We start from the raw sequence: 72089 nt of genomic DNA on the forward strand, positions 1-72089 counted from the left end.
TGGTATCATAAAAAGAAATTGCTCCTAATTCCTCCAGCTTCACTTCTGATCAGTTCCTCTCTCTGTTACTTATGTTGCTATATAAAAGAGCCCTTTTAATACCAAGAATCATCTCCAAGGCTTTAGCCTGCTCTGATCAAGTCAGTATTTCCATTAGATAAACAGGCATGTCTGCTTGACTCTTGCTGCCAGGCTGTTTTCTTGCCTTTGGTTCTTTTCTGCCCATACTCGACTTTTCCTCCTTCATTTTAAGCCCACGAATGGTGACCCTGCCCAGGGGTGGTCCCACCAGCAGCATACACAGGCACCACGCCTTCCCCCTGCTTCCACACACTGCTTCCCTGCTCAGTCACCCACATTTGCCAGCCCGTTTTGCCATTTATTTTGCATCATGATTAGCAAGAAAAAAAAATGACACCAGCAAAAAAATAAGCACTGAATGATTCCTGTTCATCTCAGCACACTTCTCTGCTTTCTAGCAATTCATCTCTGTATTAAAAACAAAGTACTAATGACCATCATCCCATCAGTAATTACCTTAATCTGATCAAAATTCCCTGCAGTTATCAATCACTACAAGTTCTCATTACCCTTTTCTCTTTCTGCTCTGTTATCCCAGAGGCATCTCCACCACCACCATGGATAATTTTCTTTTATTCAGAGAGCCTGTTAAGGATCTGTAAATCAGAGCTACCAATTTACCAAGCATGCAGCAAAATCACATTTTTTCCTGGTCCCAGAATCAATCACCTCAGAGTGCTTCCAGTGATAAATTAAACTTCATATCTTATGTGCAAGATAGTGAAAATGATTGTTTTCCACTTGAGTAGATGCACAAAAGGGTGTGAAAGCCAGAACATGCCATTCACACAGCAAGAGGTATCTCTAAGGACTCCCGCTTTCAATTAATGGCTTGAACAGCATCTCCTGGCCAGGCAGAAACAGTGTTACACAAATAACTGCTGTAGTCAAATTGCTGGAAAATTGGAGAAGTCTAGGAACGTTTATTTTGGTGAACTGTAACCCTGAAAAGCCAGTGTAAGACGCCAAGCCGTAAATAGCCTTCCTTCAAGCAATAAATGGAGTCTTTGAAGAACTTTGAGCCATGGCACAGGTGAGATCTGCAGCATCTGCTGCTCACAGGGCAAGTGGGAAGGGATGCAGCACCCTCAGGAGTCTGTGGTTCAGCGCCCTATTAGGGATTCCGTGGGTCTGTCTTTGCAGAGAAACACTTGCCAACAATAGAAACAGAGCCCACAGATTTTCCTGCAGCCTGTCCTGAGCAGCAGCCACTTATGCACGACTTTCGATGGTTTTACCTTGGCTGCAGCACCAAGCCCGAGGGCACGGATGAAGGTGTGACAGTGCAGACCTCGGGGAGATGAATAAGAACAAAGGAGCTGTGTACAGCGCAAAATCTAAATAGGGGAGAGGCAGTGGAAATTACCCATTCCCAGACAGCCCAGAAACTGAATTCCTGCCATCAAAAGGCATCCCTAAGATCTTAATGCATTAAGGGATTCAGCAGTCCTTTAAAGGTTAATTGCAACCAGGATCTTTCAATGAAGTTATGCCAGAGAATAAAGGTTTCAGGAAATTCAACCGCTGTAATTAAGAGATTGATATCACAGATTCACATCTTCCGGAGCTTTGGGCAGTGCCTAACAATGACTCCTCAGTTTTCCTCTGGGATTCAGAGCAACACAAACAAGTACAGGTCTCTGCGAGGCTGAAGGCTTCAAAATCCAGCCGATCATTTCTTCTGGGTCTAATTGCTGAACCCCGGGGTGTATTTGGAAGACTCCACCCTTTTCCTTAAAACTCCTGGATGAACAACAGCACCCCAGATGCAAACATTTTAATCTTTCTTGTGGCTTTTTTGTCAAGAGTTTCACTTCTCCTGCAGAAGTTCAAATTCCCATAGTGACCCACAGAGGGCTATGCCATGAGAAGCTCTAGGGAAGGGGTGTTGCTTCTCTCTGCAGCAGACAGGAACTTGGTTTGTTCACTTGTGGCAGCAAAACGTTTCATCACACCTGTATCTTTGTGTTTCTTGGGTGACTGCTAAGAGGCCCTTGCCTGGGATTAAGGAAAGTGGGGTAGATGTAAGAAAGCTTCTAGATGTGACACTAGAAATTGCTGGACATGATAGATAAGAGTGTGAGAAGCTGATGAGCCTTGCAGACAGCACAGAAAGGAAGGTCTGTGTTGGGGGGTGGTGGCAGAAGAGTTACATGAGGAATGGCCAAATTTCACATAATTGAGGTACTGAGCTCCTGGTGGGGTGCAGAGCCAGCATTGCCCAGGAGATCAATCACATCTGTAACATCAGCTGCAAACCTGACAGCCACGACATCCTCAAGCAGAGCTGGATAAGTTTCCTGTCCTAGCTCTGCCAGAATCAGCTCATTCATTTAGTGTTTAGCCCATTTCATACACGGGGTGCTTTGAGAAGAGTGTTTAGGAGCAAACAGACAAAAACCACATAATCTGCAGATCATCTGCCTGCTTGAAAAACCAGAAAATACTCTCTTAATCATCTGGTGTCTCATGGCTCAAAGGCTCCTACATTGGGACAGTGATTTTCCTCACGGAACAAGGTAAGAGCAGGCTGACATGTGGGGCTGGCACCCAGAATCAGAATTTATTCTTTCTGGATCAGTCTCTTTCTAAAGCCCAAGTCCATTTTAAGAACAAAAAAGATGCCCCAAAACAGGCACAAGGAAAGCTCTTAGCCAAGCATAAAGGATCATTTGGACTAAGCTTGAGCACTTAAAGCCCACTTTTCCCCCTGCTGCCTTCACATGAGTGCCCAGCAGGAGACCAGAGAGGTGGTGGATGCCCTATCCCTGAAACATTCAAGGCTGGATTGGATGAGGCACAACTTTAGCAGTCCACATCATTATTGGGATTTCATTAGCAAGGTTACTAATGAGAAATGGGATTGAGATGCAAGTGAGCATTTTACTCCCATGGACAACAAGTTGACCAAGACTCACTAAAAGGAGCAGTAAAAAGCAGGACGTGGGTTCTGTGCCACCTGGGCAGTTTCCACACAGAACCTGTCTGGAGTCTTACCAGACCTGGAGGAATCCACCTGGCCTCCAGTAAGAGAATGTGTTGCAAGATGCATTTGTACCTTCAGGTTTCAGTTTTAAGGTACTCCCTAAGCTCAGGATTTGGGGTTGATGGGTGAGAAGGGAGCACAGTCCAGGCCTCTCCAAACCTGGGAGCAGCCACTGCTGTCAGACTGAGCATCCTGCAAAGCCACACTTGCCAGGAATGTCAGAACTCCACAGGCTGGCAGAGGTGAGCCTAAAACTTCATCTCCACGAGATGAAAATCAAGAAGAGCTCATACAGTCTTGCCCTGGCAGAAAGAACAGCAAAACAACCAGCCCTTGACAGGCAAGAGAGACGCTCTGTAACACACTTCTGGAAAGTGCCCTGCTGCTCTCCTGACATTACCTGCTCAGCTCAATAACACCCACAGAACAGAGAGCAGGCAGCGGGAATGTCAGGTGGAAATTAGATTCCAAAAGAGACACTGTGCATTTAAAATTCTCCAGCCTCAGGAGGACAGAATTGAGTTGCTTATTCAGGAGGAAGCATGTCTGGCTAACATTGAATTCGTATTTAATTGGCACTGATGAACAATAAAGTTGCAAACTCCTTTCACCAGTGCATGAATGTGCAGAAAACAACCTGCCACAGAACATTATATAGGAAATATTGTCCTTCAGCATCCTGCAGCCTTCTGCCATGTGAATCACAGCCCATTTAACAATGACATGGATGCTGGGCTGCTCGGAGGAGGGAACGGCAGCTCTGACAATTACACACCAGCCAACATCATTAGAGTCAATTACCCTATTAGCACTGGAACAGACCTGATACGTGAACAGGGAGCCTCAATGCTCTTCAAGTGCTGCTTTCAACTGGAGATCAAAAATGGGCACAGGAAAATATCCAACTGCCTACAACCAGCACTCAGCACCCGACAGCATTGGGTCCCTAATTAGGATTTAATAAGCTGGTAATTGTAATGGCAGTGGTCTCATTAGCCTGATGCCTCATTACTGTGAGCACAGATCAAGTTGAGAAAGGCAGTCAACCTTGCAAAACTTGGTAGTCAACCTTGCAACCTTTCCAAACAAGCAGACAAGAGCTGATTAAAGCAAGCGCTGCTTTTGAGGCAGTTCCTAATGAAAAGTGAATTCATGGCCAATGGGAAACCAACAGTAATTTGTGTCACTCTTTTAAAGAACATCTTTAGTGAGAGGCATGGGACCAGGAAGTTTGTTAATACTAAATAAATGCCCAAAATAAAAAGGAAGAATTTGTAGTCAGCACTACAAAGTAAGGAACACCGAACTGAAAAAATGCTTGCCCCAAAGAGAGTGTGTGGAAATTACTAATGACTGCTCAGGGTAAAATCTCTAAAGCAGACCAACACGTTTCTGAAATCTCAAAGAACTTCGTGGCCCTTGGTTACTCGCTGTTTATTTAAGCTGTCACTTCAGGTACACACTTGGGCACTGCTCAATAGCAGGTGAAATCATGTTGGGTTTTCACTGCAGTGCTCAGAGTGTCTTTGATCAAACAAATCTCTGACTGCTGACTCTCATCTGCCTCTGTTTGTGCAAGATCATAGCTACAGGTCTAAAATAAAGTTGTGCATTTATCAATAATGCAATGTGTTTTATAAATACTTTTGATTTCAGGAATTTAGATAAAAAAACAGACTATTCCATGAGCAACACTGGAGCGTAGATGCCATCTCATGCTGGGTAATCCCCTAGAAGCCAATCAATCAAGAACTTCTGAATGCAAATCAAAAAGCCTTTAGGCTCTGTTGCTCACCTTTTTTCCAATCAAAAAAAGTAAGTTTACCAAGGCCAGGGTTTTGCAGCAAGTCATTTTACACCACCTTTTCATCTCAAGGGAGCAATGTGAGCAGGGAGTTGGTAAATGAATTCAAAAGAATCAATTCATTAAAAATAAGTATCAAAGTGGCTTCATCAAAATCAAATCTCTAACAAAAAAAAAGAACATTTCTGAGCTTGATTTGTAAGCATCCAACTAGACATTTTAAAGTGCCTGTGAGTGGTTACCAAGGCAGAGACATGTAAAAAAATCTTATACAGGAGGGAATTGGGAAAACCCCCAATGACTTTTGATAAGTAACTTTATGGCATAATCATAAGGAGACCTTTTGTACCAGTCACAAGGTCTCCCTTCCCTCCCTTAAAATGAGATTTCTCTTGGTGTAACTCAATGACCTCCACAAAGCACAGTTACTCACTAACATCAAAATTAATGTTAATGCTGGAGTAATGCAATTTATGAACAATTCAAAAAAGCATTCAGCACTTAGAATTAGGACATAATTACGAGTTTGAAAACAGCACAAATACCTATACCTGCTTTTCCTCACACAGATTACTGGTCTGACAGTCCCTTGCACAACAATTCCACAAATCCTTCTGGAGCAAGTTAAGTAGGGAAGTCCTGGTCTTCCTAATGACATTTTGTATAACGTTATGTTGCTACTAGAACCCACAGCTTTCCCTGTGTTTACCCAGAGGCCAGGCAGCTCTGTTATCTGATGGAGAAATCTATCTATCCATATACTTGTAGGCTTGACAAGATTGGATGAATTTTGCCTCCTCTGCCCAAAGCTACTGGGCATTTACCTCATGTACCCCTCAGCAGCACCATGGTGGCTGTGGAGGGGCAGGGAATGGCCCAAAGAGCGCTGGGCAATCCGTGTTTGGCAGATATTGCAGGCTGACCACTTGTATGGCCACAGATGTGTTTTCTTTAGCTGGTTCAGTTCTGCCATCCCTTAGGAGCTCTGAGCAGAGCCATTTCCTTGGGGAAAGCCTTTCCACCCCTCCACCACCAAGGCTCAGAAAACACTGCAGGCAAACTGAGCCCACATCATCTCTTTTACCGTTTCTTGGTGAAGGAAATGATCTGCAATGAACTCTGAGGTCAAAGACCTCAGCAGACTCTAATAAACTGTGTCATTTATTGTCTAACCAGACTCTGTATGGATCCTTCACATGTCCCAGTTTAACACAACATCCCTATTTGGTTTGTACATAATTTAAGGAACAGCTGAGTGCTGTTTCCTTCCTTGTGCAAGAGTGGCTGCAGCCACATGTCTGAGCACTTTCCTGCACAAAGACCTCAGCTCAAAACCGCAGCATTTGGTATTTTGCAGGGCAGTTCCTGCCGAGCTCAGCAGGGGCAGAGCCTCAGTCTGTGTCTGTACCCCTGGCACCCTTCACCGCCGGTTTTTGTCACCTTGTTTCACTGTTTTCCTCACAACCGTCTCTTCATTTTGTGGTGCCAGTTTTGTTCTGTGATTTAGAGCAACCCAAAGTATATTTTCTTATTAATATATGGACAAGAAGTTACTCTGTGGTGAAGCAAACCCCTGACACACTGAGGCAATGGCCGGCACTGCTGGCTGGCCAGACACATCCAACTTCAGCACACAGATGTTCCCAAAGAGTGGCTCTTAGTGTCTTTCAGCAATCAGGCAGATTACTAAAGCTGGGTGTTTTTATCTCTTCGACTTCCAGGAATTTTCCACCAAGTGGTAATAAGCCTTTCTGACAGCTCTGAGTCAGAGTGAAAGCCAGAAAAAGTGACAGGTTTGTATGACTTGAGAATAAAACCAGAGAGAACACATCTGCAACTTCATACATATTGAAGTAGGCTATGAAAAGTGACAGCAAAAGAAAATCATACAATGTAGGAACCTACAAATCAGGAGAACCTGACTGACAGCACAGCAACACCTAGAGAATAAGAGACTAGAATTGCTGGTAGAAAATTTAAATATATTTAAATTAATTCCCCCATTCCCGAGAAAGCAATTATGTTGACGTTAGAAGTACCTAAGATTTCAATCTGTTTTGAAATATCAAGCTGTCAATATTTTCATCCATTTTGCAAATAGCCGTTAAGGGGAATTAAAATGCAACATTGCTCAAGGATTGCCAGTACATCATCCACACAGGAGAGAGATTAAAGTTGCCTTGACAGCTGCAGCCTCACCCAGCTGCAGCAGATGAACGGCCCACTCCAGAGCAGCACTCAAGGACACGCAGGGGAAAGGATGCAGACAGCTCTAAGATGGTGTAAAGGCTCTCCAGAGCACGTTTGGACAGCCAGAAGCACAGATCAGGATTACTAAATCCAGAGGAATTCAGGTCATGATGTTTCTCCTCAGAAAGGGACAGAGACCGCCTACGTGCATTGCTGCTCTTCCTTAACTAAGCAGTCTTGTCCTGTCCCAGCCTTTCTCCTCAAAGCACCTGCTTTTAGAGACACACTGAGTAGTCCAGACTCTGCCCTGGGCTAGGGGGGAAGATGAGGATTTGAAAGTGTCCAGCATCACCCAGGATTCCAGGCACTGGATTTCTGAAATAGAGACAATGTTTGACAACCACATGAAAAACTACAAGTTTCAGACACAATTCAGCCGACACACTGCAGAAGCTAAAAAATACTGAAATTGTGCCTGTTGGGGCACACACAAGTTTTTCACAGCCCCAGTATGTGGTGAAAGATAAGAACTTCCAAGTGGTGAAGTGCTCCCCCCGTTCTGCTCATGAGTTGTCATGTCCAACGTGACCCTGGAGTTTTATTATTAGCTCTTTGTGATTCTGAAAATTCTCAGAGATTAATACTGAGAGCCAAGCCTCAAATGTTTGAAATTTATCTAGCCAAGAGAAGAATTATTTCTTCTGTATGAATATCCTTCTTTTGCTTTAAATTCAGTTTATTAGCCTTAATTTGGCTGATCTAAAAATCAAATAAGTCACATGGTTCAATTAAAAGCAGCCAGACATGTTGGGTTTTTTCCTGTTCGAATGTAGCCCACAAACAGAATAATATAATAATGGCCAAAGCATTTGTTTGTATTCAACAGAAGAAGAATTCATCGGACTAAAGCAATCCTGACCTGTCACTCTGAGGATGCAGACCAGCAGAAAGTTGAATTAGCTCCCCTAGGAACTAGCTCCAAATCTATTATGTTTTAAAAATCAATGTATTATGCTTTTAAAAATCAATAGAGCTCTTGCAATACTTTATATACAACCAACAACTGGCTGCAAAACAGCTGAATCAGTTTAAGGGTGCCTTGTCCTACCCTGGGAACAGCTAAAAGGAAGCACAAGTACCATTTGGTTGTACAAACAATGACATCCTGCCCACCCCAGCACATACCTCCCCCACCCAGGCTGAGTAGTCCTGCTCTCCTCAGCACACTTTTATCAACACATAGCTCTAAACTTTGGAACACGTGGAAAAGTGCACTCAACCAGCCAGGAGCAGTCACTGCTGCTCTGGCAGGGCACTGGTTTGGTAGCTTGCCCAGCTTGATTCAGCTTTCTGCTCCTTTCTTCCCAAAAGCCCATGGGAGAGTGGTCTTTTCATAGAATCACAGACTTGTTTGGGTTGAAAGGGACCTGAAAGCTCATCCAGTGCCACCCCCTGCCATGGGCAGGGACACCTTCCACTGTCCCAGGTTGCTCAGAGCCCCGTCCAACCCGGCCTTGGACACTGCCAGGGGTGGGGCAGCCACAGCTTCTCTGGGCACCCCGTGCCAGTGCTTTACCACCCTCTGAGTAAAGAATTTCTTTCTAATGTCTAATCTAAACCTGCTCTCTTACAGCTTAAAGCCATTTTCTACTCACTTGTATAAATACAGAGCAAAGGACAATCTTTTGTTTCCCTGTTTATTAGGCAAACCACCTCCCATCCCTGAAGCTTAGCCCTGGGCCATACACACAGTCATTACACCTGTAATTAAAACTTTCCTGCAGCACACATGGCCCACGCTTCAGGGACCTCTGTGCACCCAGCCCCTGCCAGCTGAACACAGACCCTCCATGCCCATCCCACCCAGGATCCGGAAACAGGAAACCACGATTTTGATTTCTTACAAGAGCCCATAGATGATATAGCTCAGGAGGGGCACAGTGGTTTTGCTAAACGTGCCTCAAAGGTGATTCCTGACATTTGCAGATCACAGCCTGTGGCTTATTTTAAAGTAACAATCAGAAAAGCAAATGTGATGATGAGGAATTAAAGTGCCTTGTAGATGAAACAGCCCCTTCTGCAGCAACTGAGGATGTGAAACCTCAGCCAGAACAGCTGAGGCTGCTGGACTGCTCTGCTCAGTCTCCTTCGCTCAGTTTGGACCTTCAGATGCCAGGAGATTCTCACAAGATGAGCAGCTGTGCTGGCAAGCTGATAAGAGGGCCTGGCAAGTTATAAGCTTGTCAGTCCGAGTTCAGAGAGTTTGCAGCAGATTTGCAGAAACTCTTTGCTAAATAGAGTAGATTAAATATTATGCTAAACATTTTTCTTGTTTCCTTTCACCCAAGGAAATCCCCAATTCATCAGCAGGGTCAGAGCATGACATGACAAATTTCCACTTGCACTTTTGTCACCTGTGATGTGAGAGTTCAGACCCTTAGGTCTGCCCTGCAATTCCTACAATGGAGAAGCTTTTCCACATGAAGAAATTGCCACTGGGAAGCTACAGAGCAGGAATTGACAGTGCTCCCAACAGAGAGAGGTCACCATCACAGTACCACAGCACTGGGGTCCTGCCCATTGCTGTATTAATAATAAGGCGACAAGAAGGTGAACAGTGAAATGTGACGTTCCTGCACCATCAGCCAGGGAAGTGCAGAACTTTGACTACAAAGAGCTACAGGACTTCATTTCACTCAGCAAGGGGGTGAGAGCTCCAGACCACATCTGATTAGTGACTTACAAAGTGATGCACTGGGAAAACGTGATCCTAATTCTGTTTTCACAAGGAGGAGCTGCTATTACTCACAAACGACATCTCAGCACTCTAACAGACAGCTCTAAGAAGTGTTAGCTTGGTATACAGCAGTTAGTAAGAACAGGCAAAATCAATGCTGGGAATTTTTAAAAAAGAAAGAATAAAACATTATTATGCCAGAACATGAATGAACTGAAGGATAGTGCATACAGCTTTTCATTCCATGTCACATTCCCAGATGGAAACACGAGACGGAAGTATGAAAGCAGGATTTCACTTTACTCTGTGGGTGTCCCTTCCCTGCATATCTGTAACTATGGCATTCTGTGCAGAAGATCAGAGCCGTAACTGGAAAGCACATTTCACTTGAATATGCATTCAGAAGTTGTAACTGAGGGAACAAATAGGATAACGAGATTATTTCCAAAAAAAGTAGATAATCACCAGCTACAACGCATCTCTGTATTTTAAGGGAAATTATTATTCTGTAGCTTGGATGGAATTCTGATCCATTCCAACAGACATCCAAACTGTGTACCTTAAACAAGTCAGGCTGTCTAAGCAACTGGGAACAGCAGGTACCTGCTCAATAAAGACTTAATACAAAAGTAATTAAGAAACAGAACCAAACAGGCCTGTTTTCCTTCTGCTCTTGCACAGGTAGGACTGGCCCTGCCTGCCAAGTTCTGCTTCCAGCTCCTTCCGCGAGGTGGGTTCAAGTACCAGCAGCCCATGGCCAGTAACTGAGATCCCAAATCAGAAATCTGGGAGTACATCCATTTACTGCGGTGTGGTACCTGCTGGAGAAATCTTCTGTTTCACATTGACCATACAGGGAATTTAAGTCAGGAATAGATAATCCTTAGATTTCAAGCCCTGACCTGTTTCAGACGTGTTGTATGTCACTGCTCAGCCACTCCTGCCACAGGAACAGGCGACTGTGGAGGTGAGAGGTGAGTTTACATTCCATCAGCTCTCCCATGGTGACTGTGTAGAGGCTCCCATCCTGGCAATGCAGCTCATCCACAGGGCAGCACCTACCGACCATCCTGAGACATTAATTTATGAACTGTTCTCTGTCCAAACCCATACAGGCTGCTGATAGATGGCAACTGGTGCAAACCACGAGTAATAGCAAACAAATTACCTGCTGCTCTCTAATAGAATCCAGTGCTGACCCAGGTCATCATAGGAACTGGAACAGTTTTTCCTAAGTAACGACTAATTGAAAAACAACACTAATGAGGCAATAAGTGCTATTACTAAATCCGTTCTGTTGTCATCATTAGGCTAGTGAACATTCCTGTTCTGTGCTAATTAGGTCAAATAGCAGAAGCCCAGAAAGAAGAACATTAACCAAGTGTATCTGGAGCATTCCAGAGACGGAGAGACAGCCTGAAGGGATTTCTGAGTACTCATTGCCTATGAAATTTTGGAATCCCCTTAAACAAGTCACTCCAGTTAGATCAAGACACATTGGTTTAATCCCTTCCCTCACTCTCTCTAGCCAAGTACAAAGCACTTTGTCAAGTTTTCAAGTGAGGCCAAATCAGCGAATTTGTCTCGTTTTGCTCATGAAGTAATGCTGATTTTCTGTCCCTCCTGGCAGAGACAGGGGACAACTTCCCCTCACAGGTGACTCTGGTCCCCATTCAAAGCCAGTCTGTTTCAGTGCTACAAGGATGGAATTTAGATTCTTCAGCCTTGTTCTGTTAACAGGCATAAAAATACCTTGTTGGGCCAGTATCACACTAATTTGTGCTAAATCCCCTGGGACAAATTCCCATAACCTGTAATTACTGGAATGACACCTGCCAGAGTACACCCACCCGTTTCACGCCTGCCATGGTTACCAATACCTGAAGTTTGTAAGCTACCAAAAAGATAATTGTTTATGCCAGATGGAATCCAGGATGGTTGCAGTCAACTGATCCTAAAGACCCACACTGGGAGCTGAACTAAGTGCCCTCTGGATACCTTGTGCATGTCAATGCAGCACACAAAAAATCAAAACCAAACCAAACCAAAACTCTTTGTTTTCTCTCTGCTGGAGCTGGCTTGATGACAGGAGTCAAATTCAAGTGGTTGTTTTTTTATTCCATAGTTCTACAGAATACTCCTTTCACTGGGGTTGTCACAGTGTACATGAAAAACATTTTTCAGTCACTTAAAACATGCCTTTGTAGTTCTTGGGAGTTTGTTTGGTTTTCTTAGTTTTTAGAAAGTAAATAATCATGTCAGGGACAAATTAAAAGGGATGAGTCTGGCTGATGGTATTTCTATCAAACTGCAGGAGTCAAAAACTTCTTCTTCAATGCATTAAACTGTAAACATTTCCCCAACAACTGCAGGAAGGAGATGCAGCTGAAGAAGAGTTGGGTACTTATCTGGTTAGGCCCCCCACCCCACCATTTGTGCCAAAGACCATCTGAACCATGTATCAACAACTGCTGACCATTAGTCAGCATGTGGAATTTAAATAGTTCAACTTCTCAAATAAAGAAATGAAATTAATCTAAAAATATTTTAATGTAGCAAGCTTGGCTATAGAACCAGTGCAACATAAAGAGGACACCCATTGTATAACCAACTTTACTGCTTAACAGAGTAAGCTACAGATGCAACAGATTCACCACAAATTATTTGGTTAAATTAAATACTGAAGTTAGGATCATGCTGTTGGTAATTGTGGCTTTACAGTACCAATGCTCAAGTTGGCTGTGTTAGTTTGACTGTAAGTAAAATGCAAGTTTACAGAGAAACAAAATAATTTAGTATAGTATCCTGTATTCTGTTCCATGCTCAGTCACAATGATAATGTCTTCAACAGATAAACAACATTTCAGCATTATGTAAATAATGCCAAAACATACAGGAATTGTAACGCCAAATTTACAACATAATACAGTGCTTAACAAACAGATTTCTCAGGCATTGGGGCCAGTGGTGACAGTGCTACACAGGACTAGAAGCATCCAAGCCCTACTCAGTGCATACACAGTGGACCATACTGACAGGAATGCTTTACCTTTGATGGAATTGTCACTCTAGAAGTTTGTGTCCCAAACATAATGCAATGGAAAATGAATGTTAAACCCTTGCCTCAGACATGAAGCAAAAGCACTACATGTTACTTACAAACCTGAACCAGTAAAACTACTTTAAGAACACAGAAAAACTGATCCCTTGACAAAGATGACAGAGCTTGGTTACTGTACTGTGTGAACTAGGATGGTAATAAAGTTGTAAACAAACTTTAACCAAATTAGGTTAATGCATCTATTCTTAACTCAAGAATATTGCCATTTCAGCAGACAGTGATTTTTAAAGCTAAGGACACTATCAGAGGTTTTATCTTTGTTTAAAGCCAAAACTTTAAAAACCTGGAAGCTGGCAAATTGTTTTTGTTCCTTATTAGCCTTTATTAACTTCTCCACAGCACACTTCAACAAAATTTTCAAACCCCCTGATTTTATCTAATTCTGCTCCATTTTAAGTACCTGGTAGCAAAGTCGAAGCAGATACTACCAACACCTGAAAACCCCTACTCAGAGTGGCTTGGTTTACACTACTGGGGATGAGTTCAGACTGCTGGCATTGTTCCACATTGAACACAAAACACTGAAGCATTAGGTTTTCATTTTAAAAGAAACACTTCCTCAAAATTAAACAGGCTTTGCAAATATGCCAAGAAACACATAGGGAAATCATATTTGAATCTGTCAATCCCAGCAGTGTCAAACTCATTCTTCCTCCTCCACCCTCCAACCAAACCACATTGCCAAAGTGGCTGATGAGACACTGATGGAATTCAATTCACTGACATAAAGCCTGGATACAAAACAAAAAGAAACTTTGTCCCTGCCGCATCTATTTTTTTTCTTTTTTTCTTGCATTGTGTAATGAACCCATACAAGCATGAAAGGAGTTGTGTTGGTATTTTGTGTTGTTTTTTGAAACAGGCATAAGCGTTGTGCCAGAAAAAACTGAACAAACTTTTATTTCACTTCAGAAAGACTTTTTATATTACCAACCTATTTCTCTTCGTAACTAAAGGTGATAAAAAAAAATCCATAGGAATGAAAAAAACCCAAACCCTGTAATCAAACTGCTTTTTCAAGTATGTTTCTCCCCTCATGAAAGAGCTGCATTAGCCATACTGCTGATTAAAATCCACATCACAATGAGCAGACTTAGCCCCTAGGCCCAGATCCCCTGGAACTGGGCTCAGCTGGATCTCCAGTACACAAGACTGGAGGCAGGAGGCAGATGGGCACATGAACACGCTACACCACTCCTCAGATCCCTGATTCTGACTACATCCACTGTCACAGCCCCATCACATCCCCCCCACCAGGAGAAATGGCACAGGAGCCACAAGGTGATGTTGGACAGGTACCATTGTTCAGCCCAGTGCAAATCTTGTCCTGATGGAGATGCACTTTGGTGACCTACCAGACTGGAGAGTTCTGCCCACAATGTTTCTACAGAGCACAACATAAATCACATCTTGGTATTTTGTTCAGTCTGGAATTTTCACCTCCGTCTACTGCAATTATGGAATCATAGAATCACAGAACAGTCTGAGTTGGAAGGGACAAGGATGATCCAGTCAAACTCCTGAGGCCAATGAAAAGTCAGCAAGGGGGATTCTACAAGAGTTGGTCCCTGCATTAAACACTAATACATGTGAAAAATAAATGGGGACAAACTTCCAAGTCACTATTAGTGATGGTGACAGGTTCAACTTTTCTTCCTTCCTCCTTATATTCACTCCCCACTAATGCAAGAGAAAAGTGCAACTTTGCAGCATGTTTGTTCACATCAAGTTTTTCCTCAAGAACACATTTTGCAGTAACAAAATATGGTCTGTAAAGTCGCAAAGTGCACAAGCTGAAGGCACAGAGTACAAACACATAGGAAAACAGATTTCAAAATACCAAGTAACAAAAAAAAGAGCTAAAAGAAAAATCTGGAATTCAAAACTCCCTGACAGAAGATACATTTATATGGGACCAACTCTTAAAAGGTGACAGGTTTTAAACTAACAAACAAATACTGCAAAATAATGAAACTTTATTCTTATTATTTAAGTAGAAGCTCCAGAAAATAACTTGAAGTTTAAAATCTAATACACTGACGTGTTAACTAGTTTTAAGAATGTCCTTAACATTAAGAAAAGAGTGCAAAAAGGATTCTTCCATTCTAATGCTTCTGGAAGCTGCTGATTTCGGCTGCCCATTTCCACTTCGAAAGGATTGTTTTTCAAGGTGCATTCCTCACAAAGGCTGCAGAACAAGAGCTTGTTGATAGGCCAGACCAAGGAATTGTGTCTTTCAAAGTCATCCCAACTGTAGCAGCAACTGACATTTTAATATATAAAGAAGAAAGTCCAAAACTCTTCTTTGAGGCATAGTTCATGTCAGAGCTTGAGTATCAGCAGTTGCCAAAGGAGGCTCCAGATACCACCTGTGCTCCTCCAGTGTCTGTTCTGGCTAGGAATAGAAGCTGATCGAGTATATTCACTATCTGTATCCCCTGGAGCTTGCACAAGCTGATGAGCCATCTGAAATGATATAAAAAGTAAAGAAATTCTCTCATATTAAAATTCCACATTATGTCCCTCGCCACCCTTCCCCCAAAACACAGCAGTGTCTGTGAAACATTAACAGTGTAAACAGAAGCTGATACACCACAAAAATGCCCATTCGCTCATTTCAGCCTATAGTAAGAGCTCATCTTAAAACTGTATGACATTTTACGGTGGGGAATAAAGTGAACATACTCAGCTGAAAGCACAAGAGGAAACTTGGTGGAAAGAGGGCCATAAAATGAGCAGAAATTAACAGCACTACCAGAACAGATACCATTCCCCAATGGCTCTACATCCAAGCAGTTTGTACCATTTCTTGGCATGGTAAAGGTTACATTGCAGACAGCTGTTACATGCAGAGATGCAGCCTCTGACACCCCACGACCCTGAGAACCCAGAAGTCCACCACAACCTGTATGCCCAAGCTGTGAGGGGCTGGAGCACACTGGAGGACAGGGTTGGATCCATACTTACTGTAAGTTAACTCTTCTCCAGCTCTCTTGCGTGACTGGTCACCTCTGGGAGAGAAGGCAAAGAAAAGGTATTTTCATGAAAACCTCTGTTAAAGATGTCCCTGCTCTTCACACGGAGGTTGGACCTTTAAAGGTCCCTATCAACCCCAACCAAAAGAACTTCACAGCCAAGTCTCTCTCATTTTCAGGTAACTAAAGAAAATTTTTCAAAACCAGTTTGGTTTTGTGGATATAGACTGTTATTATTTGAAATGTCACGTTTAGTTCTCTAAGGAGTGTGCAACTGGTGAAATGCACTTGTAAGCAGAGCTATTATCAGCCACCTACGGAATTAGTAAGATTGAGAGCAATAACCATGAGGAACACAGCACAGTGAGGAGTATTCAGCAGCAGTAATGGCACATCAGCTTCTAGCTGAACAACAGCAGCTTATCAACACCATTAAGTGCTAAAATCTGCTTAAAGAGCAAGTGTTGTCACCTCAGACTTGCTGAGAGTCTGTAAGATTCAGGAGCATCTTTTCAGACTGACAGATTAAGAGTTTTTTCACACAGTTTTATAAACCACCCAAAGAACTTCAAGAGCCAAGTCTCTCCCATTTTCAGGTAACTAAAGAAAAACATTTTTCAAACCAGTTTGGTTTGAAAAACCAGTTTGGTTTTGTGGATATAGACTTACTACTTGAAATGCCACGTTTAGTTCTCTAAGCAGTGTGAAACTGATGGAATGCACTTGTAAGCAGAACTATTATCAGCCACCTACAGAATCAGTAAGACTGAAAGTTTGACAACACCAAATTGTTCCCTTTTTTGTTTTGTTCTGTACATTACAGTCTTTTGTCAGCATTAAATGCCTACTTGGTTACAAAGTCTCACACTCCTATTTCTTGGGCCAAATGCACTGCTTTTCTCAGCCCAGGGTATTAGGGTTTTGTTTTTATGCTTATCTCTCAAAAAATTATTTTCCTCAACAGACAGCCTTACAAGGAAAGAGTCTGCACCACGTCATTTGCATTTGGGTCAATAGTAGAGCTCTGAAGCTCAATAATTTAACAAGCTTTGAAGAGAGACGTGACCTTTGAGGAAAAGCATGGGGTATGAAATGCAGGCATATACCCACCACTAAACATACCCACATCTACTGGGTGTTCAAACTACAGGGCCAGACTCTCAGCATTGCACAGGTAACTTGAAAGATGAAGATGTTTTCTCTTTAGGAAGAAATGAACCTCCTGGGAGTAGAGCACGAGGCTTCCCAGCCTGATCTTAGATTGTCAAACTACTGCAGAAATGGTGGAAAGTGCTGTGCCTTTGTCTGGGCAGAAAAATAGAACAGCACAGAGCAACAGGCACTTCCCAGAGGGAACAATTTACAGTATGAACAGTTTCTGCTGTGTCTTTTACTGTTTGTTCTTCTCCCTTTTCCCCCTCCCCAATTCAATACTCAGATGGGAAATGCCTGTTTAAAATAAACATCTTGACTGTATAAATAACGCTGAAAGTGAAGTAAGGAGAAAACCGACATTTTCAGAAGCACTACGAATAAAAGAGAGCTTATAGAAAATAAACAGCCAAAGTAAAGGTTGAACAGGAGCATGATCATGCAATAGAAACACAACCAAAACACAGGAATGCATGAATGGCAAGCAATCTGATAAAAAAATTTCAAGCCTCCCAATCATCTACTTTTTTGGTACCATCGGCAGGGTTGTTAGTGCTCAAAAGACATTGAAAATAAGGCCATATTTCAGATACTGAATTGTGAAGGTTTTCTTTATTAACTCTTAAATTATTACTTCAATATTTTTAGGTGTATCCATTTTTACCATTTCAGCACTGTCCTGCATAATCACTCCTGAAAATTAATAATTATTACCTAGTAAATCCATTCTGAATAAGCTCTCTTTGAAGTTTCTGGTCTTGAGCAGCATATTCCTGAAGCTCAGATTCCACAGCAGGGGGTAGAATATTTGGGATGAATTTAGAAAATAAAGCTGGTGCCATCTGTACCCATTCTGTAAGAACAGAGAAAGCAATAACAAAATACACGGAAGAGATATTTTGTGAAAATTTTACTGTTTGACAAATGTAACTTTATTTTGAATACATATTAGGATCTTGAATTAAAATAAAAAAGAAAAAAAGAAAAACTCCAAAATCCACAGAAACCATGCCTTAAAGCAGAACAAATAATGAGACTGTTGAAATCAAATGTTTACATGCAGATAAAAGAACTACTATTTTTCTAAACCTCATCATCAAATTGAAATTCAGTTCCTGCTGCATCTCACAGGACCTTTGGACACTCTAAAGGACAGACAACTGATGATCAGCAAACCCACTTGGATAATTAGATAATGATTGTAAGACCTTACTCCAAGAAATTTATCCCCAAAATGTACCCTTCTCTTCCCTCAGCCTTTCTTCTAAAAAGCACAGTAGTATCACTATACAACCCTACTGCTCCATCCCCATTTCAAAGGAATTCATGCATTTCTCTCACTGATCTTCCAAAGCTCAGACAAGCACTTTTTTAATGTTTATAATGTAATTCTAACCTGTACTAGTTCAGCTTCAGGACAGAAATGTGATTTCATTTCTCTACACTGATTTCATTCTCTACATTGTTTTACAGGAGCAAGACAATTTAAGGCTTCAAGGCTTTAAGCACACGAGGAAAACTGGGTTTACAGCAACTGTATAGCAAGTTCTGAGAAAAATAAATAGCCCTCAACTATTTCTGCAGCCAGACCTTCCACAGGCTGTAGGAGTTACCTTAAATTTGATCTTTGCTTAGAAAAAAGGGATGCTTTAAAATTCACTGAGGAACATCACAAATTTTTATACAATTCCCACTGTCCTGTAAACCAACACTCAAACCTCTCATCCAGATCACTGATAGAGGTTTTAAAAAGGACTGGCCCCAGTACCGAGCTAGAACTAAAAGAGATTCTTCTCTGGCAACATTTGAAGTCTGACAGCTGTTGGATACCTTCAACCTGAAGAGAAGACAAAGGAACAGAAAGAGAAGGGGAAGCCCCTGGCTGCCAGCCACGTCTGCTTCGCTTCTCCTTTTGCTCTCTGCACTGCAGACACTTCACAGGCTGCTCTAAACCTTCCACTGGCCCCACTTTCTGCTTTACCTCCCAGTTATCTGCCCACCAGTCCCATGATACATCCAATGGAGCAATCCCACAGAGAAAGAGAGCAGCACTGCCTCAGAGGAACCCTTGCTCTGACTGTTTCAGAATTCATCCACAAGAACTAGGATCACCAAAGAACAGCCTTTTACACCAAGAAGTCTATCCTGGGCTCTTCAACTACTCAGAATCTGGTTAGGCCCATAATACCAACCCATACCAGTGTCTGCTGTGCTCTGAACAGCAGGACAGGGATCATCTGAAATGGAAAACTGCGAAATCACAAGTCCATCACCTACAATATGAAGTGTGGTCAAAGAACAACCACCTGAATTGCTTTCAAAAGAGTAACACTTTTATACTTATGTATGCACCCTTCTATCTTTGGTCCTGAACACTTTCTAAAACTGAAATTAGAATTGTCTTAAAATTGATGGAAGTATGTTAATTTTGCTGATGTAAAATTAATCTTTGCTTACAGAAAGTGTATTTTGTGAATAGAGAGTCCTGGTTTGTACACATGCTAAATATTGCACCAAAGCTTTTTGTAAAGGATTCCCATCCTCATTTCTATTGCCATAAATGGGGACTGCAAAGCAAAAATAGACTGAAGCTCAGGCACAATCCTTCTCTCAGTCATGCCAAAGTAAGAAACTGTCAGTACTGTAAAAGCAAGGGAAACAGGGACCACTTATTTATGGATATTTTGAACACTTCCTGTTTCTAAAAACTTCTCAAATACAGGGTAAGGCTCTCCTCAGTTCTCCAAAACTTAGGGAATCTCCAAAGATTCTCATCCAAAATTGATTAAAATCTGCAATACCATTTTCCTTTCAATATAACTGTTGTTTGCATAAGATGTCACAATGTGTTCATGAGTTAAATTAGAAATAATACCAAAAAAAAAGGCTTCATAGAAGAAACTTCGGCATGCAACTCATGCTGAAGACCTGGCTGTTTGAAGAGTGACTCTTAACACAACTTTCACCATTTCCATACTTCTAAATTTCTGCCCTGACTGACCCATTAATATCCTTCTTTCTTTATTTCTATAGAGAAGGAATGGATCTTCCCTTTGTCTCCAGAAGAGAGGGCTGGCTTTTTTTTTAAAATGTATTTGGTATTTACATGGTACCTTGCCCAGGTCACCAACAAGATGGGCAACAAGAACCAGGGTAGAACTGAGCATTAGGATGCACAAAACACAACACACTTTGACTATTAACAGTGCATCCATTAGAGAGTAGACACATTTTGGCAAACAAATGACAATCACAAGATGAGATCAATACAAACATTTTTCCTTTTTACCTGGTCGTAGTGTATACAGGCCTTTCACAATATTTGCCATGGTTGAAGGAGTTATTTGAAACGGTGTTGACTGAGCTTCCAAAAGTAAAGCTGCAACAAAATTAACACAATCAGCAACTTTTCCAACCTAGAAATACAGGCTCTTACACATAGATTTCTTTTTAATCAAAATAATACAGTAATTGTGCTTTTTTTGGTACCTGATGTCCTCACAAAGAAAACAGCCATGTGTCCTATTTCAACTTCTTCTCAAGAGTAATAAAACATCACCTTTAGATAGAAGTATCCTGCTCAAATTATGTATAGTGAAAATGTGGAATAACTTCCTTTTCATTTATTGGAGGTAGCAGGGGTTGGGTAAAACGAAGCATTTGTTTTAGCTTTAAGTATTCAGACACAGAACTGAAGCAAACAATTTATTTTTGAAAGCACTCTTATACCAAGTGTGTTAAACACCTGAAGATCCACAAATCCATACTTCACAGCATTTAGAATTTTTCACACAAAACTAAGGATGGATTCAAAGTCTATGCACATGTAGTGCTAAAATTGTAAATGTTGAAGAAGAAAAGTTGTTCCTTTAAACACAAGTTAATAACTGCACCTTCCTCTTGAGGAAAAACCTGGCAATAGCACATTTACTGTTTATGTTATGATATACAAGTTTTTATCCTTATTTATATTTATAGGAGCTTTGTACATACATCTGAATTACAGAAATACACACACAAAAAGAAATTAAGAAGGTGTAAACAAACTGCTACCTCTTGATTTTCATTTCTCTACCAAGCAGTTGAGCACCTTTCTGCGCCCACCATATGGAGGAGAACTGACTCTTACAGTTCCACCTAAGGGACATATCTCTTTGGCTTACACTGGAGAAGCTCTGCTTTTTAACCTTCAGAGCATCTCCAATTCTGGCTTCAGCATCTGCCACTAGAATACTTAAATAGAACGAAAAATCTTCAGTAGCATGTTTTTTCTTATCTTTCTGAAACTGTTTAAGTGCTCATGTCATAGGGAAATTAAAACAAAGTACTCTTTTGTAACCTTCAAGTAATCACAGTTGTTATATTTAACTGTTATAGATGCATTTATTTTACAAAGAGCCATCTTAAAAGTGCTTGCTCATTTCAGCTGAAGCCTTGAGGGTGTGAGAGCCTGTGATTTGTTCTGTAATGACATATTTACAGCCCTTTTCCTAAAGATTTGTCAAACAGCCTCTTGGCAGCCAAGAAAGTTGGAAATCATTGAATTAAAATGGGCATAGTGCTTTATAATGTGACAGTAATGCACAATCCAAACAATGTGTGTGCATACACAAATATTTATATATTTAATTAGACTGTGGCCACTTCAGCCTAAGCATCACCAATAGAACTGCAAAGTACCCAAAGAACTGTGAATTTGTTCTTAATATGTGCACATTAAATTACTTTCCTAAAATATGCAAAACAAATTATTTAAAACAAAAAATCTTCATCACTTTATTGCAGCTTCAGAAATTAATATTTCCTATCTTGCTTTCTGCAAATGCACACATCACCTACTACACTGCAGATTTAAATCACTCACGCCTGACTTACAGTCAATAAATAAAAGCATGACAGTATCATATTCAACAATGTAACAATGCAATGGCATGTATTACCTGATTTTCAATAAAGAAAATTAAAGAATAACCTGTTCAATAAGCCATACAGTTTAAACTAACCCAGCTTGTCCAAAAGCTGGACATCAAGCCTCGAAAAATGAATAGCACTGCTGTAGGATTTGTGTTTTCAAAACAATTTCCATAAGAATAAGCAAGACTCCCCTCTGGATAGAACCAAAAGATCTCAATGTAAATTAAAGACAAAGCTGTAAATTAAGATGCAAAGATGTAAAACTTCTTTGCACACAAATTCATTTTCAGTTTTGCAATGAAACAAACTTCGACATTCATTCAGTCCTGTATGACTTCTTGAGAGGCTCACTCAAGGAATAGAAACAGCTCTGCCAGACATGCTGAAATTATCTCTGTTGTTATTTTACAATCTTATAAAAGACTAACAAATACTAAGGCTTTGACTCTTGCTTTATTAGAATCATTAGTGAGAGTCTGCAACACAGAAGTTGCACAGACTCCTTCTACCTACTCCCAGAACTGCACCTGCAGCATTTACAAAGATAGAGGAGGGAGAGGCAGAATAAAACTGAACCTCAGCTGAATGAGAGTGGTAATGACACCATGATACCATCTGACCACCTCCAGAGTGTTCATGAATTAATATCACATTCTACAGACTAACTAACATGCAAACAGGTTAATTAACCTGTAAATAGTCTTGAAAATAACTCCTGGCAGAATCAAAGAAGAGAAGTGTGGGTTCCCATGATGAAATGCATTAATTGCAGAAAGGTACAAGATGATTTGAAATATCCTTGAACTGAGGTAAGACACAATACCCAAAATGGCTCAAGGATTTTTGAGGAACAGTGAATGAACAACACTGGAGTAAGTCAGGTATGAACCTGCAACACTTCAGATACTCTGCAGTAATCAAGGTACCTTGTTACTGCACAGCAGCATTGGAGAACCCTTGATGAACACTAAGCTACTTCCTAATTACAGTGGGGCACTTGGGGCAAGATCCAGGAGCCCAGTAATTCCAGGAGTAGCAGATGATATCTTAACAAGCTCAAATTCACTTGTTTATAACTCAAGATTGACTTCAAAAACTAGGATTTAGCTGTTCTAAAAAGCTTTTTCTATTCTTCAACAATCCTTTGAAAACAGATTTCTTTACTTAGCAAAGATGTAACCTTTTTGGCAGAAAAGTGAAACTTTTGCATGTTAGTAACCAGGGGTTTTTTCCTCCCTTTGTAGTAATTTTGACAGAACTACAAAGTAGGCTATTTTAACAAATCATACCTAAATCACTTCTGCCCCTTGGGAGGACCTGCAGATCCCACAGAGTCAAATCTGTACTAGGATAAATTGCCTTTCTCTCAGCTAAATTATCCAGGGTCCATCTGACCACACAAACCTTTCCACTTCACTGTCATAAAATCCCATTCACCTTGAAGATGGTTCCTTTATCCCAGTCCATGCAAAGCACTGGATCGAACCCAGATGCCAACAGCAATTAAACAGGGAGGGAATTGCCACTGCTGGCGCCCAAGATGCAGCTGAAAGTTTTTGTTGTTGCCATTTTGGGTTGTGGGTTTTTTCTCTAAGGTTGGTCAGGTTTTTGTGCTTGTTTGTTATTGCTGTTATTTGGCATTTTGGGTTTGTTGGGGTCTTTTTACCTGCTGCCTATTTTATTATTAAATTGTCTGATGAAGCTTGATCATTTATTACCTTTTCACTCCTTTAATCTAGGTACAGTTCCTCCATGTTAATTACTGACCTAGAACTTCAAAAGCCTTTTGAATGAAAATTGACTTTCTCTTTGGCTTAACCCTCACACTTGCAGTTACATCAAACTCCTCATGATCCTGGTATTTTATCTTCCTTTAAACAGAACTAAAAACAAATTTTTACCAACTTAAATTCTTTATAAGTTTGTAATGAATTACAATGTAGATCAGAAAAGAAAAGAGATAAAAATTTGGTTTTATTACTAAACATTTGCCACTAGGCATTTAATAAAGCCACAGTCTATTTTAAAAATACTCATTACATAGACCAAAAGCTTTATTAAGTACCTAATAAAAATGCTACAAAATAAAAATTCCGAGCCTTAATCACACGGAAAATATTCAGTGTTGTAAAAAGAATAAATATGAAAAACACAGCTATAAATGTAGAGATATATGCTTTGGGACTTGTATAATTGGAAAATAAGGTGGTATTTTCACATTTATATTTTTATGAGGCCTTACTGAAATTGGAATATTACTCCTATTTCTTTGACAAGGAGCCAGATTAACCATGGTGGTCATTACTTGAGACTGTATTTTCCAACTTAATTTGAGGTGCTGCAACTTAATCAACATGAAACAAGGAAAATAAGAAACGTAGCTGCAACTTTTTAAAATGTCCTAAATTCTTTGATGAAAGGTTTAGTTCAGAGGCAAAATTTGCATGTAGATTGCTGTTTAAAGAATTTGAATGTGTTCTACAGTACTTGGTAACAACGCAGACTGCTTCCAGTATTGTTACAACACAATTACTTAGTCCTTAGCTGTCAAATTACAGCTGCGACTTCAGTATTAGCAATGGCACCCTTAAACTGCTCAGTGTGTAAATATTGATTATTCCATCAGATTTGCAGAGCACAGGGGGTGTAAAAGATTAACAGCTACAAAAGCTACTTTATTTAGCCCTGGAGAGTGCAGGGTTAACTGTTGAAGTCTAAGAAAGGGGTGACATTAATGTGACAAGAGTTTTGAAGGAATGGTCAACTTTTCTGCAATAGCAGCACCCCAGTACCCTCCCCACAGGCCAGAAAAGAAGTGGAACAATACTGCAGTTGATTTCCAGATTCATAGATCTCAGTTATCCGTATCTACCAATATTTGGAAGGAAAGAAGGAAGGAGAGGAAGGAGAACATTGTTTATAAGGTTAGAATTGGAAATTTGAAGTGATTAAACTATTTGCCAAGACGAAATAAGCTAGAAATTAAATACTGAAATTTACAATCCTGTAGATGCATAAATTTCTTTTAAAATTATTTTTAATATGGAACTTCAGAATAAATGCATCCTTTCCCTACATCTTAAAAAAAGGACCTTTTCTGCTAGAGAACCCTCTTGCCCCCCAAATCATTTACTGTCAGAAGCTGGAACCTCAACAGCTTTATAGCTGGAGAAAAGGCTACATTAGCTTTTTGTTTCAGAGGAATTCTAACAGAAATCACCCTGTTTTAGTCTAGCACAAACACACTGGAATTAATTGTTATTTCCTCCTAGTGCTCCACTACCTTTCTTCATTTTTAAGGCCCTGAGGAAGAAATATTTTATTTTACCTATCCTGACACATATGCTAATTCTAAGGACAGAGACACTCCACAGGCCAGTAATTCTGCCTTTTTTAATATTTATTTTTTAACGATATCTCCCTTTGTTTTTGTCTCATTCCTAAACTTAAAAAGCAAGAGATATAGTTTATGAACGTGGCAGAGTGGAGTTGTGCAGATTTTCTTCTCATACTAACTTTTCAGAGTTTTAGGAGAAAACAAAGCAGTGTCTAGAGGCCGAATATCATCCAATGTATTACAGAAGGAAAGGGCCTCAGTAATCCAAAAAGACATTTTTAAAACACATTGCTTCTGTCATCACTCTGTGTCCCAAACCAAAAAGAATAATGATTTCGAAAGCCTGAGGGCAGTTTCTATATTAAAGCTTTAGTTCAGATTAGAAATGTGATTTTGAAGCAAATTCACTGATCATCCCCACTTTGCTGCTCCTTGGTTGGTATGACAGAGCTGCCTTGGAGCATATTACTTCAATTCCTTTTGGGCAAGATTAAACCAGATGTGCTCGAACTGCTACTCCTTGGCACTCTGTCCAAAGGAGCAGACATTAGCAAGTGGGAAATAAAACTCTCCAAAAAGCAGGGAAAGGTCAGCACTGGGTCCTCAACATCAACACAGAGGTGTTTTATACTCTGCTCCCTTTACACCACCCCACTGATTAATGCAGACAGCCTAAACCATGCAATGAAACCCCCAGCTTTGCCTACAGGGCCCAAACTTTTCAGATAAAAGCCCATGGTTCTGCTGCACCAAACCTATAATGATGCTCTAGGCATTTCTGTCAAAACCAACTCAGGACAGACATTCAAGAATAAGATCATTTTCCTTATGAAACACAGTCATTAGATGTGACACGGAAATGAGAAGCACAATGAACAACTCCTTCACTGTCAGCAGCACACAGAAAGGCTGGGGGCAATGCTCTCTGCAAGAAGCTGAAACACCATGAGAGTGTTTTCTCCCTTTGTCAGGGCATTTTCTCCACAGTTTGTGCGTCAAGGCAGTAACAGGCTGCTTCTCATATGCAGATTGTTTGAGACAGATGTCAAAATGGAGGGAGGGGAAAGAAATGTCACCTCAAACAGCGTGAATGTCAATTCAATCCATCTTTTTCTTGCGTATCTCTGCCAAAGGGTGAGGCATGGGGAGCGAATAAAAAAACCCCAGCACACTTCAAAACAAACCCTGCGGTCTCTGTTGTAGCTGTAGAGTCAGGCCATGAACTTGGCATCAATCAGTCCTTCTCTCAGCCTTTTGCACTGCTCCTCTCAAACAGAGAGCTCTGTATTCACCAACAAAAGCTGGATACGGCATTTATTAGTGAAAGGCATTTTGTCAAAGCAGCACACAGCCAAAGAGATGAGGAGGGTCCCTTGCTTCACTGACATCAACAGGCTTTGGGAGGTCAGCACAGCAAAACACAGCTGCTAAATACGTAGGGCTGGGTGCCCACAGAGCAACAAACACTCCTACTGAGCCACTGCACAACAACAGGAGAATCCCTGCGCAGGCAACATCCTGCCAGCTACATTCATCAGCCTCTAACAGCTATAAATAGATTCATTCTCTGTAATTTTGCATTACATTTCTACTGCTGCATCAAAAATCTGGACAACTTCATTGTTAAAGAGCTGTTAGCAACCCTTTCCAATGCTCAAGTAACTTTTCTGGTACTTTTTAGAAAACACCAATGCAGTGGAAATATCTTTCCTGTTTTTATAAAGGAAAACCTTTTCCAACATAAACCGCTCTTCTATTGAACTTTAATACACCTCCAACAAAAAAATAAAATGGAACAACAAGATCTCTTCCCCTCATCTGAATCCAAGTGACCTAACTGGGAAGAAACAAAGCTGTCATATGTAAAAATCTTCAGAGAAAAGGCTTCCTCTGTAATTAGCTAGAGGCTGAAAACATAATGAAGTAGACTGTGAGTGGTCTCCCTTCTCCTGACTTTTTTCAAAGAAGTTTTCCTTGGAAAACCATGAGAAAAAGTTCTACTTCAGCAAATTATGTGATGTATTTTTACACTGGGTTTTAGCTCTGAACCCACACAGGCACTGACATGGAGAACTACACTCTGCAACTGCCTGCGTGCCTTTAGAATCCACACACAGTAACCACTCTGTGTGCTCAGGCTTCAGCGGCTGATTCTGTAATTACCCCAGGCAACAGGAACAAAATCAGAAGTGCAGCACAAAGCTATTTTCCTTCTCATAAAGTTCACCTGACTTCCCAGTTGAGTAACTACTGTACAAAAGTGCAGACAGATGTTTTTTTGGGAAGAACCAACTTGTACTGAACGATCTGTACCAGCACATTGCTCTTTGAAGAGTAAAAAACTTCTTGAACTCACAACAATAATGTCTAAGGCAAGAAACAGCCCCTACACACACAGATATAAATGGCTGAAGTACTACAGAGATATGATAAGGCTTATTTGGAAGTGCCCTAATCAATCTGATACATCCTACTACCCCCACAAACAGTGCTGTAAGCAAAGAATTCTATATATATTCAACTCAGACTGCCCTCTAAACCAGCTTTCACCTCTATGACCAGCTTGGAGTTTCTGTTGCTTTTTGCTCAATATGGAGATGCTGGGAACCTCACCAACCTCCCAGAGCAGGATTCCAGCCTAGCATTCACCCTCCTTTCTTTAGTTTTCAGGAAGAGAACAGGAATAATTGCAAACTCTTGTAATTTAAACCCAAGTGATCTCTCCACCAAGGAGACACAACACTATGCCCTTAATGGCTTTTCTTCTTTTGTTAGATTCAAAAGTGAGCTTGGTTTGGGCACTAAGCTGCCAATGTCCAAAAGGAGAAGAGTGGCAGTTACTTGCAAACACTCTGCCATTGAATTTTACCCACTGCAAGTACTAGAAGTAGAGAGTTTCAGAAGCTGTTATGCACTTTCATGCAGTGATTGCCATTTTTCTAGATCAGAATAAACAGGCAGGATGTTTCCAGGGCACGGAAATTGCAGTGCAGGACTATCAGAAGAGACAGTGGCTGCATAAGGAGAAAATAAACCTATTTCTGAGCTTTTCTGCTTACAAGTCACCTCATGCAGGACTGTAGCAGGAACAAAGATGACATTCTCCACCACCCCTTCCCTAGTGACATGAGGATATTATCTGCACCTTCTCCCCCTCCCACCCTCATTTCTGAAGCTTCCTGTAAATAAGATGCTGTATCTTTGCTTGTTACATTCAGTTAAGCACTTCTACACATGGCAACTTCTCCTTTGCCACTGAATGCAGCAGTCTTACCAGCAAGAGCCAGCTTTGGCTTTGTAAGGAAAATAATCAGGTTATATTCACTTAGTTCAAATGCACCCACTTTAATTTGAAGAGCATTGACTTGATAAATGTGTGGGTGTAAAAGTGTTTCACAAACACAACTGTGTTCATGGATCTGTGTATTGTGGGTTTTTATTATGCATTTACTTTAACTGAAGTGCTCCAGATAGTGAAGTGCTTTTTTAAAAAAAAAAAATTTCATCTATCAAACCCTAAATGGAACCAAATTGGCATTGGTACAGGAAAAATTTGTCAAAGTAATGTTCACTTAGGCAATATTTCCTCTGTAAATAATGAATTGACACCTTGATCGCTCTAATTTTTGCAACCAAGTGCTCAGAGAAGTGCTCCCAATCACAGAGACCATTGTTGCAGCTGTTGATCTTGCACCTTCCAGCCTCCCACCAGCCAGCACAGGGACAAGGGAACCCAGCCTGGGGGAGTCTGAGCTGATCAGGGCTGCACTGCTCTTCTGGCTTCTTCCCCCCCATCTTTTTGGAGTGGAGCAGGAACTTTTTCAAAAATCAAATGAACCTGAAATGTACTTACAGTCCTTCCTGAACACAGCTTCAAATAGAAATGCCAGCTTCCAGGCTCTGAGAGAATGACAAGGTACTATAAACAAAACCCACTTCGTACAAAAAAACAGAGCAACAAATTTCAGGAGTGAGAGCAGATGTTACTCTGAGCCTCCAAGTCTAGATCACAAATGGATTAAACCAATTTTGTAATTTGGTTTTTTTTCAAACAGAATGAAGGCATCCTTCTTCTCACTGAAGTGGCAGTTGCAACATCTCTTAAAAAAACAGCCCCAGGATTTCATTTCTCCATGCAGATCACAACTTCCTTGACTTTCATTTCCAAAGCATCCCCATTCATATCTGCACTTTTTTCCCCTCACAATACAGAAACATCTTTTTGCTGAACCAAATCTGTATCAAATATCAGCAAAGAGCACCAAACGCTGACATTGGGAAGCAAAGCAAATAACAAACACCAACTTGCATTCTATTTTCATAGAGCCCTGACATTTCCAAAAAGGAAGGTTTGAATTTCAGGAAGCTAGAAAAAAAGAGCTAAGGAAGGCAGAAAAAAATACAATACTAGAAGTTTTTCAGCACATTTGCAGTACTACATCATGTGCTGTGTATCTTCAATTATTTCCCAAGAACCTGTTAGCAAGTTTAAAATTTTATTTAGGCATACTTTAACTCAATTTATAGATCCTCTTATCCAAGACTTAATTAAATCAGATCACAGTTAGGAGTTCACGCCTGTCAGTATTTATCATCTTACTTAGAAGGGACATAAAATCCAAATAACACAGCTTTAACAAACTGATGGTCAGACTGAAATGAACCCAAGGAAGCTGCTCATTAAACAAGACACTTCATATACAGCAACACAGACAGCTTACTTTTTTTTTTTTTTCATTTTTTTCTTTTCATTTTACTTCTGCAATTAACAGAGCTGGGAAAAAGCATTTCTGATTACACACACACAACACCACAGGTCTTTTCCTTTCAACAATTCATCTGCAATTTCTATTTGATTCTGCTATTATCACTGCAGAAAGTTAATTACTTAGCAACACTCATCTGACATCACTTATGTCAGGTTTATTCAGTGTTACACCTTTGCTTTGCCACTGGAAAAAAAAAATTGCCTGAAAAATCTGAACATTTTAAGGCAATATCAGCCAAATTTTCCACGATCTTGTTGCAGCAATCATCTTACCAGGTTTCATGATACCAGTAGTTCTCTTTGGCACACAAGAAAACATCAGGCCCATGGCTGGGCACTCCTCATTGTTCTGCTATTTCCAAGGTGATGTGATCTGCTCTTTAGTGACTTTTCCAGATGGCAAGAAGAAGACCTCATCAGAGCTGATGATCTCCCATCACTGCAGAATGCCAGGCTCCCTGACCTTGTAGACACCCTGTTCACCCACCCCTTGCCCAGGATGTCACCTCTCAGTGAGCCTGAAACAACAGCACAGCTCCTTTCCCTCAGCTGGAGGGAGCAGGGCATTGCTACCCGAGCAAAGAAAAAAAGAGCAATAAACTCCACTCCAATTGCTCTAATGCTTTGCTAGCTGCCCTTCTGAAGGGCAAAGCAGGCCAGCAGCAAGCTCCCTGTGCTCACACAGACACTCTCAGAGGTGGCAGGTTTCAGACAAACATTGTGGTTCACCACAGGAGTCACACTTCCCGTTAAGTGCTCCTGTGGGTATCACTTGAAGCACATTATATTTGCATTAACCCATTAACCTTAGAGAGAAACTGCTGTCATCATTCTGCAGCTCACCAACTACAGCAGTACTTGAGTACATCATGGCAATAACCCCAGAGGTATCACAGTTTTTTGACCACACCACGTTCTTAATGACACCTGTCAATATTTTGGTAAGGAAGTTAAAAAGCAACAGCATAAACAACAGAACAATAAAACATTCATTATGCCATAATCACAAGTCATAGGGGAAAACAAATACTGGTTCCCCCAGATCTCAAGCAAACCATTACTTCATACAAAGTCAGATTTCTGAAAAAAAAAAAGTTGAACTGTGCCACATTTTCTCATGCCTTAAAGGAATTTGTATTGAAGTTCACTAATATTTGGCATTTTATCCCTATTTGCTGTGGATTTTCATAGTGTCTGAAAGCACTGTGGCTCTCCAGGCTTCCATTATAAGAAAAGTCAACAGCTTTACTTACGCATTAGGTTGTAAATGTGCTTTTCCGCAACATGTTCCGTAAACAGCTTTATAAGGTCATCTTTTAAGTCTCTGTTAAGCTTGGTTTCTATGTAAAATTTATTCTGGAAAATAAGACAGAAGTTTTCAAGTTTGTTTCTCATAATAGCAAATAAAGTAAACTTTTTTTTTCTCCCTGAATAAAAACAGTTCAGAATATTAAAGCCGTAGAGTATTTCACCTGCAAAGTGTTTCCTTGGTGACTGCATTTAAACTAAACAGAACATTCCTGTACAACAAAAAAACATTGGTGACAAACCTATTTACATACAGCCATACCTATTTATTTTGTTTTCTGTATCTACAACTAAATCTCCATATTGATCCAGAATGGAGAGCTTGTACACAAAATACTTCATTTTAGAACTTCTAAAAATTTTATAAATTCTCTTAATGCCAAAATACAGCTGGACATTATGTTTGTAATGAAAGAAAATATTTTTTCCAATGACTAAAAGCAATTAAACCATTAAAATAGATAGGTTACAATAATAAATCCTCAGTACAACTATCCACTTCTGTGGTTCACTGACAATCTCAGAGGACAGCTACTCAGAATTAATCAGCTGTGGAAATAAGTGATATATATAAATCTATACAAAAATGAACTACATTAAAATTTTTAGGATTCCATTACTTTGACCCATTCAGCATTAACAATTAATTCATCTCTTTGAGGGAAATTCAGAGATAATTCTATTCAGGAGTTCCTCGAGGGCCCCAATACCTAATTTGGTATCAATGCTCCATTTCCAGCCTGCAATTAATAGCAAGATTTCTTGTCTGTGTTTTATTCATAGACGTGTTTTAAATGCTGAGGGAAAAAAATTGCTTCAAGATAAATCTCCTATCATTAAAAAGCTAGCTTGGAAGTGGAATAGCTGAATTAAATAATTTGGACAAATGGTGTAAAAGAGTTAAACAGATAACCTACCAGAAAATCAACTCAAAAATAACCCACTTATCTGAGGCATTTACTAGAACAGGGATATCTTAAGGGAGAAAGGTTTTTCCACACTTTAAATTAAGTTTTTCTCCTGTTCACTAAAGCATTTAACACAACTGGAACAAACTCTCAGAACAGAGAGCAATCTTCATGTTTTTGTGTGAAACCCATTCTCTTGGCCATTACCAAAACTACAAACACACCGTAACAACCTGTCCAGGCAGAAACCCCTTAAACTTTTGAGGCAAACTTTCACCAGCAGTTAGTCACCTTTAATAAAGACTGAACCTGGTAGAACAAAGGCAGTCTGAGGGCTGAATACATGCCCCTATTGTAGTTTAAGTTTGTTGCAGCGATAGACAACAGCCTTAAAAAGGTGGTTTTTTAAAATTTAGTAAACTTGCTGCTGATGGTTCCCTCCTGAAGGTATCCTGCCTGTAGAGGTTTTATCAAGGACTACAGCTCAGTTGTTTCCCCTCACCTGGACCTGTGAACAAAGATTGAGGGAAAGGCTCTGCAGAGAGAATAACCTAATTAGACTAACTTATTTGTAATGGTTTTGATCAATGGTGAATTGCCATTGCAACAGAAACCCACAGCAACTAAAGATACACTTTGACAAAGTGTTAAATTACACACCACACTACAGCCTTTCACCAGACCATTTTCCTAAACCATTTTGCACAAGATGGCCAAATTATGGTGCCTCATTTTGCTCAGAAGCTGGAAAGCTTAAACTTTTAATTCTAGTAATTTCACTAGGAAAGCAACCAAAAAAAACCCCCACAACCCAGCAGTTACAAGACAGTACAAACAAAGAACAAATGTAAAATATTCTGTACACTTGGAAACACCTTTCCAAAAATATGTTCCACTTGTGTGAGCTTAAATAGACAAAGAAAGAGCATCTAACTTAAGTGCTTCATTTCCAATCCACAGTGCTGAAAGGAGAGAGCAGAAGAGCTGTCACCTTCCCCATCCTTGTTAGGGGTAAATCAGGAAGATTTTCTGTATAACACGTCACTACCTAGGCTGTGCCAGTATTTCTAGAAAAATGTCTCAAGTCACATAAAGGTCTAACTGGCAGCTAAAAGGTAAGCAGATGTGAGTAACTGAGAAAGTCAGGTATGATACAAACATTAATTCTACTAAATACCTTACGATAAAGCAATCTGGCAAATCTTAAAAGATAAAACTCAGTTAATATTAAGAGGAGATCAGTAAGTACTTGAAAGAAGAAAAAACAGTATATAGGAGTGCTTACCACCTCATACTTGCATATACCTGGGTATACAGACACACACAAAATGCCCTCTGGCTGATAAGCAACAAAGTGCAATACCAGTAGGGATAACAATATGCTGCAGGCAATGAAATAAATTTTAACTATCCCAAAACCACAGTGCTCACAAATGTTAGGCTCACATAATGTGATAAAATAACAGATTTTCAGCTATATCTCAAAGTAAAATGAAAAACTGAAATTCTGTAAGAAAAATATACCATCTAAATTCTATTTTTTTATTCAACCGGAAATATTTTTTCATTCACGTGTATAGCATACTGTGATATGTACAACCTGTAAGCACCCAGAATAATCTCACTTAAATTTATAAACCAGTTTTCTGCTAGGAATAAAGCACTGTGTATTACCCTAACTTCCAGTTTAATTTTACCTTCAGTTACATCCCTGAACTTCTGAAGGAGCGTAAAGCCACAGAATCTCAGAGGGTCTTTTGGCCTCCGTGCTTTTCTGACAAACCTGCTGCAGCAGCCTAAGACTGAAAAAATCCATCACCAATGAAAAAAACAAAGTGCTCCCAGCAAAAGAAGGAAAAAGAAAAACTCCCATCAGTTGCAAGGTCAGCCCTCTCAACCATCCCTCCTGATAAGCTTGGAAACACCCCTTGGTCACCATACACACACAGGGTAAGAAATCACCTTTCCTGCTTTGGTACGTATCAGGAAAGAAAAGTGCTGCTGCTGCTATTAAGACACACAGGACTAAGCCTAAGACAAAATACTATGCCATATTCCAGTTCTACATAAAAGCTTTAGTTTTTCCTCAGCTTCATAGATTTAAAAAATATTTAAATGCACATTAAAAGTTCTCCTAAGCAGCAATATAATTATCCTTTCAGAACTAAGTCCTCAAGCAACTCAACAGCCTTGGAAACTCCTGATTAAAGCAATCACAGAGAAGGAAAGCCTCGTCACCTCTGACATAAAGGCAGAGTTTAACAACTTAGTACACTTCAAAACTTTGTGAAAAGTATCTATTAAAGCAACTGCAAAGCTGTAATTTAGACTGTAGAGTAATTAGGCTTTCACCTCTTGCAGTTGTTTTTCAGTTGTATCTTTGGACCAAACAGAGGAAACTGTTGTTGCTATATGAGAAAACTTGATTGGACACTACAACGTAAGATTGCAAGAGTACCTGCACATAAAAGTACTTCCAAATACATACAGAAAAAACTAAGAAACACAAACATTTTTCATCCTGACTTCTCTAGAGGTATTTCCCACATCATGCACAAGACTGATTAATAAATTATTTCAGTGAAAAAGTTTGACAGCTGATTTGCCATTAGCCTTATAAACCAGCTATACAGCTGAGCCAAGTCAGCATTGCTTTTGGCAGCAAGAAGAACCAACAGGTAACAGAACCAAATAAAAGGGCAGATTAGAAAACACCAAGTTCCAGAAAGGCAAATTCCTCTTTTAATGCAACAAATCTGTATGGTAACATTATGCCAAAATACTGTAGCAAGTTACCAAAATTCACTGAAACACAGGAGATCCTTCTAAAGGATACTGCTCCCCAAACTCTGTGAAACTACCAATCAGAAAAACTTTGAAGAGTTTGAGGCTTATTTAATCCCTTTTTTTTTTTTTTTTTCACTTCTAAGCGATGCCAACACGAGGAAAGTTTCTGGGAGAAGGACAAGTTTCAAGCTTAAGTTATTCACTACCACCAAAAAAAAGGCAATAAAAGTTTTGGTACTTTGACAAAAAGGATGTAAATTATTGGTTTCTGAACCACTCCAAGTATGCCTGACAGTGCTGTAAACATTATTTTGTCTTCATCTATCCAACACTCTAAACAGCTTTATCAAGTACCAAAAGACATTTCCAAGACACATTTCTTCCCATCTTTTCTGAATCTGTTCTATCTGAAAGTAAAAAACAATCATCTCCACAACCTGCCCAAACTAAGAAGCCAAAACTTAACAAGTCAATAAATTATCTCTGTTCAAAAAGATATAAGTAATGAACTATTTGAGATGGCTTTTTTCCCATCAAAATCAGAACCATTCTCCCCACTCCCAGAAAGAAGTATTAGGGCAGAAACCAACTGCAAAACTCTGCATTTAAAAAGCACAGCCTCCCCTTCCTTTCCCCATACAACTTGATCAGTACTGTTAGGCAGGCACCAAAACTAGGCATGAAGCATAAGTTTTACATGTCAAAAATCATTATTAGCTGCATTTTATTCTTTTCACTTTCAGTCAGCATCTTGTGTATGGACATATTCATTTGAAAAGAATTTTCTAAAACTTACCATATATATGAAAAGAGGCACAATGCTCTGCAATGCTCCCATATACTGTCCAAGAGCTACGTTAAATCTTTCAATATAGAGATCTGGAGGGCTGGCCTGCAAGAAACCGTAAAAGTCAGGTTGTAATTTGAACAAGAGAAAGATCTGGAACAGCATGGGCTATGCTTTCATAGCAAACTCAAACAGCTACAAAGGATTTGATACAGTAGGTCCACACAAAGCAAGCCACACATCATTCCAGAGTTTCTGCTCTAACTCCCTCCAGCAAAACCAATCTCCCTTCAGTAACTAGGTTTTGCCTAGGACTATACATCAGTGCCCAGCACAAGGTCCATTCAGTAAGAAATACAGTGAGCCTGTAACAAACTGACATTTAGCATATGCAAATAAAAACACTTATTAAAGACCAGGGCTTTGTTTTGAAAGCACCAGCTGTCATGCCTAGAATCCATACCCAAATCTGCACAAGTGCTGCAGTGTGTGTTCCCACCCCCCTGAGCTTTTCCCACCCACAAGAGCAGGGTGGCATTAAGCTGCTGCTTTGCAGCTGAGCTGGCGAGTGGCACATCTTCCAGCTCCAGGGAACACTGTCCTCCACAGAAAACCCTTCTAAGCTACTGCTGGGTCACCTAAGGAAAGGCAAGTGTTCAGGGGGTTCAGCTGGAAGGACCACAAAGAAAGCAACATTTTCAGAGAGAGTTCTGCATGCGGGTCCTGTGCTCCAGGTCAGGCCTGGGGAAATCCCCTGACCTGCTCCAGCACACTGCTTCCTCCTGGACCCCCAGCCTAAACTTGGCTACACAAAATCTCAATGTGCTATTTTCTGGGTACAATACCCTATTTCTCAAATTAGGGAATAAGGAAGCTTAAAAGATCTGTTCAGCAGCAAGTGAAGTTAAACTGAGAAGAGAACCAGAAAAATGGGAAGCACTAACCACTGTTTCTGTTACAATATGCATTTGGAGGTGTGCAGGGGAGCTGCACTGGAGCATTCAGAAGTGCACTTAGATGCCCACAGATGGAAGTGGAGCTACAGTAACCCGTTCCTCCACTATCCACTTCTCCACCCCAATCCTTCCCCATACACTGCTCTGCCTCTGGCTCAACCCCTGCTTTTGTCTTTCCAGAGGGGCTGGGTGGCTGCCTGAGTTCCTACTGTTCACATAGAGATACACCTATACAAATGCAAGGGCAAGGTGTTGCTTGTTAATGAGAAGCAAAACTTCTCTTCCCCTGCACTGTTTTCCCCTCTGACAGCACCAAGCCAAAAGAAGATGGAGAATACAGCAGTAACTGGGACCTTGCAAGAAAACAAAGATTTTCCGAAAAGCCAAAGCATCTGTGGCATGAGAAAGACTCAGGGCTTAGCTGCACCTTGACCACCTTATCAGAACTTAAAGCTATCTCCACAAACATTTTCAGCCTTTGTACGGACACTCACCAGGGGCCCTAAGAGAACAGTTAAAATTTATGTGGATATTTTGCTCTATTAAGTGTTCTAAATTTATGAAAGGGGATTTTTTCCTTTAAAATAGCTTCTTTTGCCTCCCTTCTTAATATGCTTAATGAACACATGGGTAATTTTCACAGCAAACACCAATACAGAGCAGACAGTTCAGAAAGGAAAGCAAAACTGGCAAAGGAAGAAAGAGTGTTATTCCATATGCAGTTGCCAAAGGCTATACATGGTTATTCCTCATTTTGATCATAAGGTTTTAATCTTATTGCAAATGCAGTTTTCAGGGGTGGCCAAACAAATTTTAGTTCAAAATGCCAACAACGTATAAAAGTGGCTATGAGCTCCAAGGACTCCCTTTCATATACACATTACATATATAATTTGTTGCAAACAACATGCAATGAAATCTGCGTTTCTAAGCAGTATGTATTCCTGCTTCACTCCTTTACAACCTCAACTTTAAATATGGTTATATCCTCTGATTGGTATACAGCTTCTAAGATCAAAGAAAAAGGAAAATTCTACTTGAAAGAACACGTCTGACAAACGGAGGCCATAGCCTGACACAGGGCACCACTCTTCTCTTGCTGCTAGATTGCCATTTGCATTAAAAAAAACCCAAAACAACAATAAAGCCAACAAGAAAAAAACACAGAAGCTGGGCAGTGCAGATTTAATCTCAGCAGTGCACACAGCCAGTCTGCCACACTTTCGACAGGGGACATAAGCACTGATACCCTTTTTCTCCACTGCAGATGAGAAATCTGCTAGCTCCGCTCCCAAAGCCCATGTCACAGTAAGGGAGGCTGTTTATGAGGGAACAACGTCTGCACACCCAGCTGTCTCCTGAGAATGACCTCAGGAGTGTTTTAATGGAAGGATACCTGGGAGCTGTCAACCACCACCACACCTTGCAATCAGTGGAAAACAACTGCTCTGGATAAAACCAGAAAAAGCTAAAAGAGGTCCTGACAGCTTCAGAGGAAGCACCCACTAGTGTCAGGCAGATATCAGGCCTTAGTTTTAACCTCTGCAATGCATAAATCATGGTGTTGTCTGCTTTATCAGCATGAAATGTCACTTTTCATTTTTATTCTGGCAGTGTTTCATGTCAAGCCTCAACAGCCAAGACATTAACAGCGATGGACAACAACAAAAAAGCAAGCTTGACAATCAAACTCTGCTCAACTAAAGCTTGACTTGTAAATACCAAAATACCCAAGCCAAATAGAAATCAATAATAGTATTTTCACAGCTCACCTATGAAGTACTGTAATCTGTGTGGGGAAAACAGAACAATCTGTTTTCTGTTCATCACAGTTATAGTACGGCTGCTCCAAACTGAAATCAATTATTTGCTTGAGCACAGGATCTTTCTCCACATCTCTACATCCACATTTATAGGACAGCAACTGAAGCTGGATTAGTTTTATACAAACTACTTCAATTTTGTGAACTAAAAAGCAGCACATAGCAACAAATTCATGAGTAAACAGAAGTTGCTAATATTTTTATTTTAAGTGGCCATCATTAGAGCATAATTTCCATTTAAAATCTATACTTATTCACATATAGCTATTACAAGAAAAAAACCCAAAAAACTGCTTTGGGTGACACTTTTTACTCCTGGTCCTAGTCCAGAAAAAGAGAACACATACATTCAGCTGTTTAAATTACAAGGGGAGGGGCAGAATTAAGCATGACATTTACTTCTTACAACTCCACAGCAACTATTAAGTCTTTACATCCACTCCTATCTTACCTGAAGGATGTATTACAGAAGCTTATTCAAAGATACAAAATACACACTCCTAGCCTAAGGTTTTCCAGGAAAGATGAGGATCCCTCATTCCTTCACTCCTCATCCTGAATCTTATGAAACTGTCAATTCAGGGGTTTGGGGGTGTTTTTTTGTAAGTTTATTGGTTTTTTGGATTGTTTGAGGTTTTTTTAAAACACTCCATACAGACAGGCAGTAAAAATCCTCTCCTACATTTGCTCTTATCTACCACTCATAAGGTTAAGAACAGTTTTCCAGCAAAAACTGTATTGTGTGTCTGTCCACAGGAGCATTCAATGTTTGGTTGGATTTCTCAAACTCTGATGCAGTTGCATTTGTTTAACATCTTCAGCTTGGTTGTGAGTCAACTGCTTCTTAGAATAAAATATTATGGTTGCTGTTTAAAAGCTGATGCTAGAGACACAGTTTCATCTCCTTATACACCACAGAGGACATCTCAGCACCAACAGAAATGAGAAGTAACAAGAAAACACATTTGAGAAAGGATGACATACAAGAGATAGTCAAAACAAGCAACTGGAGATCCTGCATAGTGAATTACCTTTCCCTTATTTGAAATCTAATATGTAGGCATTTCAATGCACTTGTGGGCAAGAAACTATGTATGTGAAAAAGATCTGGGTTTTTTCAGCTTGAAAAACAGTCTCAATATCACTCTTAAACTGAACATATGAAATCAGAAGGCAGCTTCTGGCTCAAGACGACTTGGAAATGGCTCACAAGAAAGAAACAGAGACAACAGCTCTCTGCTTGAGGAACACAAAGCTAATCTATTTATGAAGAGTCACCTGGCACAATCATCGGTATGTTTAGTAGAGTTTACACTCCTATGGTGAATGGGCAGTTCCATTTTCCTGGGAATATGCTCACTGCCAAAATGCCAGCACATATGCTGCAGCATCTCTCCCACGCCTGCCAAGTGAAAAGGGAGAATGGCTATGACTACACAAATTAACCTGTTACTCATGTAAGTGGTCTGAATCTTCTAAACCACTCTTTGTTCTTTCTCAAGAAAATATAATTTGTTTACCTTGCCTTGCAATGTATGTGATGCCCAGGTCTACCTCACTAGACATGGGTATTATTAAAACTTTTTACAAAAAACAGACATCAAACCAAAGCACAACTGATTCAAAGGCTGTGTCTTCCTAGTCAAGCCTGCACTCAAACCTGTTCAAAGCTGTACAGCCTCATGACATTTTCTCACGTAACTGTCTTACAGCAGGTTAGCAGGTGTGGGCCATGTTCCATTCCCACTCTACATGCTTGTAAAACAAAAAGACACTGTATCTAAAGACCATCAAAATCGTTTAGCAGTAAGAAATCTTCAGAAGCTTTTCTACCTATTAAATATATATTAATTAGTGCTGTATTTACTTATATCTTTCTGTAATTGCATCAGGGTCTGCAGCCCCAGTGTAGTGTGACAAGGCACTAAACAGAGCTGCAGGACTACAAGCCTTTCCAAAAAGCTGCAGGCAAGAATGCTTCTCTCAGCTTAACTTGCTGATGGTAATGTCAATTTTAATGGCAATTCTGGCAATATGGTCACCCCTACTACTTAAGTTAAAAGCCATCTTTTTGATGTCCACACATAAAGATACAAACATTTATAATGCTTCCGGTTTCCACCATCTGAGTTCAAATCATCCATTTGATCGGATTCAGTTCAGTGGGATTCACAGCAGTAAATGTTTCACAGACACACACAATTAAGCAATGTTCTCCCAGAAAAACTGATGGATAAATACCTACAGCTCTGAATATTTGGGTTTGGTTTTTTCCCATTTTAAATATTATGGACCAGATAAATGCCCAGTCTGCATCTCCTCTTGAAAAAATGAACTGTTGATATTAACAGATGGCCCAAATGGACTCCAAGAAACACCATTGATTTAACATAATTATTAAGAAAGAGTTAGAAAAAAAAGTTCTCAATTTCCATTCTCCACCGCTATTTCTGATCTTTTCTAAAAGCAGAGCATAGAGGAGGCAGATTTGTTTTCTATTTAAGTCTTTGAGAAACTGCTAGATCTACAGATATTATTTCAGGGAATCAACTGATTTCAAATTACCAGAGGTAATTTAAGTGTTACTTCTATGCTACAAGAAATAAGCATGACTTTTGAAGTAGGTTCCCTGTATTTCCTTTAGCTACCAAGTCAGACAATGCCCGTACAAACAGTGTAGTAAGAATTGGCTTCTTCACATGGGTGGAGCAAATGGCCTCGCAGAAGTACATTACTAAAGTCTAATCATGCCTGCATTAGCAACCTGATTTACTAAGTGTACACAAAAAGCAGCCACAGATGATGCTGCCAAAAGCTGTATTTCACAGACTGGCATAACTGCTCCATTACAATACAGCACTTTATAAAGGTAATGTAATCACCAGTGTACCTTGGAGGGAAGGCAAAATACATCTGCAAAACAATCTGGAGTAAAACTACCTTAAAGTGTAAATATCAAGAATGCTATGAGATGGTCCCCTGTATGTAACTCTGCCCATAGAATTAGAAATTCAGTTTTACCAGTCCCTCAAAGCACTACCTGGATGCATTTTTACGGCACCCTGACCACATGCAAAACCCACAGGGTAAACATGACAAGCCACTTAAGCTTCAATAGACAACGGTTTCTAAAACACAAATAAAGTAGGAAGTTCAGAACCTCATCTGAAGTTTGGAATAAGGCATTTGTATTAACCAGATTAGTGTTTCAGAAAGAGTAGGTGCAGGAGATGACCGGCTCCTCACCACTGGCTGGAAACTCCATATAATCACAGGGGACAAGGGGAAGGTAAACACAAGACAGCAAATAAGACAGGAAAAGGCAAGGAAAGAACAGATTGTCCACAACAAGATATTGCTAAGCTATACTTGAAAACAGATGACAGCAGTGCCTCCTTTAACTCTGTGTGTGTTTAGGTGTGAATGTGCCACAGCAAATACACTGGGAATGCTGCTCTCTTAGATTCTTAAGTACATTAGATTCACAGGCAAGACAGGCCTGTGAGTTATTGTTTTGCTTATTGTAAATTCTATAGAATCTTTTATTAAATTGTTTAAATTAGGCTATTGATTAAGTGCTGTTAAGTTTAAATGCTGTTAAAACCATTAGGCCTAAACCGCTGGTCAAGTTGGAGGCTGAGTTTGGCAAAGGGATCCACTCTGAACCTTGTGACTTATTCTGAGGGTCTCCATCATTCCTTCCTATCCTTACCCTTTTCCTATTCCCTGCCACCACACAGATCGTTTCTGGGTGATTTTACTTTTAGACCGCTTGATTTTAGTCTGATTTTTCTCTGCGTGCTTTAACCATATAGTAGTAATAGTGTGAGCCTTGACAATGAACTCTGTCATGCTTTCACTTTAATATTAAAGCTGCTTTTCCTGATACCTTTACCAGGGGTTCTTTGAGCACCCTAAAATCCTCATTGAGGACACCTGATTCCCATGCACATTCTCCCAAGGAAACAGCAAGTGGGACAATACTTTCATGCACTGCACTGACTGGTTTGAGAGCCGACAAGCCAAGAGGCTGAGAAGTTGTAAAGATTAATATCAGGCAGGAAACCTTTCTGGCTTTGCACAACGAAGACTATAAACCTGCAGGTCCTGGGGGCCAAACAGCAGACATGCAAATTATCTACCAACACCAGTGACTCCTCAGTGCAGTCATGTTCATTATAAAAAAAATATAATACATTATCATAAAAAAAACACCCCACCACAAACAGAAAACAACAGATCCCTTTTTCTCTCTCCTCTAGATAAAAAAAGGTGCAACATGACAAATAAATGGCTTTCAGCTCTCAGTCATTTCACAAAGGAAGCACTGAGTTTGTTCTAACTAAAAGGAAAATATTCCACTGCACCTGCACAAAAAAGCTATGTTTGTAACAAGCCAGCTCAAAGCCACAGCACATTCTGATTGTCAATGCTTTAAGTACTTTCCACCATCTTTTGCTGAAGAGATATGTAATGGGAAGAGTGCTTGATTTTAAATTACTTTATCAGAGTGCATAAGAATAAATTAAGCCAGAAACACTACTGCCTAATGCAAATACAGTTTTACTCATTTTAAAGAGAGACGTATTTAATCTGAAAGCATATGTTTGTGTATCCACCCTACCTCATACATCTGAATGACTCAGCAATTACCCACAAAAACAGCTGACATTATTTCAAACCACAGCATAATGAACCATGTCCATTACCAGTGAAATGTTTCCAAATACAGCATCCTAGAAAAATCATCTGTATGCTACAGGCTTCACAGACCTCAAGACAACAGGAAACAAGTTAATTTGTGTTTTCTGCAGCAACATGTTATTTTTTTTAAGATGACAAAATCCAAAATTCCAATCAACTCAGGAATTAGGGAGATTGAATACTCAATTACTGAAAGTTCCACATGGCAAAACTCAGTCTTAACTAATGCAGAGAAGCTGGTCAGACATCAGCTGCAGGAAAGGAAAGCAATCCTAGCTCGGAGTCTCTCCATAGCAGCCTCAAGAAAGGATCACCAACTTACAGATCCAGTAATGAGGGAGCTGGAAATGGCTTGGCATACAGGAGGCCCCATATCAGCCTGATGACAAGCAATTCATCTCATCTAAATGTATCATTACTCACTCAAAAAACCACTGCTCACTGCAGTGAGCACCCAATGTCCAACATGCAAAAATACACCAGCCCAGCCACATTTTCCTATGGCCTCTGCCACCACTGAAAGTAACTCTCTCGAGCTGAAAAGCTGTGAAACAATCCCTCAGAAATGCACAGGGCAACACCAACACCACACAAGCTGTCCTGCAGTCTGGAAGAGCAGAAGTCACACAGGATGACCAGGGACTGTTTGACTGTGCCAGCACAGTGCCTGGGACACCCAGCTCAGGACACCCATGTGTCCATCACTCTGCTGACTCCAGCTCAGGACACCCACGTGTCCATGTGTCCATCACTCTGCTGACTCCAGCTGTGGCCAGCTGCTCAGACAACACACACAGGGAGGGGGGAAATAAATATATATGGGGAGTTTCTGCAGTGAATGCCCTGAAGAGAGAAACCAAACTCCATTAAGACTAAATCTATGCAAGAGCAAGTCTGACCAGTCCCCTGAGGTGCTCCCACTTTTACTGTTTGGTATCTGGGTTTTACTGGTTTGGCTGTTGATGAGTGGTTCCTGTAGGAGACAGCTTGCTCTGGCATGTTGGTTACAGGCAGACATTCTGCAGCCCACTTGCCATTTAGCTGTTATACTGCTATGCAAAGAAGGTGCTGGCCTGTCCAGAGCAAGACATTGCACTTGCCTGACATTTCAGTTTCCATAACCATCTGTTTTCTGACACACACCAACATTCCTGCTTATACTGGGATACTTTTGCATCTCTGAACATTAAAAACTAACAACCTGCATCAAGTCATAGCTTGCCAAACAAACAGAACTCTCAAATGTTGCTGGCAGGTGAATGAGATTATGTCAGAAAGCGAAACACCACAAACTGTGCATTAAAAGGATTCACATATATAGGTTTTTTTATTGTTTGCCTGTCTGAACCAGAAACTTCCAAGCAACTAACATTTACAAAGTAATTTGCTGTTGTTGCTAGGATAAAGATCTAGAACTGCATTTTCAACATAAACCCCGAGTGACTGAATGTCACCAAAATGTATTAAGATCAAAGAAGTATCAGGATAATAAAATACATTGTAGTAGAGTAATTTCTTAAGAGTAAATTTCACAACCCACAGCTAAAACAGTTTCTTTATAGAACAATTTTTGAGGCATGTGAGTTTTACCTCCAGCAGCTCAAAAAGATCCATTTGTCATCCAAAAGCCAAGTCATGTTCACACGTCAGACAAAACTCACATAATGCACACAAAGATGGTATCCTGTTATATTACAGGTGTGTCTAACCTACATAAGGAAGCTTTTGCAAGGCTAAGATTGCATTAAACAGTTGTCAACTATTCTTTCAGCAAGCTGATGTTCAGAAGGCAGCCTTGGTTTTAGGCAGAATTATTTAGGCTCATATGTGCTAAAGCAAACTTTAAAATCAGCTGCCTCAGTTCTGGGACTTAAGAGAAAGGAGTCAAGGACTAGCACAGAGTAAAGAATTTGGGGTATTCCCAAACTGAAATCAAACTAAAGCAGTGTATTACCATGGGATATATCAGAAGAACTGGTCAAACCTATATAGCTGAAATGAATCATAGTTCTCACAAACAGGAGAAAAAATGTACAGGCTGCACCGGCTCAGCAGAACCAAGGGAAGGCTTTATTTTAAATACTATGTTCACCAACTCCAAGCAATTTTTACAGAACACTGAGGCTGTCACTCCATGAGGAATAAAGAGAACATAAAAGAGAAAAGAAGAAAGAACCTAGCAAATACCATGCCTATTAAATGCTGGATAGTTATTTTTCTTTATAAGGAAAGCCACAAGAGGAAAACAGTGCAACAAAAAGGACATCAGAGAGATCACAGTGCTATATATTTTCGTGGGAATGCACGTTTAGCCAGAAATATCTGATGCAGTTAAAGCATTAAGAGTGTTTTGGGCTGACAGAAATTAGTTATCAATGTGTTAGAAGCACTGAAGAAGCTGCTGTAGTTTAGAGCTTCTTTATATTTGGCATCTCTACTTCATGCACTGCAGTTGAGTACAGAACTCAGACATCAGTTACGGAAGTGAAAAAAGCTGCAGGGAAAAATCAAGCAGTGTTGCTGCTACAGCAGTGACAATTTCAAGTACATATCTGGAGATTCTAGTCTAAAAGGAATGTTCAACAAGGAATAGACATGAAAACAGCCATGGATGCACAAGTAAGATGCAGAGAAGGATAGGGAAATACAAACTGTATATATTACGACTGCTGTAAACCACTGACATCTAGAGATGGGCAAGAAAAATGCAGAATAAGCTGTAACAGAATTCCATATGCAGTAATTCTTAAATTATACTTCACAATCTATATTTAATTCACCTAAATTTTTTCCTTTAGATTTTCCGTTTTGTGCTGCTTGTGGTGCACAAGAACCATAAACAGTTTATACACATTTACACAGGAATGGCAGACATTTATCTCATGTGCTCAGATCATGTTTGACTGAGGTATTTACATCCCAGATTATACTTTAGATTTCCCATTCTCCATTCTTTCATTCTGTACCATATATTCAGGTTTAGCCACTGCACTCCACATGGTTGAGACCTCCAAGGTCTGGCAGTGCCAACCTAGTAGTTGGTTTTCTGTCTGACAGCCCATTAGTGAATGAAGTAGTAGACAATTTTGTAAGTTAATGTAAATCAGTCTTAATAGCAATCCCCTCCATGGGCCACCTACATGCTGCTCTGATATAATCACAGATCCCAGGAAAGAGAGAATTAGATTGTGCAGCTTCTTACCTGCAGCTCCTTTGAGACTCTCTCTAAGTGGTTAGTTATCTTTTTTATTAGGTCACTATACATCTGCTCCGAATGCTGCTGGCATACACACTTATACACACAACTGCAGAAACAAATATAGGAACAAACAATGAACTTACAACAGTTTGCAGTGAAGGGTAACAGACTTCAAAACATTTTGTTCAAGTATCAGTTTAGAGGATAATAGAGTTAATTGAATGATTGTTGAACTTTTAAATACAGTCCGAAGCTTGGAATGAGTTCCAGCAGGCTCTTACCGCTCCCCTGGAGGCTCCGGGGTGTCCATCCCATTCCCCCTCCCCAACCTCATTTTAACTCGAGTTCTCTTAACAGTGCACTTCAAAACAGCCAGGACAATTCTGTCAACAGCACATTCCTACTTCTGGCTTTGTCTCTCCTATGTGAATGAAGTCTCCATTACAATAAACAGGTTTAACAATTTTATGAATATTCTAGGGCAAAACCCTTACTAAAAGAAGGGTAACACTGACAAGTATTATAGAAGTTGCATCAAAACCATGGTAGCTTTAAAAAGAAATGGGAAAAGTTCTAAAATTACAGACCCAAGCATGTTACTTCATTCTTTGTTACTTATATTTGAAGAAAATTCTACACTTTCACAATAAAGATAGATGCAGAAAAAGAGCAACAAAACTTTAATTCTGCATTCCATGGCTTTGCTGTGTTAACTCTGGTCTTCAGTGTTACCTTTGCTTCTTAAAACTTTATTGCTCTCATATTGCAATATAACATCTGCAAAATAAAGCTATTCATTGAAGACATATTTACAGCAGTTGTAAAACAAATACATGTATTACTTTCAGCAAGATATTATTAGAGTAGTCATCGCTGTCAGGACTAGCACCAGTATTCATCTGTACCAAGCAGCTTTTACTCCTCAGTCAGCATTCTGAAATTTAGCTGCCAAACCCAAGAGGCCCAGGGAGACTTCACCTGGTATCTTGAGCAAGTCACATCTCCTCTGTTCTGCTCCCCTCTCCCCTCCTCTGTACCAAGAACTGTAACAGCGAGCAATTTAGGCCAGAGACTGCTCTTAGGACATGTGCAAACAACTGACTTCCAGGGAGGTCCAGACCCCAGCCTTGAATTCTGCAGGCTTTCAAGGGCCCCAAAAGCCCAAAGCTACGGGGCAGCAACACTGTGTACAGGAACTAAGACTTTCCAATTCTCTGCTGAGAAGGTGGTGCTAAGACAGGCGAACTACAAAGATGGCAAAAGTCTGCTTATTTCGTGAACCATGTTATTTCTTAAAAACCAAAAGACACCCCCACACCTCTGGTATTATTGTATTTTAAAAATAAATAAGTATCTGTAGTTTGATATTATTTAAATATTATCAGTCAAGGTCATCCTTTTTCTTTCACATCAAGTCTACCAATAGCAGATCCTACATTGAGACAAGCAACTGCAAAAGCTATTTTGGTACAATACCATTTTCTAAGAGCAAAAATATCAGCTTAGTTTGGATCAAAGAGAGAAACACTGATAAGAAAAGTGAGACTGATATTTGTATCTCTTACAAAATCGGCCAGCTGGGTAACCACAGCAAATGGCCATACATTTGTTTGTTCCATAGCTAACTAGTACACAGCCACTTTCACAAGCTGACCGCTTTATTTGCATGCAACTAAACTGAATTTTAAAGCACACTTCTCCTTAGTGTTACACAGACTATTGCTGCCTCTTTTCTGCAACATGTTCTGTAGTCACACACCAGTCTTCCCATGTACACACAGGGTATGTTTACGTTTTATTTGAACACTTCTATTTAGAGATTCCTTCCCCATTTTGAGATCCTGTTTTCAGTTCCTGATTGTGGGCTAATTCTGTGAATCATCCTTACCCTGATATTACCCAAAAGAAGTCACAAGCCTGTTAGTTCTTTAACATAACCAAACACCTTAGGAAAAGGAAGTCCCAAAAAGGACATTGGAGGGTAAGCAGTGGTTGACAGGGATGAACGCTCAAGCTCTCTAAGTTGTCCTGAGGAACAGAAAACTGCACTGCACCTGGGAGGCAGTGCAGGCTGCCAGAAGTGCAACTTAGCTGAGCACATTTTCCTCATCTCAAACCTTCCTTCACACCTCTCTGCCAATTTATCCAACCCTTTTGTAACAGAAAGTGACTATCCACAGGCAGGCTTTGGGCTCGCAGTTGAAAACAGACACTAATGACACTTTGATACCTTACAGATCAACTGGTCCATGGTAATTATCTGCATACACACCTTGGAAGTTATCTCCCAGCTCTCACAGCTGGGGAGTAGGCAGCTACAGCTATCACTGACCATGTCAAATATAGCAGTTTGGGTTTCTAATAATGTATTTTGAGTTTGCATTACGGAAGCCTCAATTCCTTTAGTTAGCACAAAGATGACCAAAAATACAGTAGTATTTTCACCTCAGTTTCACTGTGAAGGAAAAAAAAAAATGTAGCTGTTTGAACCACTTCAAGAAACATTCTATCTTTCAGACTAAAGAACTGGCCTAGTTCTTTAGGCTGTTCTTCCAGTTCTAGAAGCAGAGAAGATCTAAACTCCAAGTCTGCTACAGACTCTCAACAATACTCCAAGCAAACATTCTTATTAAACTCAATTAAAAAAAAAAATCAGTTATTCTTCCCTTGTCAATCTATCTTTGTCAATCAAAGGAACAGTCTAAAAATATTAACGAAAAAACGAAAATCTATCTGCCTGGTTGGAAGAGGCTGTGGCAGAATAATTACAACCACAGACATAAGTTTTTAGAACAAAACTGACACACACCAGCTTTACCAGTAACACTAAACTCTGGAAAATCTTTAGCTTTGGTAATAGTAAAACACATGTAACAGTTATCCATGCATCATTAGAGTCCTGCACCAAGTGCCCCAGATGTACAGGGGTTATCCATGCGAAACTGAAAACCCACCAGTCCTTCAGTAAATAAAACTTTTGAGAAGTAGAAAGGTGACATGGATAAACTCCAGTTATCTGCAAACCATAACTAGATATAATTAAACCATTAACTTTGCACACCTACTTTTATCAGAGATGACTTCTGAGATATGTCCTACTGCAGATTGTTTGCACATTGGGGATTTTGAGCTGGGAAGGTTTTTGATTACTTACACTAAAACCGTCTCTCTTAATTCAAATGACCAACTCAATTATTTATACACATGATATCTGAGTCCTGATAAAAGTAGTTCCAAAAGTTTGGAGAGGAAAGAGGAAGTTTATTGAAGTTTTCAACAGGAACTAAGGGGCAAAACTAAACACCTGCCTTTTTTTTATCTGCTTCCCTAATCCAAAGTTTCAAACGGCAGAGATAAAGTAGCTAAGAGCAAGAGGCAACAGAGCTGCAAGTCTCTAAAAAGAGCCCTCAGTGACAGAGCTGGCAGCATTACTCTGCAGAGGGCAACACTGGTGAAGAAATCCAAGACAGCAGTGCTACAGTTATGATGCTGGCAAGGGCCAGGGGTTTTAACAGTTATCTTGGCCAGTAAATCCAGCAGCAGTCCCCCACTTCCCATCCATTTCACCAACACCCTGAATACCTGCCACCTACAGAACAACAATCTCCATTTTAGTTAATCTCTTAAGAAACTGCCAGGTCTCTAAAGCATTTAGCATTTTGGAGCAGCAGTACGATGGGCAAGCAAATCCCCCACCACCACCAGTACTGAGCATTAGCTTAGCCTGAAGGGCACTTCTGGTGCGTGATTAGATCCCTTTTAAAACAAACTGCAGCTCCAAGACAGGTACAGCCCAAGCCTTCTCCAGACAAGAATGGAGATGCAAAGGAGCGTCCTTCAACAGCCTGGAACTGCATATGGCTGGGCAAGAGGAGAACACACCAAAGCCACCTCAGGCATAACACACAAATGACAATTTACATCAAAGGACGTTGGCACCAGGTGCTTCTACTTCCTTCTGCACATCAACCACACCAAATTAGATATGACAAAGAAGCCTTCTGACACATTAAGTCAACTGCCTACCATGCCAATCTCTTTGGAGAAAAGGATGTTGAGACTTTAATACATTTCCTAGTACATTACACTAAGCAACTGTGATGGAGTTTATTTTAATGTTAGTGTTTTCAGCATTTTAATTCTTTAATGTTTATTCCTGTTAACACAGTATGTTAAGATATGTTATCTATTACTCATTCTAACTATTTAAACAGTAACCTTCCCATTTGTCTATATGTTCCCATATGCATAGGCAGCAAGATCAAATAAACATTTCATTTTAAAGAAAAAATAAGTTGTGTAGTACTTAAAGTATTTCTTTACCTGTATATTTGTTCATAGGAGATAGGGATGTAGTCACCAGGACTCTGAGTTAAAAGCTGATCTATGGCACTGTCCAACTTTGGCCAATATGTGCTCTTATAGTCTTCAATTGTTATAACATTCATTACTGCAAGAAAAAGACAAGAATAGATTTAGTAACTTCACCTAAAAGACCAGAAGCAAGTGAATGCTCTGTGATTTCACACCACACCAATAAGCAGGCCAAAAAACCTGGGAACAGCTCACTTCCACCAAGACAACCTCATCTAAAACTAAAGTCCAGACTTGAATTTGTATCTTTGTAATTACAAAAAATGAAATCAGGAAACCTGCCAAATCAATGCTTGGGTATTTCTCTGGGGCCCAAGTAACAAGGAAAAGCAAACCCCTGGGAGTTCTAAGATGAAAATATAATGACAAAAATTTATAAAAAGATTAGTTCAGATTAATGAATTATGTAACTTTGTGGCAGTTCAGAATCAATTATTAACATGGCATCTTCACATTCAGGAGAACAAGCTCTGGCCAAGACTTACTATTATTTCTGAATAATCCTTCCCAGCAGATGTATTAATTTCACAAGTCTCAGGTGGGACCAGCACCTTCCTTGGTCTAAAAGCTGATGCAATTCCCTCTGCCTTCAACTTCAGTTAGGCTTCCAGGCAACTTTTTTGTATCTGTATTGCAGTTCCCCTCTAGCAGGGACAATTACACTCCTTTTCCAGATAAGGATCACCGCAGGGAAGAATAGGAGGTGTTTAAATTAGCGTTCCCCACTGCTCCCTGATCTTCCTCCTGAGCTTCCCAACTGCACCCTCTTGCACCAGTGACTCAGGGTGCCTTCAAAGCCACAGAAGGGTTTGGATCTCTCTTTTCAGGGAGGATTTCTGAACCAACCACTCGTGGCTCAGTTCCAACAGGTTCACACCCTCCCTTCAGGGCCGTACTCTCAGCACTACCTCCCTGCCTTGTCACACCACCACGGCTTCACAGCACCCACTCAAAAAAGCCCTCAGCAACCAACAGCACCTTAACCAAACCTATGATTTGAATTCAAGCTATGAAATCAAATCAAATCTACCAAAATAAAAAAGGATCAAAACTATCCAGCACAGGAAATCTAAAATAATTTCTTCATCTGAACTGCGCATATAAGTCTGGGCTATATGGAACAGAGAATAAAGATACTTCTCACCCCACACAGACCAGTTTAGACACAACACTGGAGAGAAATCTTTTGGTTAGGGATGAATTTTAAATACACATTAAAATGTAGATTCACTGCTGGGTTTGAGAAGCAGTATTTTTGAAAGGTATTTTCACAAGGGGTTGAAAGGAGCTGAGTGATTCACTTTTGGCAGCATTGTGAGGAACAATTCTAAGGAAATTGGCAAAACAGTTATGAGTACCGTGCGGGGAAAAAAAAGATTATAAAGAGAACCTGGAATAGAGAGAGGTGTGAGACAAGGAAGTGTTGGAACTCTCTCTGTACAAGCAAGTACTACAGATTTCTTTGTGTGTCTTGTTAGGGTATTTCAGCCAGAAACTTTGGTTAGAGAAAGATGTTAGTGCAGCACTCCCGGCTCCTCTTCACCCAGCTATAGCCATGGGTCCACCCTTGCTCCATAGCTGTTACAGAATCACATCTAGCTAACCTCAAGGTGTCTGAGCAGTGGCCAGGTCCCCACTACCACGTGCTGCAGGACACTGCCCCAAGAGCCCAGCGTGCAATCCAAAAGGACATCCCTGTTTGCTAACAGGTGAATGGTGGTCACAGGGCTGGGTACACAGCCACCAGCATTTCAGTTAACAAGTCCAACAAGTCGGCTCCCCCACTAAAAGCATCCACGCAGTCAGCAACAGCAGAGCACCTCCCTGGCAGTAAACTCAGCCTTTATTCCTTGCCTTGCAATGCCTTGTTTGAGTTCGCATCCCTTACAGAGCCCATGCTCCAGGCACATGTTCTCAGGAGCAGCTCCACACAGTACTTTCACTATTCCTGCTTACACTCAGCAGTAAGACTTGAGTTTTTGTTTTTTACTTTGTTACCCCAAAAAAGATGGGCCTCCACAGAACCACTCTGTTCCACAGAAAATATTACACTGAAGTCAGCATAAACATTAGACCAAGTCCTGCTTTAAGATTTCAATTTATAGTCACGCCCACATCTGGTTTAACATATTAAATGAGCCCTATTAATTTTTTAAAAATAGTCAAGTAAGAATTGAGAATACTGCAAAGTAGTTTTACCAGGCTGTTGAGATGTTAATTTTTTTTTTTTTTTAACAATATGGAAAAAAAAAACCAGCAGCAGACAGGAAGGTCTGCCCATTAGACATGCTGCACAGGTAAAGGACAAAATGCTTTTATGAACAGCCCCATGAGACTTGCATAGAAAATGTACTGATAAATTCACAGTAACATTCTAGAAAAGCTTCATTCTCATTCAAAAGTCTGTTACAAGTACTATGTAATTTGATTTCCACACTTCAGTTCTGAAACTAAGCCTACCACAATATTTACATAGCTAGAAGTCCAAGACTATAAACCGAATAATCACTATTTTTATTCTTTTAATCCAGAAAACAAAGTACTTTAAAATTTTAATAACTACCACAAGTTAGCAATGTCCTTTTTCTCCTGGCAGTGCTTACACACACAAAAGTGAAGGGTGGCGTAAAGTAAGACCTTCCAACTACAAAGTCTGCAAGAACAAGGTCGAGACCAGGAAGGAAGGAATCACACGGATCCTTAGCAAGGAAAGACAGACTGTCCTTTAAGTTTTTACTTTTCTGTCTTTTTAGGATGTCATGCTTAAATGCTTATCCCTACATTAGGTATTCAAGATTTAAAAGGATTTGCCCAACAGCTTCTGCTCCCAAACCGAAATTTAGTTGGTTTCTGGGAAGTGACACTGATATTTTGTAAGCAAGCATGCTAGAATGCAGGATATTACCCAACTTCAGCAAGTTTGGGGGGGTGGGGCTGGGTGAGAAATCATTCTGATAGAATCGAAAGAAGTCACTATTTTCCAGAGAATTATCAAAGACTTCACAAGTAAAGCTTGAGCAACAACAGCTGCTTTTCCATACACAAAAAAGTTCAAAAGGAAAACTTTAAGTGAAATGCAGCAGTGAAACCATTTAAGTAAAAAAGAATATGCATGAGCTACCATAACCTAGATATATCAGTATTATAGTCAAAATGGAAACATTGGCTGCTTCAAGCTACCAAATTCTTTGACATCAACTTCAATAAAAAGAATGGCAAAACCCACTAAGATTAAAAAAAAAAAATACAACAACAACAAAAAACAAACCACCAAGAGTAGATATAGATCTCCCACGAAACTGGTAATAAAACCTTACACACATTCATTTTTTCAAATCTGTAGCTAAAAAACAAGAGACAGAGCAGGATGGCTGATCCAACCTACTGCCAACTATGTAGACATCAGTCTGACAATTATCTGTCATTTATTCTGGCAATAAAAATGAAAGAAAGCAACTAAGCATCTTTCAGAAGCTGTATTTCATCTCACCAAGTGACATACACAAAACTTCACTGCTCAATTAGCAGTGCACCCTACAATCCTCTGTATTTTGCTAAAGTGTACAAACTCTTCAGGCAGCTGTCCAAGACTCATCTAGACTGTGGCCCTGTGCTTTCCTTTTTCTCAGCCCCCATGTGCATGTTTTCACAATAGATTTTGCTCTGCCCCCCTGCCTGACACATCCCAGCATACATTAGCAAGCTTATGAGTTTGCCCTGTGGTTGCTTCCAATTCTATTCTATTTTTATAACCTGTTTCTCAGCCTGCATTAAGGCTGGTTAGTAAAAGCAACTTTTTCTTCATCAGACCATTTGCCTACGCAGCAGTGCACACACACTGCACTGAACAATGTTATGCAACAGGGAAGGCAACAGATTTAATGGATATGCCAGTGCACACAGCCACCACATGTGCCTGTGCCAAATGGCACTGGCATCAACCACATTTATAACCATCCCTGCTTGAAAAGGGTAAAAGAAACAAGAAGGAAACTCTTCATTGTTCACCACAATCGAGTTATGCTGCAATTACTGTTACAGAAGAGTTTTCCTTAAAGTACTAAAAGTTCTTAGTCTTCTTTTCTCCCTCATGTGCTTTGCAAAATACTATTCACAACACTATTGCCTTATAAATCCACAACCATGACTGAAGCTGATCAACTGTAAGTATTTAAAGTTTACCATAACACAGAAGTTTTTCTTAAGTTGCTTCAAGAAGAAAAAAAGCTATTTAAGAAAAGCTATTTAATGAACTGTGCATTATTCCAATTTTAGTTCTCAGTCTTACCAAAATCTCAAGGAAGGAGAACTGGATTTAGCCCCTCTGAAAGACAGGAAGGATACTCTGTCCAGGACAGCCTCTGCCTCATGAAGCAAGGTGGGACTTGTTGCTCATTCAACTCCAGAACTGCCTCATGCAGCGGAGGACAACTTTCCTATCAAGCTCAGGACTGGCAAACAGCTTCTCCACACGTGTTCTGCCATTACTGGGACAGAGCAGGCAGCAGGGATCCAGCACTCGCTGTTTCCCTCTTTGGGAACATTTACATCCAAAGCGACCTCTCTCCCTTTTTTCTGTGTGTGAAAACTAAACAAAGGTGATTAAGGGGATCCTCTGTCAGAGCCAGGATCAGATCAGGCAGGATCCCAACTCAGCTCCTTTAGCTTCTCAGTCAACACTACTTCACTGGACTTGTTCTATTCATTTCCATGTACCATCACAACTATCCTCAACACAAAGGAGTGGAAAAGTTCTAATGAATTTCACTTAGAGAATTTTCTATTTTGCAGGAAAATAATTTTAAAAAAAAGTATCAGTAAGATATTACATTGGGATACCAGTGCTGGAGAAGTGAAAACAAGAACTCCAAAACCACATCCGAAGCAAAATCATGCTCTCCTGCTGCTTCTCCCCCTCAGACATAAATTGTGGATTAGCTGGAAAGTCACCTTCTCACTTGCTGGAGGTCCAGCTTGAAAACCATTTTCATTCTGACACAGAAGGAGAAACTAAGATTCTGAATGTCTGGACTAGGACAAGAGCCTAGTTTAGCAAGGTTGAACGACATCTCATTTCAACTGTCTCAAGTGTTTAGAAGCCACCCCAAGCTACCTGGAGCCCTGACAAGCAAGGCAGGCAAAGTACCAGGGAGCTCACAGAGCCCGGCAGTCCCAACTTCAAAGCAGCCAGCCTTGGCCATGTGCCACAAAACCCAGGCTACCCGAGAAGCAGAAATCCAGAAGCCTGAACTTTGAGCCTTTGATCATCTCTGGACATGGACAGGTGAGAGAGCACTGGGGAGCACAGGGAGGGCACACCAAATAAAGTGCATTTCCCATCAAAATGTTATCGTGGTAATTACACAGTTACACTTCCAGGAGTGCTTTTAACTATCCAAATCCAAGTTTTCCGACATTCTACGGGAAAAAAAGGTCTATTTTGCCCAGAGAAGTGACTTTCGGAAACAGAAGTAGAACTGAAATGTATAGCAAAACATCTTCCCTTCCCTCGATCCCAGCTCAGAAAAAAATAGGGGGAAAATGCCATTTTTGTTAAAAGCTACACGTGAAAGCCATTTTGGAACCCCTCCAAGGCCAGGAGAGAACCTGGTCTAGAGGAAGGTGTCCCTGCTCACAGAAAGGGGGTTGGAACAAGATGGTCTCTAAAGTCCCTTCCAACCCAAACCATTCTGTAATGTTATGATTCTATTTTTGGGGCTAACTTGGGTAAGTTAATCCTCGGTCGTTCTCATCAGGCCTTTGCAGATACCTGTCCCTTCTGGGATAGCATGCCCCTTCCAGGGGCTCTGCCCACATCTGCCACCAGCAATCCCAAACTGGCTTCCAATTCATCTCTAGGTTTTTCAGGGAGAGAGACAAAGTCTATAGGAAAGTACGATCTAAGCTAAAAGGCTTCAGAAAAAGCAGCAGCCGAAAACCCTGCCGACGCTCACTCTCCCAGGTCTACAGCCAGATCTACCGTGACAGGAAAGCAGAAGTTGGGGCGCTGTGCGAGGAAAGGTTATTTTCGCCTTCCAAAGCGCCTTAACCCGTTTGACTTCGCTTCGAGAAGCCTCTCGGGGCGAGACCCGCGTCGGGGTAGGACAGCGCTGAGCCCGGCCCCAGAAGGGAGCGGGGGCAGCGGGTTCAGCGGAGCAGGCGAGGCCCCCCCGCGCCCGGGCCCGGGTCACTCACGGAACTTGGAGGTCGAGGCGCTGATGTTGATGGCGGCGATGGCCCCGGCCGCCCCCGCCCTGCCGGCGGCTGTCCCCGGCTCGCAGCCCCGCAGCCCCGCGCCGTTGTGCTCGGGCCCCGCGGGGCGCGGCGGCCCGGCCGGCGGCAGCAGCCGCTCCCCGAGCAGGTGCCGCCCGTAGCCGCCCGCGCCCCAGTTGTTGTGGTTCTGGTCGTCCATCATGGCCTCGCCGCCCTCCTCCTCCATGCTCTCCTCCTCCATGGCGGGCGCCTGGCTGCGGGAGCGGGACGGGATCAGCGCCCGCCGCCCATCGCCGCCGCCTCAGGCCCGGCGGGGCTCGGCGGGCTCGGCCCGGGCCCCAGCCCAGCTCCGGCCGCGCCGCGCGACACTTCGCGCGGGGCGGAACACGGCGACCGCGCCGGGCGGCACCGGCGTGGGGCATGCTGGGGGATGTAGTCCTATGGGGCGGAGCGACTGGCGCAGCGCGGAAGGAGGCGCGGTCGGCGCGGGTTCCCTCCCCGCCCGCGCCTGGGGTTCGCGCTTCCCGGTTCTCCGATGCCACGGAGGTTTTCCCTGGAGCGGGGAGGCTCCGGCAGCGCCCGAGCGGAGAGCGCGCCCCGTGCCGACAGCGCCCCCTGGCGGGCCCGCGGCGGCCGGGAAGGGACCACCCTCTGGAAAAGAGACCGCCCGTGGATCGGGATGTCAGCCCCCTCCCCGCTCTTCGGCACCTGCCCGGGCTAGTGCGAGGTCTCCCGCCCCATGGCGGGGCTTGGAGCCAAACGATCCTTAAGGTCCCTTCCAGCCCAGCCCGTTCTGGGACCTGTGAAGTCCCTGCACAACGCTGCTCCCTTACAGCGTTTCCCTTCTCCTGTTAATAGGCGGAATAGCCTGCACAAATAGTGTATAAAACCGTTTGTCTTGCAATAAACGATGTAACAGTTAAAAAGTACTTTTTAATATTCTCCTCGCCGAGAACTGAAGTTATAGGACAAGGATTAATGGATACAAATTGAAAGAGGGGAAATTTAGGTCAGGTATTAGGAAGAAATTCTTTCCGTGAGTGTGGTGAGACACTGGAACAGGTTCCCCACGGAAGTCATGAATACCCCATCCCTGGCAGTGTTCAGGGACAATTTGGATGAGCCTTGAGCAACCTGGCCTAGTGGAAGGTGTCCGTGTCCATGGCAGTGCAGATGGGACTAGATGGTCCTTAAGGTCCCTTCCAACCCCTTCATGTTCCATGATTCTCTGATAATATTGCCTAGTTGCCTTCAAGTACACTTACTTTAAGTTCTATTTTCATTTTCACCTGGGTACTGTGATGGAAGTACGGAAATAGGTAGTGGGTTTTTACTGAAAATAGATTTCCACTGTGTCGGTTTTTGATCTTGCTTGGCAAACAAAAAAAAAAGTGAAGAACATAGTTAAAATCAGAGGTGCCTTGCCTTCTTTCCAAAATGTCTCATAAAAAGTGAAAAACATGTCATTTGTTTTTCAAATAGAAGCACCAGGCTCTATTTTAGCATGAAACAAAATCGTTCTGTTTTATAAAAGCAGAAGATGCCACTGATTTCACAGCACTGTGGAACCATCTCAAGTCACTTTGGTAACGGCAGGTGATGAAAACAGTTTGTCCCTGTTGCTTGGGGGCACTTTGAACTAACTAAAGATTTTTGAACTAACAGTGTTTCCCTTAGATGTAAAGATCACACCTTGAACATCAATGCTCTGCTCAAACCAACTGACATTTCTCTCCAATTTCCACCTTGGTAAGCACCAGCAAGACACAATTTGGTCTCAGAGTCCAAAAGCTGATTTGGCACATCATGCACAGATCTCAGATAACAGGTTCAGCATATTCACAGGCCTGCTTTGACTGTTGATTTGTTTCTATCTGCACCTTAACCACATCTGGAAAGAGAACAGACAGGACATTTTTGTTCATTCTGCTACAATTTGTGTTTAATGAGTTGAATGTGCAATGTAATGCAAGCACCAGTAGAGTCATTTATAATGGATGTTAAACTTGGAAAGCTAAAGCAGCAAACCATTTTCAGCTTAGGTAAGTGTTGTGATTCTCTGATAACCACGAAGAAAAGTAAATGGAGTTTGCATATCTTCACTGCTTCAAGGAAGACATGTTTGTGTTCTCAGCCCTCAGAGCAACTCCACTGTAGCCTCCCACTCATCTGCTCTTGCTGATCTCAGGAGTGGGTCTCAGATTGTTTGCCAGTATTTAAAAACATCGTGACCTGAGGAGGAATCAGAAACTTACTCTTATCAGCAGAGTTTTATCTTTGTTTTACTGATTTCAAAACTGCTTATGTTAACATCTAAGAGCAGTGGAAAAGTAAGACAAACCCAGCATTTTTCAGTTCTAGAATTTCCTCTTTTCATTTTCAATTCTAAAGAGCCTTCTTTTCTCTTTCCTGCTCTCTTGTTGCCCACACCTATTTCTGTTACCATCTCTGTAATTTATTGACCAGCTGTGGGTTGGGTTTGGTTTGGTTTGGTGCTTGTTTAGGGGTTTTTACCACAATCTTTAAAGGTACCTTGCCCTTCTAATTCCTTTTCACAACGCTCCATTCACTTTGAGTACACTCACTGCACTTCCTTGTGGCAGGAATCCAAGAAAGCTTAAGAAATACTTCACCAAGCATTTCTCTGCCTACTCTCCTCCATTGTCTTGTGCAACAAGGCAGCTCATCTTACCAATCAAACAAGAAGCCCTTTCTTGCCTCCCATAAGGCAAATGACAAGCTGCAACAGTCATCCAGGGCTCATGCTATCCAAAATACGCCTGCACGCTGATAAAGGCACTATCAAATTGTTCATCACTGCAGCAGCCCTTGTTTTTGCACGCAGACTTCTCTGTGCCGTTTCCTTTTTTCCTCATCAGCATGCGAAAATTCGACTCAGGCTTTAAATACTTTCTCGGCAAAGTTACATTTTGAAATACCACAACTATAATTATTTTCGCTAATAGCTGAGAATACCACATAAAAATGCAGTTCTGTCAAGACCTGAGGATCCTCACATCTCTGTAACATCCTCGGAGACTTGAGACTTGTCTCTATTGTAACTAGTTCATCAGTAGACTGCAGCAATTTTGATGACAAAGTAACATGCAGATGTCACACTTTCATTTCAGCCTCCTGGATCTGTATGTAATTACCCAGACAAGTATTACAAGCCTTTGTTACATCTTCATCATATTTTTTTCGCTTCTTTTTTTTTTTTTGGCTCACAACTTTTGTTAACCAGGTCGCAGCCACAAGCTTTGCTACAAATTAAAAAGGAAGATCGAGATTTCCTAAGAGTACCCATCCATGGAAAGTGTGAGGCATTAAAGAGATATTTTCTACACAGATCTTCACAGAAATGAGACTACAAGGAAGCTTTTCCTTCCAGGTTCTCAGAAGCAGACTGCATGTTTCCTCTTGCATAATGCTGGATGTTTCCTCTTGCAAAATTTCAATTTTATATGAACATTTCTATCAATCAGATAAGGGGATTTTGTTTTTCTCATCTATTCGTGTTTATAAAGCAGAATTGTTAAGTACCCCAGGAGAGCTGTTTCTGCACTCTGTGTCCCAGCTGGGTGTATATAGGTAGCAGTTAAATGATATATGAGGCATGTTGGGAAAAGACATGCATGTTTTGGTTTATTTCCCACTATTGGTAATAAACATTATGACATGGATACAATCCTTATTTTAATAGACACTTCTTCGTTATTTCCCAAGCACCAGTTCCACTGCAGTCAGTAGGAAAGCACTCATTGATTTCAAGGGGGTTTCAATCAAGCCCTAACACAGCATGTAAAATGCTTTTCAGATTTATTGCTCTGGTTCTAAAAACCAAATAAAAAGAGAAAATAATTCCGACAAGAAAGAAAAATTAATGCTAAGCAGAGCCTTAAATAGCAGTGTGTCAGGAGGAGCATGCAACACAGCTCTTTCAATGCTTAATAAGACAGCCCCTTGCTGAGTGCTGGCAGAGAGCAGATAAACCTAAAAGGAGGTTTAGGTGCTCGTTACTTTTGAGACATATTTTGACAATTGATGATTTGCTCAGGCACAGGGAACTGATAGGCCCTCTGCAGTCTGGCAATTTGTGGCATACCCCTTTCAATAGCAACTCCCACTTTGGGCAAGATGATCAGTGTAAAGTCTTCTTGAAAACGTGCCAGTTAAAGGATGGAGAGACCACCCTTAGTGTTTCATGACTATATATAATCTATGCACACTAACTATATACAGTCTCTTGCATTGTATCACAATGTCTCAGTTGGTCTCTGCCTAGGGGGGAAAAAACCAAAAAAACACAGTTTATGTGGTTAGTCCTTGGGAAATAAAGGCTGTTCACACGTTTTACCTGAAGCATCAGTTTCTGAGTTCGGTGGAAGGTGTCACAGCACAAGCAGAAATCACCTGCCTCAAGAGGAACAATCCTTGCCATCCTCCACAGGCAGAAGGTCTATTGTGAACAAAGGAAATTCCAGCTAATTCCCACCAAGACAGCAGGAGCGTGCTCTTGCCAGGTGCCAGCAGAGTGCCTTTGGTGGGGAAGAGAAGTGCACAGCTAGGGAGCAGGCAAGGAACAGGCAGAGAACAGCAGGGTAGATGTGAGCTGCTGATCAAAGCCGAACATGGGCACTCCAGGGATGTCTGTTCTTTCCGTGTGCTGTCCCATACAGCTGCTTTGCAGGGCACAGCAAAAATACAGAGTCAAATCAGCTCATATTCTCCTGAAATGAGCAAAGGAGTCGCACCATGGTCTGCTCCTGGTACCCCTGGGTGCATACGCAAAAAGTCAGCTTGACAATTTGCATTTAGGGTACATGGGATAGTTTTACACAAGGTACAAGCGTGTCTCTGCTTCTGTCCTTCAGCAAGGCTGTATTCTACTTCTCAGCCTTACAAAGAGGACAGAACCCAGAACTGTGTGAAAATGTTTAAAACACAAATGCATTTTCAAACCAGCTCCCCTTTCTCTGTCTGAATGCTCTCACCACCAAGATATTAAGGGCACAATGATTACAGGAGTATATGCACTGAAATTTTTCCAGTTTCCCCCACTATTGGTCCAATTCCCTGCATCATCTGTGCCTGGTGTGAGGGTCCTGAGTACACTAATTTGCTATAATTAACAAGACCAGCCTCACCTAGCTTCCCATAAAAGTAGTGCCCTTTTATCCACAAGCTCTGTTTAAGGTCAGAGCTTAAGGTTTGCTCCATACCTGCCCTGTGTTGTGTATGTCCTGTCACCTTTCTCTGCCACGTCCTGACATGTTCCTCCCTCATAAATTATTTAACAGGATTATCTCAAGGTCTCTGTCACTGAGTTCCTGCATATGAGAATAGCTCAGTATTTGGCCCATGGGAACAGGAGACAAGCCAGCCCTGCACAGCCGTGTTCCCTGGGCCAGAGCCACAGCTGAGCACACTCTGGATGCTCTGTCACATCACTCAGGCACATAAAAGTGTCCTAAGCCCAGCCCTGAGGGCTGCAGGGTGGGTGGCATGTGTACCCTGTAAAACAGGACATGTATTTTGCTCATCTGGGTTTGGTTTTACAGCACCAAGACAAAGCCCAATTCTTTTAGCATAAAGCAAAAATTGCTTGCACTACAAGCATTTCTGTGGCATGCGATATGGGTTAATCCTTCTAACTACAGGCATGACCAGACTATTCTGTCCCATAAGCCAATATCAAGGGGAGTTCCTGTTAAATAATAAAATATATTGGCTGCTATTCATTAGTAACCTCGTTTTGGCTGGTTTTTGGGCCTTTGGTCAGCCAGTCTCATTTATTTGGGTGACATTGGGCCAGGGCAAGCGACAGAAAAGACTCTCTGAAAATGTGTTCAGTCCCTTACAGAACCAGGCAGCTGGAGCTGCCCAGGCTGTTTCCTTAGTGCTGTTTCCCAGCCTGGCATTAGCTGTCCACAGCTGGGACCACGGGATTGGGAAGGTCATCCAGCACGTGGGCACATCCAGCAACAGGCAACGTTTGGAAATAAACACAAAAGCCCCAGTTTTATTAATGCAAAAGGAAGAAGCAAAACAGCATGTAAATTTTCTGCTGTTTCATCATGTTTTCCCATTTGACTTGCTCCATTATCTCCCAGTAATCTTGTGCTGAGCCTCCACCTCCACTGGGGTGTGCAATCTCTTTTAAGATCTCTAAAAGCACCCCATTTATCAAATAAGTGCTTCTTGACTAAAAGCAAAAAGCAAACTCTATAGACTTCCCAGAGCAGATTTTGTTTATTTTGTCATTAAGTATTTAATTTCTTTCTCAGAATGCATTCAGAGTGTATGTGAGAGTCCATGGAAACTTTGGTTCCAGTAAAATAAAGTACATAAAAGTATGCACTAAGTGACATTTTCAGAGAATCTCCCAAAGCTTTTGAGCTTTAGTCTTAAACCCATGTTTCCCTTTCCAGCTTTTTAGCAGAGAATGCAAATATAAAAATGTGTTGGGTATAAAAGCATGAGAACTTTTGTCATTTGAAAAAAAAAAAAGTGAAAAGTGAAAAGGGAAAAGTATTTTGATATTACCTGATGCCAACAGTATCCTCTCAGTAGTGAGGATCGTTTTTTTAAAGGGACATTATCAACATATTTACGTAAGAAGTTTAGGAAATATTTGGGAGTTTTTCATGATAAGAGTGAATAGAGTGAAAACTTTCCTTCCTCCTAGACTTTAATCAGGTAAGTGTAACAATAGAAATGTGCCTGTGACTGAGATCCATCGATGCAACAAAACATTCTGGTTTGATTTCTCCAAAATGAAAATAAAAACCTGAGCATAAGCAGCTCTCACCCTGTAGAGCCAACTGTAATTGGCCTAGAGGTGGAGCCAGTCATCTGCAGGGCTGAACACAGAGGAGAAAAGGTTTTCTGAGCAATAACACAGGAAAACTGATAAATAGTGATAATGTAAGTCAGGGATTTGCTTGAATAACGGCTCTGTGGGTGCGATACATCCTCACCAGGAGTGAGCAGCAGATTACTGGAAGGCCTAGAATATAGTTCTGGTAGCCACAAGTGAGTTTCTCAGGAGGAAATGTGGGAAGGGAGCCTGGGGTGGGGAGGAAGAATCACTGCACAAATGAAAACCATACATAAAGGAGAACAAGTAGCACCTTCCTTACAGAGCAATGTTTTGCTGCCCTACCGTGCAGAGCCCTGCTGCTGATTACTGTCTTTCACAATGTTTTTAGGGGTTAAGCAGCAGTTCTCTTGCTATTTCAAAAATAGGCCTTTCTAGGGCTGTTTAATCAGACAGGAAAGCTTTCTTCATCACATCTTTCACTGGGTTTCACATCTAAGGCATTCTGGAAAATAATTTGCACAGCACTTATCTGGGCTGGCGTGAGCTACCATCGTGCAGCAACAAAAGAGTGCGCGCCCAGTCTTTGTTTTGTATCAGATACTGGATATCGACTTCCTCATTATTTGTATTTTCTCAGAAAATGGAAAAATAGCATCCACAGTTCCTCCTGCTGGAAGATAATGCATGAATTCATCATGCCTTCAGTTTTAAACCAGACTGTTTTATTTCCATGGTTATAAGAGAGGAGATACTGGTCCATTAAAACTTTTTTTCCCCATAAGCTGTCAAAGTGGGGAAGGTTGTAAAGAGAATTATTTTTCATTTTTAATTTTTTAAAAGAGGTTTTTTCATCTGCTTTCAACTTAATACTCTCAAAGGAAGGTACACCCATGTATTCTGTGGGACCTGCTGCTGCTTCCCACTTTCCATTTTTGCATCGTCCAGAATTGACACCTGCTCTGGTTCACTCCCAAATCTCTGCAGGCCAAAATTAGTGTCCTCTGTAAAATACTTTGGGGTGAAAGGAATTACACGAATAAAAGAGGTTTTAGAGACAGTTAAACACAGAAATAACAAATGCAAGGGGGTTTTATGTGTTGTTATTCAAGGATCAAAGGCACACAGTGCCGCCTCTAGCCCTCACGATTATTGCTCTTCCCAGCACAGCAAGTGGCCTTATCTTAATCAAACTTCTCTATCAGCGCTTCAGCCTCATCCTCTTCAGTCTGCCCAGAGCTGTGGCATCATTCACCACCCACAATCTTGTCTCGTCTGGCTTCTTTGCTCAGTACTCTCTAATTTTGTTCCTACTTCTTCAGTTATTTCTTCCCTTCAGCCTCTCCTCCCCCGCCCATGTTGTGTTTGTGTCCCTGGCTTCACTTTCTCTCCTCCCTTCCTTTCTGGCAGCAATACAACCTCAGCATATCAAAAACCTCAAAGATGTCTTTAACTCTCCCTCTGGACTCACAACCTTATCTCCTTCCCTTCTCTTCCCTGGGCACAGTCCCACCACTCCACCTGGCTGCTGCCCTGGCCTGGGCCTTCGTGTCCCACATCCTGCCCTTCTTGAAAACTGCTTCAGGTAGCATTTTGGCATCCACCCTCTCTTGTTAAGTTCTCTATTTGTCGTTTTGCCTCTGATTCACGAGTTCTTGTACTACTCAGAGTTCAGATTTAAATGCAGGAGACGCCAGGGTTCTTCTTCTAATTGATGTTTATTATTTCTTATCTATAGCACAGCTGTATGGAATATGCCTCTTAGGTTAACAAGGTGGAAAATGGTCCCGAGTTCTAACTTCCAAGGCCATTTAAAGTCCAATCTATCCAATTATGGAATGCCAACTAATTTATTTTTACTTATAATCCAATAACTAATTATTCATGTTCTGCACTGCGGGTTTTTTGAACCAATAAAAGAACACCCAGATTTGTGAAGAGGAAGGAGGAAAGAAGAAGAACAAACCCACATCCAAAATCCTCCATCTTGTTACTAAATCCCATAAACCTAATTTTCTACATCTCTACATATTCCACCCAGTGACATAACAAATCTCTTTTTAATTACACAGTAACAATCTCAGTGCTACCACATAATTTGGGAAGCCTTTCCCAAGGCCTCAGGTCAAATGCAGTGTGCTTTTGAAGATCATTGCCTGTCAGCACTGAAAGACTGAATTTCTCTGAAGTCAGGATTCTAACACTCTCTTACTCCCCCAAAGGTGCAGGTCTCCTGAGCAGGTTCTTTCCTTTGTTACAGTGGCCTGGTTTTTTCTCTTCCCCTCAACAGACGTGGCTATTTCCCCCCTTTATCCATCAAACCAACCAGGTTACTAAATCATCTCAGACTCCTCTTGGGTTTCTGGACCCTCTTCTCCATTGCATCAAACAGAAGCTTCACTTTCAAAGTTCTTTATGATCCAGTTCTTGTCTTTCATTAAGTGTCAGGAAACCAACTCTGTCCTCTAATCCATTCAGGATAAAAGCCCTTATCTCCCACTTGTTAAAACACTCACTTAGGCACCTTTGTGCTTTTTCCCAGGCAGCTATAAGTATCTGTGAAACTATCCTCATTATCCTTATAATTCTCCTGTGACGTTGCGTCAATAAAATCCTTAAGTGTCAGGCTGTGGGTTTGCTGCAACTCTCTGACTCAGAGTGGCTCATATGTCCTGGTGCCTCCCTCCCTGTCCATATCCATTCATTAGCTCTGTCTGATAGCGAGGTATGTGAGGGATAGACGTCGCCTTTCTCTTCCACAGCCCCCACCACAGTGGGTCTTGATCCCTGACCAGCTGCTGTATCACAACAGTAGGGAAGTGAATCAATCCACAAAATTATGCTTCAAATTTTTTATTTCTAATAGCAGATTTGTCCCAAATTTGCCACAGATTGCAGGAATTTAGATGCAAATGACACATATAACACTGTGTAATAAGAGGAAGCAATGAGCTAGCAAGAACATTGACGAGCATTATTGAAGACTAATTCTGACTTCATGCCAGAATGAAGGAAAAAATAAATATGGAATTCCTGGCAGCATATCAGCAGAAAAGTGATAAGAAAAGGCAAAAGCATTCCTAGGAGGTTTTTTATATGTACCACATTTTAAATTCACACCTTTGGTTCTGTCAACTATTTGTAGAACTGGTAGAACTTATCAGGAAATAAGAATACAAGAATGAGGCTTTTCAAAGAGTCTGTGACTAAAGCACCTTTTAAATGCCATCTTCTGATGTTAGAAAAAGTATTAAATCCCATCCTGTTCTTTGGTTTTTCCATGGCAATAAGTAGCATTAACAGATTACGCTTCAGGTCGATCAGTTTCTCTGCCACACCCTCTTGCAAGCTGCTCCTTCCCTGCTTCAAGACTGATTCACCAGGACAGATTCTATTCCTAAATCAGAGACCTATACACTTGGCTTCATAGATGTCTCTCTTGAAGTGAAAGCAGAATTCAAAGAAAACACTCTTTTATATTCATGTGCTCAAAACCATTCTGTTTTGCTGTTAGACAACAATTTCTAAGCCATAAATCTTTACCAGGACAACTTTTGCTGGCAGAATTATGGCGGCAGCAGAGCCAGTATAGCATTCCTAATTCCAAACACCACCAGCTTGACGCATGCCTAGGTCTAGAACAGAGGGATTAAGCTTTTAAAGGCTTAATTCAGTGCTGCAATTTCTTTGATAAATATCAGCTGAAAATGTCACGCAGGATCAAAATCATCATGGAGGTGCTAAAAAACAACACAGTGAATGGAAAACAATGCAGGAGGAAATAGAAACAGAATAAGCTTTATTTACAGTAAATAAAAGGGACGGGGAACAATAATAAACAAATCACTTCTCTTTATGCGTATTCATTAGTGTGGCTTAAGGCATGTGGAAATTTCACTGCAAAACTCAGTGCTGTAATGCATAATTAAGAAAAGCAGAAAAGAGGCTGCTCCACTGTTACAGCAAAAAGTCTCAGCTGAATCTAACCACCCTTCATAGAGTTTTCCTTCATGCATTCTCTGATGAGGCACAGTAAGAATTATTACTGGTGAGCTTTTATCTGCTGCTTTATGGAAGAAGCTAACTTTTGTGTGTGAAAAAAACAAACAAAGAAAAGAAAACACAAACAACAAAAACCCCAAATAAATAAATCACTGTGGAGGAACTAACAGAATTAGACAAAGCAAATTAAATACTTAGTAATCTTAAATAACTGACTTAAATAACAGAGGTCACAAGTAGCCTGTCATATGCATTACTTTCACAGACAGCAATTACTTTAAGTTCTCTTTAAATGTTTCTTCTGTAAGTGAAACAGGTAAAGAAAAGCCCATGTGACAATAATAAGGGGAATTAGGTCAGCTTCTGAACACATCCATCAGTGAAATGCAGCATATCTCCAGCTCATACAATTCCAAAATCATTTAAAGTGATTGTTTTCAAGTCAATCTTCCATCACCCACCTTTCTTTTTGCCAGAGGCCAGAAATAGCACCTCGTAATTTATCTTCTATGTCAAGCTTTGCAACAGCTGCCCCCTTCTGAGCCACTGAACTCATTTTGCTGCATCTGCTTTCAATATACACACTGGAACCACATTTTCTCTCTTGCATTCACCTGTCAGATATGGTTTAGGAGAACACACTTCAGATACTGCTAAAAAATGCTACATCCTCAAGACTTGGAGCTTAGAATTCAGTGTGTTTGTGAACTCTCTTGAAAAGCTTAAGGAACTTCAGCTCATTGCAACGAACTGAAGCTGCTGATTTATGGGTTGGATGCCAGAGACAAGTTGGCTGCTGACTTTTAAATTCATAAAATTAGAAGTTGCCTTGGAACCAAACACTCAAAATCTCCACCTAAATAAATGTGAAAGCTTCCATATTCTTCTCCCAAACACCCTGCATTGCAAGCAGTCTGGGACACTTACTTCAGATAAGTAAGGAGTTCCTGGAACTTTTCTTAGTTCACAGATCTGGGTGCGAAACCCCTACACGTGCTGGCTCTGTGAAGATAAGGCTCAGGCCTAACAAGCCCTTTTCCCTCTCCATCTTGCCCCTGATTCTCTGCTTTTACCAGAAGAAAACTTGGCTGCACAGGTTGAAAGCAAAGGCACTTTGGGCAGGTGGCAGTTCTGGGCAGTCAGGAGAAGGATGTACCACGGCTTGTGTTTGCCATTTAGCACTGATGTACCATCCTTCCTTTTAGGAAAGCTGATTACAAGATCTCAGGGAACCCATGCTGCTATGCACAAGCTCTTCCTTCTCTGCACCTTGCCTGGAAGTGTCTCTAGCTTTCCACATTGCCCTAAAGGAATTTAGCCTGATCCAGTAGGAACAACACTGGTGGAAGGGACTACAGCACTCAGGCCATTTCTCATCTGTTGCAGGAGTCTATTGGAAACACATGCCCAGTCCCAGGGCTCTGATGTACCAAGCACCAGAGGAGAGAGTAATCTGACAGCAAATCTCTGCCCTGCACAATTTACTGAGCAGATGTTGGACAGGATAAAAGGAACAATCCAGACAACGGGAGAAGTCTCCTGAAGCTGAACCTCGTCGTGCCAGGTTCCACACCCTCACTGCTCTGAAGCCAGAGATTCACAATTCCTGTATGAACGTGCACAGTAAGACTCAGGTAAATGGCAAATGGCACACAGCAGTTCAAGTCTCTTTATGCTGTTATCTGCTTCTTCATCTTTCAAAAAGCAGAAGCAGCAGCCTGTCTGAGCTGGAATGCAACCAGCTTTGTGTTGAAAAGGGAAGAATTCCCTTTAAGAGGTCAGTATCCAACCTCAGCTTTGTTCAGCACCACCTTCTGAATAGCAAGAATTATGTTTGAAAGGTATGTCCCTTTGAGCAGCTCCTGAATAGGAAAAACTATAGGAGACTGCACATTTTTACAAAGAGATAATGTGCTCTTCCCCATTTACTGATGCAATGCTCAAAGAGCTCAGAAATCACCTCCTGCAGGTGCCAGGCTTTGAGAACAAAACAAAACAAAAAAAGAAAAATGGATATTCTGGTAACTAAGGAGAGGCTAAAAAAACCCTTTTTTCTAGGTCACTGAAAGCAGGCAAAACACAGAAAGTGTTTTCTATTGCCACTCCACTCTCCCCTGTGCTCCCCGCAAACATAAATAGTTCTGTGATTCATTGCAAAGCTGCTCTTCCCTTGTTGAATTTGAAAGAGAATATAATTGCTTTTTCCATACACCAGTAATGATGACAGGGACCAAGATGCCTTTTTGACATAAAATGGTATGCCATTCATTAAAATTACTACTGCCTGAGTGGGAAGTTTTCAGCAGAAGTGTCATCTTCTCAGAACATGCACTGAAAGGAAGTCAGATAAATAGAAGTTTTCTCCTCTTACTTTTGCACAACACATCACACTAGTTTACAGCTTAACAAAACATGTCTGCATGTTCTCATAGGAGCTGTGGGTTTGTTAAAATACCAGCCTAAAGCTGGTATTAAAAAAATTAATTCTCCGTAATTCGAAGTGTGACCAAGTCAGTTCCCAGTGAAATATTTTATCTTTTATAGTTCTTTGCATTCTAAGTTTGTGGATTTAGACAACTTTTGAATAAACACACACCATTTGTTACACCGCTGCAATCAGCAAATGGCAAACTGTATTAGGTTTATTAGAGTTAGGGGTGTGTTTTCAACAGTGAAGGGAAATAACCAGGAGACGTGGCCAGTGAAGGAAGCAGTGGACTCTGTAACCAGCATCACCCCCCAATGAACACTCTGGCTTCTGATGAAGTGGTCTCTTCCAGCTTCAAAACCTTCTAGAAGTTCTCTCCAGTGATCATCCCCCCACCACTGCCTGGTGCCCAGTGTCAGCAGCAGAGCTGCCAGACCTCGGTGGCCTTCACTCCAGGAGAACTTGTATCACACGGAATCCCGGAGCTCTCATGCAACAAAAATAACATTGTGCCCTTGGTCAACAGCAATTTGTTCTGTCTGTCAGCTCATTCCCTGCTAGAACCCAGTGCCCATCACACACAGGGCTGCAGGGCTGGGAGATAAAGGTGAAACATGCTGTTTATTCTGAAAGCAGAGTTAGAGCAGAGTAACATCCTTTTGCCTGTGATGCACCTCACTGTACAGCAAACGCAACACATCAATTGCTGATGCTATCAAAGGAAATAGCATTTCCAGCCACATGGGAAATATGTCAGCAAAACAAATGGATTCAAATAAACAGCAGCAGAAGGCGCATAGCAATATTGATTCATGGCTTTTTATCCTCTGTCCTTTTGAAATGGTCCCTTTCCAGCACTCAAGCTGCTGTGATAAATACCTCCTCCCCCTCCTGTATGCTTGACTACTGAGAATATACTTGATGTGATTTTTTTGAGCAGAGAGGGAAAAAAAAAAGATTAAAAAAAAAAAGACATCTACACTTTGTAGTGATTCTGGTTTTGAGCCATTAGCTTGCCCTGCAGTATCAAGCATTGCTTTGAACCTCTCCCTAATACAACAATGGCTGATTTGTATCAAGGTGCTTCCCAGTATAGGCAAGGCATTTGAGAAGAACACTGAATTATGTGTCATTTTAAAAAGGTTAGCAGTAGAAATACATCAAAGGAATCAAGATCAAAATTACTGTAAAGTGAGCAATTGAAGCAACTGGAAAAGTCCTTCCCATTCAGATAGGTCACCTATTCAAGGCCAGCCTGAATCAAAAGTGAAAATGAGTCTTCTGTAGCTTTGGAGAAATGAGACGAGGGGTCTCTCTACTGGGTTTACATTTGATAGACAGCCCCATTGCAAAATTATCTGGTGTCAATTTTAGCAAAGGATGGGGCAAGGTTGTAGGTTTGAGTAATTCAAATTATTTGAAATAAAAATATTATGCGATTTTTTTGAATAAACAGCACTACCAGAAGGACATTTTTGCCACCTAGCCATAAAAGCACAGAAAAAAATGTGCAGATGGTGTTTGCTAACTCCTGGTTTGTGAATGGATAAGAGTGAGGCCAAAGGTCAGGCAATGTCTGAGGGCTGTGAGCCTTCAAAAAACCCCGTGGTGAGGGTCTCAACTGCACAGGATTGTCAGCTACCACTGGAAGTGCCATCTCCTGCTTTCCTATACCAGCTTCCTCCAGGGAAGGACATCTTGCTCTGGGGCTTGCA

At 41.1% G+C, this 72089-nt stretch overlaps 1 protein-coding gene across 2 annotated transcripts; it reads right to left on the bottom strand.

Annotated features, from left to right (window-relative positions):
- Positions 1 to 12329: 12329 nt before the first annotated feature.
- Positions 12330 to 57476, bottom strand: CACUL1 (CDK2 associated cullin domain 1). Of its 2 annotated transcripts, XM_042019434.1 has the most exons (9): positions 57107 to 57475; positions 50861 to 50987; positions 46541 to 46643; positions 35865 to 35960; positions 31319 to 31421; positions 20336 to 20425; positions 17761 to 17899; positions 15887 to 15930; positions 12330 to 15385 (listed from the first exon to the last, which is right to left on the bottom strand). In XM_042019434.1, exons 1-9 carry the CDS (start codon positions 57363 to 57365, stop codon positions 15345 to 15347), a joined length of 1002 nt encoding a protein of 333 aa, XP_041875368.1. In that variant the 5' UTR covers positions 57366 to 57475; the 3' UTR covers positions 12330 to 15344. The 2 variants fall into 2 exon arrangements, with proteins under 2 accessions (XP_041875368.1, XP_041875369.1); XM_042019435.1 differs by lacking the exon at positions 35865 to 35960 and having other exon boundaries at positions 57107 to 57476.
- Positions 57477 to 72089: the final 14613 nt, after the last annotated feature.

Source organism: Corvus kubaryi, unplaced genomic scaffold (genome assembly GCF_017639235.1).
Source record: "Corvus kubaryi isolate FWS band 111438036 unplaced genomic scaffold, C.kubaryi_AGA036_p1.0 138, whole genome shotgun sequence".
Classification (NCBI taxonomy): Eukaryota; Metazoa; Chordata; class Aves; order Passeriformes; family Corvidae; genus Corvus; species Corvus kubaryi.

Coding starts and splice junctions, on each gene's coding strand:
- CACUL1 (XM_042019434.1), bottom strand. CDS start 57,365: ATGGAGGAGGAGAGCATGGAGGAGGAGGGCGGCGAGGCCATGATGGAC. Junction 46,644..50,860: donor TCCTATGAACAAATATACAG/GTAAAGAAATAC, acceptor TTGTTTCTGCAG/TTGTGTGTATAAGTGTGTAT. Junction 31,422..35,864: donor TGCCTCTTTTCATATATATG/GTAAGTTTTAGA, acceptor CTTATTTTCCAG/AATAAATTTTACATAGAAAC.